At 40.0% G+C, this 72089-nt stretch overlaps 2 protein-coding genes and 2 pseudogenes across 3 annotated transcripts; 3 read left to right on the top strand and 1 right to left on the bottom strand.

Moving 5' to 3' along the window:
- Positions 1-46370: 46370 nt before the first annotated feature.
- LOC110773567 (uncharacterized) lies at positions 46371-52200 on the top strand (annotated as a pseudogene). The gene is made up of 10 exons (XR_015825834.1): positions 46371-46552; positions 46693-46756; positions 46844-46909; positions 47868-48062; positions 48242-50368; positions 50665-50749; positions 50957-51074; positions 51441-51488; positions 51759-51862; positions 51971-52200. The product of XR_015825834.1 is annotated as an uncharacterized LOC110773567 (transcript).
- Positions 50918-53185, top strand: LOC110773569 (heat shock protein 90-5, chloroplastic-like; annotated as a pseudogene).
- A 2584-nt stretch (positions 53186-55769) lies between these two features.
- LOC110773570 (nascent polypeptide-associated complex subunit alpha-like protein) lies at positions 55770-60154 on the bottom strand. The gene is made up of 4 exons (XM_021978093.2): positions 60001-60154; positions 58048-58132; positions 56403-56530; positions 55770-56319 (listed from the first exon to the last, which is right to left on the bottom strand). Exons 1-4 carry the CDS (start codon positions 60058-60060, stop codon positions 55987-55989), a joined length of 606 nt encoding a protein of 201 aa, XP_021833785.2. The 5' UTR covers positions 60061-60154; the 3' UTR covers positions 55770-55986.
- Positions 60155-67669: 7515 nt separating this feature from the next.
- Positions 67670-68621, top strand: LOC148292898 (uncharacterized). The gene is made up of 2 exons (XM_088244489.1): positions 67670-68515; positions 68598-68621. The coding sequence occupies exons 1-2, from the start codon at positions 67670-67672 to the stop codon at positions 68619-68621; spliced, it is 870 nt and encodes a 289-aa protein (XP_088100615.1).
- Positions 68622-72089: the final 3468 nt, after the last annotated feature.

Genomic DNA, 72089 nt, shown 5'->3' with positions numbered 1-72089 from the left:
TTCCCTCCTTTCTAATACTTTATGGGCATAGAGGACCTCAAGAAGGTCTGGTACCGGAACGACACCATTCACACTCACATATGGCCATGATGCCGTTCTCCCCCTCGAGATATCCGCGAGATCATTGAGGGTAGCTCGTCATGGCGAGTGGAGTAAGGATGAGTACAACCAAGCCATGGTGCAAGAGTTGGATGATCTTGACGACGTAAGGTTGGATGCATTGGACAAGCTTAAGGCGCAAAAGGAAATGGTGGCTCGAGCATATGACAATAGAACTAAGGCCAAAAGTTTCGAAGTTGGAGATTTGGTGTGGAAGACCATCCTTCCTATTGGAACTAAGGATTCTAGGTTTGGTAAGTGGTCTTCGACTTGGGAAGGCTCATTCCTCATCCACCAAGTTTTAGGGAAAGGAGCCTATAAGCTAAGTGACCGAAATAGGGGAGCCCAGTATGCACCAATTAATGGCCGATTTGTAAAAAAATATTATCCTACGGCTTGGGAGATGATGGAGAAGTTGTCTACCAGAACATTCGGGTTTGGTAAAGTTAGTTTGTTATACGGGTAAGACTTTTGAAGTAAAGTAAAATGAATAACCCAAGCAACATCGTATATATAGATATGTCAGTTAAGCTCTCTACAAAATAGGCCAAGCAATGGCCAAAACATCCATCGGACTGAAAAAAGCTAGCTCTATCATATATGCCAACAACAAAATGTAAGTCTAGCTAATGATCTAATACATATCTAAACATCGGGAAACAGGCTACGAAGAGCAGTCCTAAAGCTCTCACATGCGCTCTCTCCAGCGGATAAGGCAGATATGATGGGTATCTTCCTTGCCTCAAATGACTTCAATGAAACTAAGTCTTGGCGAAGTTGAGCCTCAAGAGGCCCATAGCTCTGAATATCCTCAGACCTCAGCGAGAATGGCAGCCCTCCTGTCCTGAAGCTACATGATCTGCTCATCAATACTCCTAACCTCATGCCTCTTCTTACGGCCAAGCTCGACCTTTTGCCTAATAATGGCACTCGTCGAAGTAATCTGCCGCTCTAAGGCCTCACCTACCCTTAGTTCCTCTAGTCTTGCCACCTCTGCAAAGAGATGCATGATCGTACGTATCGTCGTCTGGTCAGGAAAAAAGCCAGAGTTTACCAATGCCTCAATAGCGGCTTTGACCTTATCTCTCTCATCTGGTCGGCCAAGGATATGCAATCTCGATCTCTGTAGGACCGAAGTAGGGCCTCAACTGCAGGATCTGGAAGCACCCCAGCCACAGTTGAAGAAGTGGCATGACGAGTGGAAGCCTCCACTGTAGTGGCAGAAGCATCCTACTAATTAGATTATATGAATATCAAAAGTTCCAAATTATAAAAATAAAAAATAAAAATCGAAGGGATTGGCAAATGATGCTTATATGGTCCAAAAGCGACTGAATAAGGTCATCTTGGTCTGTCGATGATGGTTTCTCACCGCTACCCTCAACCAAAGCTCCAGTCGTACGTGCCCGAACGGAAGGGGGATCATGCATGATAGGTTCTCCAACCTGGCATGAGATCAAATGAGTTGGGATAATGTTTAAACATTGAAAAGCAAGATGTCAAGACATACCTCATGTTGCTGATCTGTCAGAATAGGTGTGGACACATCTAATGATGGCTGAGGGATCCGTGATGCAGGCTCGTCACTCAATGTGACTGGGATGGCCGGAAGTACACCACTGGCATTAGATGTTTGATCGGCCGAAGTGGTCTGATAATCCACAACATTCACCAAAGTGAGAAAATATAAATTTTCGAAAGGCTTTGGAATATGTTAAAAAATAATGAAGTATGTGGGATTACCTGAAGAGTCTAACCATCTGTGGAATGGTCAGCTGGGTCTAAGGGATCTGAGGTTTGATTCAGTAAAATTTGAACTTCCCCTCTAATTGTCGTTGGGTCAACCAAGGTGGTCTCAAGACTAAGAGAAACTACCTAAAACAGTTCAAAGTTTTAATAAAGGGACCAGGAGTAAGTTTGTCGTATAAAAAAATAATAAATAAATAAGAATAAATAAATAAATTCGATGGAGTTGAGATTCCAAGATTACCTGATGATCTGGAACATGGGAAGGGTTATTAATGACACCGTGATCAACCTCATGACTCCCTGATGGCTGGACGACTTATTGAGTCTTGTCCATGATAACATCTGGGTTGGTGGAAAGGGTGGCACCGATAGCCTCCGTCTAAGTTCACCAAGCAAAGTTTAAAAAAAATCTAAGTATGGAAAATTCAACCAAGATGGGCCAAAGAAGTTTAACTCAACTTCAGCCTTAGAAGAAGCAGTTTGTCCACTAGCTTCAGCCTCAAATATGGCAATTTGAGAATCCTACATTTAAACTACAAGTTAAGAAAATACCAAGATTAAAGTGGAAAATGTAGTGAGAATGAAACTTACTGGAATGGCCGAAGAAGAAACGGCTAAGTGAGTGGCCATGGTCGAGTGAGCAGGGTTGGGTTGCTCTACTATCCTACTCGAGCCTATAAGGCCAAAGTCCAAGTTTTATAATTTTTTTTAAATTAAAAATTAAAAATTAAAAAAAAACGGATCTTACCTGGGGGCTATGGGTTCCTTGGGATCTTTCTCGGTCGAGCAAGGATGGTGTCATTGGCTGGTGGAATCTCAACATCGTAGCCAGAGAAGTTCCGATCCTCCCCAATATCTAGAAGAAAACATCGGAAATGTTAGCTTCTAAAAACATCCAAGATAAAATGGTAAATGGCTAGAAGTCCAACAAAAGTTGGCTTACCTTGGGTGGAGGGAAGTGGCCTCTTCTCACCCTTACTAGGACTGGAGTCGGCACTCGCCTCTTTTACGGCTGCAAGAGGTTAAGATGTTAGTAAAAGTCAAGACTAGCATGTAAAATAAAAAGTGATAACTAAAAGTTTTCCTTGCTTAAAACTATAATAAGTGGAAGAGCAAGCGCAACCCCAGAAGATCCTCTCCATATGGACCTCAGAAGGTTGGGAAAAGCAAGTGGCCGACATTTTTCCCCACCAAGCCTTAAAGGATTTGGTGAAGCCAAATTCAGGGTTGTGGGTCTGGAAGTTGAAACCTTTGACTAGCTCACGATTAAAGTTCACCACGGAATTCACCTCACTTACTTCCTTAAAAGATACTCTCCATGAGGAGAAATAGTTATGGGAGTCAACAATGGGAGATGGAACACCCTGAATAAAACCCATATGACGACCAACGGCAGCAGGATAATAAACCTCGCAGCCGCAAGGGTAATGGTTCCATTTGCTCAATGTAAGGCCATAAGGAAGATCTCGACTGATTAAGATACTTGCCCAAAGTTCTCATCATTCTTCCTTGGTCTCTAGTGTGGGGACGCTGACAAGGTCCAAAGCCAAATAACCCGGGTAACGATGATCTAAGCACATGGATAAGTCACTAGGTGACCTCTATGAACATCCGTAGAAAAATCGAAAGCAATCCTCAACATGATGTTTGGGTAGGGGGAGGCTAGCAATCGATTTTTCTACAAGCGAGTCATCCCGGAATGTGACATTGGTTGGACCCAATGATCGGTTCATAATTGTATATCATTTTGTACCCTTCTAGCTTATGATTTGGTTATGTTTTTGAGTTAAACTTGTGCTTTTAATCCTTTTTGTGTTTATCTTTCAGTTCATTGAGCTTTAGGTAATAATGATGGCTTTGGATAGTAAATGATGCAATCCATGCATGTTAGGGCCTAATTTGGATGAATGGATGAAGAGCTTAAAGACAAACTCAATTTTGGCTACAGTCCCCTGCCAGCCCAGTTTCGTAGGTCATATTGCAAGCTTTGTTTCAGCAACCTACATAGCTCAGATGAGGCCACATTCTTCATGAAAGTTGTTCCAATGGGTGTATAATATAACATATCCGAAATTCAGCCCCATTGGATAATTGTGGAGTCTGTTACCTAGCAAACACGGAGCCATGCTCATGATGGATTTTATCAGCGCGCAAAATGAGTTAGCAATTTGTTTTGGCCTTAACTTCCTCCTCCGACCTTGGATTGGCCCAAATGATATATGGCTGGAAATAAGACATTCTGAACTTCAAGTTTGAGTGCTTAAAGTCTTAATTTGCTTAAGGGAAGCCCAATTCGTAAGCCCTTGAAGTTGCTGGTCATGCTGACCTCAGGATGAGCTATTATTTCTGGTTGGAAGCTTGGTCATGGTGACATGAAGATGAGCTAGGGCTGCTGGTGGGATTTATTAGTGAAGTGCATCAACCATTTCAGATTTTATAATGCAAGTGTTGTATGCATTAGTGAAGTGCATCAACCATTTCAGATTTTATAAAACAAGTGTTGTATGCATTAGCCATACTTAATTCAGATTTTCAGCTTCCTTAGGCCTATATATAGTGAGGTTTCCCAAGCTTGTAAACACACCCCAAGGGGGGGAGCTCTCAAACACTTCTCTAGAGTTCCCTTCCCTTCTCTCCCTCAAATTCTCTTAGTTTCTCTTTCTAGTTTTCAATTATTGTAATGAAATCTTTTGTGTTGAAATTTTCCTTAAGTTTTTCTTAGTTCCACTTTACTTTTCATTATGTAAATTCTTTTCTTTAGTCTCAAGTTTGATTAGTTTCCAAGTTTCAATTATGGTTCATGTTCTTATTCATTATGCTTATAAGTTAATATGCTAGTTTGAATGATTGATCACCATTTAGGCTTGCATGTTAGCTATCTTGGTTTGAATTAAGAGTATACACCATGCTTTAATTCGAATTGAACTATGAATAGGAAGAGTATGTATGGACATTCGACAACAGGGATTAGATACATGCTTGGTTGTTTAAATTGTTCTTCTATGCTTAATGGGTTCCTAATGCTTAATTTTAGGTTAGACAACAAATGATCAAATTAGGGAATTAGGAACACAAGGTTATGACCACACACCATGGCTTAATCATACTTTAGCTAGAATCAATCCATTAATCTAATTGAACTTGGGAACTTATCTGCTTGAGTTAGTTATTTCTTTCTTCCTTGTTTTATTTATTTCCTTTCTTTTTCATTTTTGTTTTGTGTAGGGAAACTAAATTGGATCATTCAATCACCAATCCCTGTGGAATCGACCTCGCACTTACATACGCTAAACTACCAACGGTTCGTGCACTTGCGAGTATCACAAGTTGAGGATGCAGCTTAATCCATTTTGGTGCAGCTGTATCTACACAACAAGTTTTTGGCGCCGTTGCCGGGGATCGGTAACATTGTTTGATTCTATTTGGCTTTCCTACTTTATTTTATTTTTTTTCTTAACTGAACAATTTCAAGTTTTAAAGTTAATGACGTTAATGGACAAGTTGTGTTTGTAGTCCAACAGAAAAGGACAATTGCCCAACAAGCAAGAGAACTGGGTTTAAGTCCCAGCTTACACAACCCATTGGTGCTTGTTGCTTTGAAGCATGGAATTGGATGTGTGTTAATTTTCCTTTTCATTTTAGTTTTTATTTCGTAATCCTTTAATTCCGTTTCAAGTTTTCTATGTTTGTTTTAGCAATTTATTATAGCTCAATAATAAATGGAGAGAGATGGCAACCTCAATCATAAGAATGGGAAGTGTGGAGCAATGGGAGAAGTCGCGACCTCCAAGTGCATCCATGCTCGACCTAATCGCTTCAAGGGGGAGCATTTCAATCCTTTCTCTTCTTTGAATTCTGTTTATTTCCGTAGTTGTTTTTGCCTTTTGGTCCGCGGTAAGTTCTTTGTTTTTCTATGCTGAATCCAACCATATAAAGAACGTAAAATTTGAACTTACGGTTGGAAAATTATAGCCTAAAAACTGAACAGAGGTCGAAGCTGAAAAACATAGAAACGAATATGTCCAAATGGTGATAAATAGGTGATAGAAAGTGCTGTTTGTGTTTTTCTTTGGTTTATTGGTTTGTTTCTTTTAGTACAACAATTTATGTTGTTTGTTTGAATTTGTTTAGAGTACTTAGTTCATTTTCGTTTATGGTTTGTTGTTCCATTTTATCTTAATTTGTTTTTGTTTCTTATCTTAAAAATTTTAAAAAGATTTTTCATATGAGCTGACTTATGGTAACTCCAGTGAGCACTTCCGTCAATACAGTGTCTAGGAGTTCTATAGGCGACACCTTCGGTGTCTAAGAAGTTTGGGTTTTAAGCGGGACCATTGTGACCCCTCCAACCTTCCCGGATCCCCTAGCTGTGTTTTCTGAGGCCCTTAACTGGTCATCCGTGAGTTGCTTGTATATTTGTGTGTTTTAAAAACAATAATAATAAATATAAAAAAAAAATTTGAAATTTGAAATTTGGGTTTTTTTTGTAAATTGCAATTTGGAACTTCTTTGTTGTTTTTTTTCTTTGTGTGGTCAGTTAGTTGTAAATAATAATAACAAAAAAAAAAAACAAAAATTTAAAAAAATTCAATTTGGAACTTCTTGGTTTTCTTTTATGTTTTTTTTGTTTTATTAGGTTAGTTTATTTATTTACGTGGTGTGGTTAGTTAGTTTATTTCTGAGTGTTAAAAACATATTATTTTTATTTCACTCAAACACTGCATTACAAACAAAGAAAAAAAAAAGTAAAAAATTTAAATTTAAAAAAAAAAAAAAAAAAAAAAAAAGAACATTCAAATAAATTAAAAATAAAAACAACTTCTTCTTCTTCTTCTTCGTCTTCATCTTCATCTTCATGGCATGCCTCTATTATCTCTTACTTGCAGAATCTGCAGCAGCTCCACATGGTCCTCATTTTTTCTTTGCAGTGCTTCCACGTGCTGATTGGCACAGTAGAGCCGCTTCTGCAAGTCCGCCACCATAGCCTTCAAGGAAACTATTTCCTCGCTCATCGCGACACACTCCCGTGTTCTCGCCAGTAAACGCATGCCCAAATTGGTAGCCGAGACCGCGTGGAGTACAGTTAAATTGTGGGACTCCTCCACCGCTGCCTTGTCAGACCTCTGTGCCACATGCAGATGATCTGTCGGTGTGAGCTTGTTACCAATCATGCCTCCCAGCAGCGCTGCTCTGTTCGGCATTGCCTCAGAAAAGTTCGGTATTATCTCAGCAAAGTTTGAGGCTGTACCGTGATGATATGTGGAGTTTGGGAAGACATGGTTTGGAGGAACCCTTATCTGCGCATTCGGTGGCGCAAGGGACAATTCAAGGTTAAGATCATCAAGGTGAGTGCATGAGGATGCCATTGTTTTGTTTTTGGATTTTTTGATGTTTTTCTCTGAATTTGCAGGAAGAAATGCGGGGTACTCTTCTACTTCACCGAGATGAGTTTAAATAGACTTATACAGACGAGGGAGCCGAAAGCACTTCGGATCTCGAGGGTGCTATCCTGTGCTCTTTTCTCTCGGATCCCTTCATTTCTGGCGCAAATTGCGAGCACGTTTTTTTTTTAAAAGGGAGCATGTCTACACTTTCACTTACTTTTGCCTCCCTGTTTTCTGATGTTTGTGTTTTTGCTTTTTCAGTTTTTATTTTATTTTATTTTATTTTCAATTATTTTCTTCTTGTTTGACAGGTTTCTTAATAATGTAGTTGGAAGAAGAGACAAAATTAAAGATGCATCTTGGACACCTGGTGCAAGAATCCCGACTCTTCTTATAAATTCTTGTTTGAATTGCGTGTTTATTTCAGTTTATTTATTTATTTATTTATTTTGTTTTTTATTTAATTAGGTAGTATAATTTAAAACTCATAGGATATTCTTTGAAGGAGCTAAATTTTTGGTAACTCCAGTGAGCAACCGCAGTCTATACAGTGTCTAGGAGTTCTTTAAGGCGACACCTTCGGTGTCTAAGAAGTTAGGGTTTTAAGCGGGACCATTGTGACCCCTCCAACCTTCCCGGAACCCCTGGCTGTGTTTTCTGAGGCCCTTAACTGGTCATCCTTAATATTTCTCTTAAAAGAAGAAGCAGTTATTTGTGTATTTACTTAACTAAAAATAAAAAAATAAAAATAAAAAATCTTGTTTGGGTCTTCGTGTTTTTGTTTGATTGTCGTTATTTAAATTTAGGGTCAATCGTTTCTTTGAGATAGCTAACGTTTTTATTTCCCAATTAAAGAAAAAAAAAAAAACACACATACACTTTAAAATTAAATAAAAACTGAAATCATTTCTTCTTGGCCTTCGGTGTCTCGACCATAGGAGCTTTGAGTTTGGCCCTCTGGCTGTCCTCTTCCGGGGCTTCACGCACAGCCTCTTGGGGCTCATCACTTGAGCTCCCAAAGATCGCAATCTTAGCTTGAGCGTAACTACTCTCGCGATCTGCTTGCTTGCGTTTACCCGGTCGGTCTAGGTCCTCCAGCTGCTTTCGCATGTCGCGAGAATACAACTCTACCATCTTTGATAGGTTTTTATTCTCGTCCCGCAAAACTTCTAGCTGGTGTCGATTCACCTCCACTATCCTTGACCTCTCCCTTTTTAAGCTCTTTATAGCACTTTGACAATTTTCAACCATACTTCGCTCCGCCGCCAACTGAGCTTTCAGCACCTCTACCTCATGGGACTTCGCAAGTAGGCGATGACCCAAACTTGCAACACATGCTGTACTCTGCACGCTCAGTGCCAGGGCATCATTCGTGACTCGGTTGTCATCCCTTGTCCCGAACACATGTATATCTTTGGGAGTCACTAAATTTCTGCCAACTCCAATAGCAACATCGTTGTCTAGGAGTATTGAGTCATTGACAGACACAGGTCCCCGTGAGGAGCCAAAGTAGGGCATCCATACTGGTGCTGCTGCTTGGCCCCGTGTTTGAGTCGGTGGAGCTAGGTTGAGATCCAACGAAAATGGGTAGGATGAGGCCATTTGATTTCTGATTTTTTTTTTCTTCTTTTCTCTTTTGTGTTTCTGAGTTTGTGGTTTTGTTTTTATCCCCATCTTTTTCCTTCTTATATACATAGTCTTTGACAAACCCTAGCCATTGCAGCGTCTAAGCATTTCTGAATCTCCAGCATTCCTCGAGTCCCACAACCTTCTCGCTTTCCAACCATACCCAACTCATTTATCACAACATGTCTTTTCTGAACGGACGCGTTCAGTAAAGCCTTCGTGCCTTTCCATGAGCCCGTAATTTCTGCTTGTGAAATTTGCGGCGCTTCTATCTGTCAACACGTGTCTCGCTCAGTCTGCCCATGACTATCCATGAGACGACATCAGGGACCACATTCCCTCTTTTTAGAAATCCCGCTTTGCGCTCATAATTCACGTTTTATCTTTTTAAGAAAAAATTAAAATTAAAACGTGTGGGCTTTGGATTTCATTGTGGGTCGGGTTTTCACCATTGTTTTGGTTTCAAAGTGAGTTAACTTTCTTTGGGGTTGGGCTTTCAAACGTTTGGGTTTTAGTTTGCGTAAGACTGTCTGTTTAGGGCTTACTGTTTTGAGTGTTTTACTGTTTCGTTATTTATTTATTTGTTTGTTTGTTTGTTTTGTAATTTTTATTTTTATTTTATTTTATTTGTGTATTTTAATTCAAGTGTGTTTTGTGATTTATATTTACTTTAGTACCTTTCATTTCTTGTTATGACATTGTTTGTGGCTAATTTTTAAACATTGAGGACAATGCTCATTTCTAGGTTTGGGGGTATTGGAGTTTAGCAAGTAAACTTGGTTTTTCTTAAAATTAAAAATAAATTAAAAAAATTTAAATTTCTTTCTTGTTTTGAATCTTGTTTTGTTTAGTCACTTTCCGAACACATTTGATGAGATTGTGATAAATGTTTGCATGACTTAAATGAAAATTAGATTTCATATAAATAAATAATAATAATAATTAAAAAAAAAAAATTGGCATTGTTCTAGCATGATATGCTTGAAACCTTCTTTACACTTGCCATTTGTTTCATAATTTTCCAATTAAAGGATTTGCATGATCTAAAGAATTGTATGAAGCATAAATTAGACTTATATAACCAACCATATAAAGTGAGTTTTTGAGCCTTGTACTTCAATTCATGAGTGTTATATACATACTCTTATTTTCTTGTCATCAAAGTTGTTGTTTGATCTCATTATTCATTGATTTGGTTGAATACTTAAAAGTCATTCATTCTTTTGCAATTCGATTTCATGACATTTAAGAAATGATATTAAGGCCCTCTTTGGATCGTTTGTACCTTTCAAGCTAACCTTATGCATGCTTAAGCATGATTTTCCATTGTTAACCATTTTGAGCCTACATGTAAACCTTTTTCTTTCATTTACCAATTTTATTTCCTCGCCTTAGCCCGAAAAACAAATATTTACCTTTCTAAGGAACTCATGAGCTTTAATTGGGATGTGTTTTTCATACTAAGTTTGGGAATGGGTGTTACATTTCGAAGAAAAAAAAAATCACACAATTGGTGAAAGAAAAGAGAAAATTTAAGTGGTGGTTGATTGAAATTTCATTTTTGGGCCTTCAAAATAAATTGGTGTTTGTTCAATTAAAGGAAAGGAGTATCAATCAATGTAAATGAAGGTATAAGGAGTTTTGATCATGTAAAAGAAAAAATCTAATCGTGATGATTCGAAGTCTTGTAAACAATTATTTTATGCTCTTACATTGCGAGTTCCTTGGACTTTGTATTATCCATACCTTTCATTTTTTACTCACCTTACTCCCTTGGCCCAGTTACAACCTTTACTAAAGACCTAAATTGATCTTAAATGTCATATGGTTGAATTGCATTCATTTTCTGCTTTTAAGTGTTTGGCATCCTTCTTGAGATCATATTAATGCAAGTTCTTCATCTTTCTATTTTGAGTTAAGTCTTTATGGTTTAACTCTAATCTCATGTTTATAACTGAGTGTTGCATTATAGCCCTCTTCTGAGTGATTCATTTGTGAGAGGACAACTTTGGTGAGATTTGAAGTTGAACTTGTGCTTTGTATGATTTTTGAAATTGTGTGAAAACTAAGATAAAAACTTGTCGTGTGGATTTCAGCTGCACCAAAATGGATTAAGCTGCATCCTCAACTTGTGATACTCGCAAGTGCACGAACCGTTGGTAGTTTAGCGTATGTAAGTGCGAGGTCGATTCCACAGGGATTGGTGATTGAATGATCCAATTTAGTTTCCCTACACAAAACAAAAATGAAAAAGAAAGGAAATAAATAAAACAAGGAAGAAAGAAATAACTAACTCAAGCAGATAAGTTCCCAAGTTCAATTAGATTAATGGATTGATTCTAGCTAAAGTATGATTAAGCCATGGTGTGTGGTCATAACCTTGTGTTCCTAATTCCCTAATTTGATCATTTGTTGTCTAACCTAAAATTAAGCATTAGGAACCCATTAAGCATAGAAGAACAATTTAAACAACCAAGCATGTATCTAATCCCTGTTGTCGAATGTCCATACATACTCTTCCTATTCATAGTTCAATTCGAATTAAAGCATGGTGTATACTCTTAATTCAAACCAAGATAGCTAACATGCAAGCCTAAATGGTGATCAATCATTCAAACTAGCATATTAACTTATAAGCATAATGAATAAGAACATGAACCATAATTGAAACTTGGAAACTAATCAAACTTGAGACTAAAGAAAAGAATTTACATAATGAAAAGTAAAGTGGAACTAAGAAAAACTTAAGGAAAATTTCAACACAAAAGATTTCATTACAATAATTGAAAACTAGAAAGAGAAACTAAGAGAATTTGAGGGAGAGAAGGGAAGGGAACTCTAGAGAAGTGTTTGAGAGCTCCCCCCCTTGGGGTGTGTTTACAAGCTTGGGAAACCTCACTATATATAGGCCTAAGGAAGCTGAAAATCTGAATTAAGTATGGCTAATGCATACAACACTTGTTTTATAAAATCTGAAATGGTTGATGCACTTCACTAATGCATACAACACTTGCATTATAAAATCTGAAATGGTTGATGCACTTCACTAATAAATCCCACCAGCAGCCCTAGCTCATCTTCATGTCACCATGACCAAGCTTCCAACCAGAAATAATAGCTCATCCTGAGGTCAGCATGACCAGAAACTTCAAGGGCTTACGAATTGGGCTTCCCTTAAGCAAATTAAGACTTTAAGCACTCAAACTTGAAGTTCCGAATGTCTTCTTTCCAGCCATATATCATTTGGGCCAATCCAAGGTCGGAGGAGGAAGTTAAGGCCAAAACAAATTGCTAACTCATTTTGCGCGCTGATAAAATCCATCATGAGCATGGCTCCGTGTTTGCTAGGTAACAGACTCCACAATTATCCAATGGGGCTGAATTTCGGATATGTTATAGTATACACCCATTGGAACAACTTTCATGAAGCATGTGGCCTCATCTGAGCTATGTAGGTTGCTGAAACAAAGCTTGCAATATGACCTACGAAACTGGGCTGGCAGGGGACTGTAGCCAAAATTGAGTTTGTCTTTAAGCTCTTCATCCATTCATCCAAATTAGGCCCTAACATGCATGGATTGCATCATTTACTATCCAAAGCCATCATTATTACCTAAAGCTCAATGAACTGAAAGATAAACACAAAAAGGATTAAAAGCACAAGTTTAACTCAAAAACATAACCAAATCATAAGCTAGAAGGGTACAAAATGATATACAATTATGAACCGATCACCCAACTCCGGGAAGTAAACTTGAAGCCACAGCTGAAAAAGCCAAATCGGGCTTGAAGGGTTGCATGACATGGGTTTGGGCAAAACAATATCACGAAGACATCTGTAAAGGTAGGCCAAAAATATGGGACCCAAGGCCACTACTTGGCCATCTACAAGAGCTTCAGCCAAAGGTTGGACTTCTTTGGTGACTTGGCTAGATTTTGAGCAAGTCAAGAATTTGCATAGCCACATCTGAAGAAATGCTACATGCTCTGTGTAAGATACACCATTTGTTGAACCTATCGGAGCTCCAGAGGATGACCTGGTATAGCCAAAGTGGATCTTGATCCAGTTAGTGAAATTCTTGTTGGGCTTGTCGTAGTCTGGCTTCAAAAGGGGTTCTGGAAGGTCGGCCGTGAATAAACCACACCATGTGGACAAAGGCCAGCGATAGTGGCCAGATCAAGTAGAGTGGGGGTCATCATCCCGAATCGTAATCTCATGCAGTTAACAGAGGATAACCAAAAACATAGGCCTGCGATGATAAGTGAACGATCACAAGGAAATTCCCCGGAGGCGCAAAGAGCCAAGACATCATAGATCCCACTTTTTTTTCGGCAATAGGGCCAAGAACGTATCTTGGGACATCACCTTGTAATTTGATGGCATAGGCTTCCTCGGGTTGTTGTTCAATTTCATCCATGGCCTTCTTCAACTTGGCCAAGTGAGAGATGATGGACTTCAACTTTGGATCCATCCTACAAACACAAATCTTATTTGAATCAAGAAAAAATATAGTGGCAAAAAAGCAAAATATTTTCCAAGAACATGAAGAACATTCAAACTTTCAAAAGTTTAAAAAATGAGCTTCCAATGGCCACCATTCATCAAAATCGCAACAATATCAACCGAAAAAGAGTTCAACATACTTGAAAACTCGCAAAATAATGGATTTGGTGATGATTTGAATGGTTTTTGGCCTATCAAATGGTGAATCTAGGAAGCAAAGTTTAGGTTTGGTGGGAGAGAGTTTTCTAAGAAGCAATGGCAATGGAGTTTTGAGTATGGAGAAATGTTTGGAGCCAAATTGGTATTTATAATGCCTAGGTTTTCTAACGGTTATGAAGTTCAAAGGTTTCTAAAAAATTGATTAGGGTATCCCCCTAAACATCAATTTAATTCAAACACCATAAATTGCTGCAGTAAAGCTTGAAGTTGAAACATCCGGAAAAAACTAAAAAGTCGTGAGAATTTTGATCCACTTACCCTTCCACCAATCGAAGGCCAAGGAATCAAGGGGGCAATGTTTGGATGTGGTCACCAAATTCCAGCCAAGCCAAGGGTCTCAATCCCAGCCAAGTCAAGTGTCTCAATTCCAGCCAAGTTAAGTGTCTCAACTCCACAAGGTCTAGCCAAATAAAGAAATTGTTATTTATAATGGCAATAAATAAATGAAAGTTCAAGTAGTTTGGTTTGGAATAAATCATCATGCAATTAATGTAGGAAGTTTGGATTCTCTTACCACTCGATCACGTGACCCAAAAAACATATCAAGCGAACTTTTCTTAGCTGGATCAAGCTTTTATCAGCTGGGTCAAGATTTTCTTCAATCGGGTCTGAACTTTGCTACAACAATCTCAAAAGGGTTGTCAAGATCTTTACTCTCCAAATATATAAGTGATAGTAGATTCATCAAGACATGGGATTAATACTCACCACTGAGACCAAGCTGTTCCTTTGAGGTGCAAACAAGTTGTCAAGCCTCTTCAAGTAGGGATGGTGGCTGGAGCATGAAAGTGGATATGCTCCTCTTGCTCAAATTCTTAACCCAAAACGAATAAACTCAACAAGGGACGATGGTTGACAAATGAGATGGGTTCGACTTGGGTCTCTCGTGCCCGTGAAATGAGTTTCAATCACACCTTATATAATGCATGAATTGTTAAGGAGGAGACTGTCCCTATTTCGCAAACTGAGAGGACGATAATTGGAGTTCTTTAAGAAAGAAATGATGTATTGAGGTTTTGCAAATTCAAAAGCCCACTTTGACTGTACATTGATATACATATATATATATATTTTATATTAAAGTGGCCAGATCATGGCCTTGTGATTGGACTTAAGCAGAACCATATTCAATTGACTGACTTATCAAGACGGGTGAGTAATTGGAGTTGATTGGTTTGCTGGTGTCTAGTTGAAGTTCAACTTCCAAGATGTCCCAAGTTTCAAATATAATAGTATAAAATTATATATGATGAGATTGAGGGGGGTGTTGTTGCCGCAGGGTGTGAAGGCCTTGTGGCCTGGATCTTGATACATATTATAATTATATATATAATATATACAAGGCATAAGCCTTATGACCTGGAGGTGACTAATACTAATAGGCCATGAAATGGCCCACATATACATTTATTGTATATCTAGATTTATTAAAATTTAAATATTAGTATGAATACACCTTATTGAAAAGCAAGTATTCTCCTTTTAACTTGGGTCCAAGAGCAAGAGTCGCATGGCCAAGGTTCATACAATTCAATGGGTTCCCAAGCCACTATTTCTTTACAATTAAAGACTCTGGAACCCACAACGTCTCACCAGATGTCAAGCCCAAGTTCTCGAAGATCCAAATCTGACTCGCGAAAGTAGGCCCAAAACCTCCATATATTTTCATGCACGTGACAAGATCCATTCAAGGAAAGCAATCAAAGAGAGTGATGTCAATCTGGAACATTCCTAAGGAGGAGAGAATCAAGTGATTAGATTTGCAATCTGATGATCTCATTTGAATCAATTCCGCGAATTTAGGAAGCCACACAAGGAAAGATTTTGAACGAGGTTGACCTTTGGCCATTTAATGGCCAGCCCATGGGCTGACGAATGCCCCTATAAAAACTACATCAGACAAAGAGCAAAGGACCCTGACATCAGACACAAAAACCTACGTTTTGTCTTTCAATTTTCTATCCCTAGACTAGGTTTTTATTTTCCAAGCAAGTAGACTAGATCAGTTCTTCACTTTCGTTAGTGTAAGTTTAATTTCTTGCATTTTCCCTTATGTTGTTTTAAGATTCAAGCTTATTACTTTATTTTTAATTGCTATCGAATTCTCTTTAAGTTTAATTTAATTTCAAATTGCTTTATTTTATTGTCTTTATCATTTATATCGTTCTTCGTTTAATTTACGTTTATCTATTGCTTTGATTTACTTTATTGCACTTTAATTCTTGTTTTTAAGTTCAATCGCATTTTTTAAATTAATTTGCATCATTATCATTAAAATCTCAAAAGATACTAAAATACCCATACGAAACCTAATCATCCTCGACCTTGAGGAAGTGAAAGGACCTAGGCCAAGATGAGGTTCCTTGCTTGGCCGATCAATAGGCTGGTTAGAAGTCAGAAGCGTGAACATAATAATCCAACTTTTTCCATTCAAGTCAATCAGTGGCTTGGTGGAGGCACGTCTACGCAATCCAAGAGAAGAAGGACCAAAAGTTCCTTCCAACAGCCACCTTGGCCGTAAAGAGGGAAACAACATGTTATATTAGTGGGTTTTGGTTTTTCCTTGGTACTTGGTGAGGTTGATTATCTATTTCAACTATTTTTCCTATTCATTTTCATGCTTGTGTATGGATAATGAGTCATGATATGGGATGAATGGGTAAAATAATGAGGATATCATTTCACATGTTATACGTATTTATGTGTACACCATGGAGGAGTTTGTGTTAAATGCTCTATTCATATCATGTGTTCTCTGTAATAACTCTAAAAAGTAGCTTTTATTTTAAACTACCAATTTCAAATGGGTACACAAAGAGAACAAGATGCCAATAAATATGTAATACAATCCAACAATAGATTAATTTATTCCAATACAATCACGTCAATTTAATGCTATGGTTATGGAATCTTTGTATTTGACTTGCAAATTGTACCTTTTATATCCAGTGGTTTAGGTGAAATTAGTAATTTATTAAGGCATCTTGTGTGATTTCTATTTCTGCTTTTGAGTATGATCTTGTTACTCTTTGATTATAAATGGCATACATTAGAAAAAGAAGAAAGAGTAACAATAGAAAATCATTGACTACATGTCCTCAACCATCATATGATCAATAAATGCAAGAGACAACAAACACATATGAGTTATTTGCCTTGTCACTATCAATCAATTTGTTTTTAAACTTTCTTTTTATAGTTGTATTTGTGTTCACTGGTGGACCCAGGAATTTTTTAGCGGAGGTACAATTTTGAAAGGCTAAAAACTCTTTGTGGATTGAACATCTAAGACTACCTAGATTGACCTTAGGTGATTTAACATTTCCCCCAGCTGAGGCTCCAGATCCATTTGTGGCTCCTCTGTGGGAAGACTCAAGAACTGAATTTGATATTTGGATGTCCAACTTTGAAAGGGTGTCCAAGTAAGGTTCAACAAAATAACTGAGAGAAGTGGTAAGACTTCCATTTTATATATGAGGGTTTAGGGAGTTTAGGATTTATGGACGAAAGTAGGAGCTTTTTTTGGACGAAAATGGAGTTTATGTAACCAGTTGCGCTTGGCTGTTGGCTTCAAAATTTTGGATTCTAATTTTTCTCTGGAAAATATTGTCATTAGTTAGTTAGTTTGTTTCTGCTGAGAATTCCTTTTTCTTCAAATTGTTTCATTGATGCTCATGCTTCTTTATTTTTCCTGTTTCATTTTCTAATTTTTTTAGGAGGGTTATATCTCTAATCCTTTATTTGATATTTATATAAACTTTTGTTTTGATCAGATGGGAAGGCACCTGCTGAAGTGTAGAGGAGATATATTTTTGCATCCATTCAAGATACAGATCGACAAAATCACTACACTAATTGGAAGAATCTGTTTGGTTAGAGTATATAACTGACTATTTTATTAATTGGGGTGTTAATCTCTCCCTCCCTCTCTCTCTCTCTCTCTCTCTCTCTCTCTCTCTCTCTGTGTCTGTTTATCAGTGTTAGTCTTGTTCTTAATTAGTTTTTCACTATTTAGTAGCAAAAGAGACAAATGAAATGTCAACTTTCACAGCCAAATGAAATGAATTATAATGATATTTTGCTGAAGCTCTCTTTAATCTAGTTATAAGTTGTAATTTTTTTCTTAATGTAAAGTGTCAAGCACTTAAACCACCATGTTCCTTGCCATTATAAATTATTATATTTAATATTGTTTCTAGTTCTATATCTATTTGAAATGACTAGTTCTCAATTAATTCTCAATTTTGTGTTGTCTCGGATTTGGATTTTGTTATCATTTGACAGTCGAACAAATATTGCACCTATTTTGCAATATCCGGGTTTGACAGGTTCGGATTGTTTGATCGGTCCCAATTTTAAATATGTTGTTCTTTGTACCTCTAGGATTGTGTGGGAACTTGTTGATCGAGAATCAGAGTCCCGGATACTCCGAGTCAATGATTCTAAGTTTAGGCAAAGCGATCGTCGTCCGATCGTGCGATTGGCCTAGATCCGACCGCTCAATCGAGATCAAACTTTCGGGAATTGTTTAGTCAACCTTGTTGGACCTATAAGAACTTTCGGAGTGGAAATCAGAGGTTGTGGGCCCCATAGGCCTAATTGACCTAGATGGTGGGCCTCGTTGGCCCGATTGAGACTCTTTTGGTTGGGAGGTGTTTGTGGTTGGTTGTTTGTTTTGGTATTTTTTTTACAAGAGTTTTATTAATTGTTTATGGAATTATTATTCTATCGCTTTTACTTCCCAAGCATGATATATCCATGTTTATTTTTATATATATGTTAAATGGATTCATAATGTGATTGTGTTGCCTTCGGAAATATGGTTGCCTTCGGAGATATTGATGTCTTTGGACATCTTGGTTGCCTTTGGAAATATTGATGTTTACGAACATCATGGTTGCCTTCCGAAATATTGTTGCCTTCCGAAATATTGATGTCTTCGGACATCCTGGATGCCTTCGGAAATATTGATGTCTTCGGACATATAGTTGCCTTTGGAATATCTTTGAACATATGGTTGTTTTCAGACTTGTCTATGCGCGTATGACATTGTGCCCACGAGTTGCAGGGACGCCCGAACCGTGTGGTGCGAGGAATGCGGTCTCAAGCTTACCATGTGTCCCCTAAGTTCTGCGAGGAATGCAGTCTCAGACTGACCATTTCATCTCGGATCGACCTTGTGTCCTCCGAGTTCTGCAAGGATGTATCACACATGTGGCCACATGTGTGGTGCGAGGGGAATTAACGGTATATTATTGGAATTGATGGATCATGTTTGAGGTACATCTATGTGGAGAATAGTGCAGTCCCACCCTGTGGTACAGTTAACAAGATATTTTTCACCATCCTACTCACATTATCTGCATAGGGTTGCCCAGGATCCCTAGCCACCTGCCCAACTTGTCTACATAAGTGGTTAGCTAGTTTCCCTTTCCCCTGTTGCCTTCGAAATTGATGGTATTCTCATATACCACTAGGTGGGTGATTACAGGACATATGCACTATGCAGATAGTTGCAAGTATGGCTTTTAGGTAAAAGGGTTGGTTATGTAAGTGTTTGGATGTACAATGATAAACTAATTGAATAGCGTATGTACATAATTTCCTAGTATGATATTCAATTATATAACTTGTTGAAATCAAGGTAAAGAATGATTCTAGGATTTCATCGTTGGTTTGACTTTGATTATTTTTGTACTATCTTAATTGTGTTTCACTGTAGAAAGAACTATGTGTGGCTTGATCCCTTAGTAAGGGTGCGTAGGCAACTTAGGTGCAGCCGCAAGTTTATGATTTGTTTGATATGTTCAGTTTTGTAAAGTTGTTTTTGCTAAATGCTTGGGGGTATTTGAGTTTGTTGGGCATGTAGATTTCTGGGTTTTGAACCTTTTTCAGGGGAGACTCTGCCGGTTTTCCTTGAGAAGTCAAACCCTAAAGCAGTTTTTGGAGAAAGGCAAGAAGGGTAATTTGGTCATTTGTGATCGACACCTACCAGGTGTTGGACACGCACAAGGTTCGACACGGATTCCAAAGTGAAATTTGGGTCGGGTCCTTTTCACTAGATTTGAGAGGGTAATAGTGGTTTATGGTCTCAACTCGCAACAGACGCAAAGCTTTTGGAGAAGAACTTTTAAGTCCTTTGCTTACCAAAAGCCAAGGTCCAAGAGAGACACTATGATTGGAGAAAACAAACATGATACATCTGGTGATGACAATCACATCACTAAGCTTAAGCAACAAGTTGAAAACTTGTCTGCGTCAATCCTTAAACTTGTGGAGAGTTTGAAGACTAGAAAACCTTCATGTCCATCAACTTCATATGAGTCTGATCAAAAGCTCAAGAAACTGGTTGTTGAGGATAACGAAGATGAAGACAGCACATAAGCTGATCCAATGAAAAAGGAATTTGAATTAGGTGACAACAAAAATTCTATTTATACCTTAAAAATTGATTTTAAGATTGATAGCCCTATAAGGGAGATGCTGATCTTGAAAGTTAGATAACTAGATAGACACATTAGAAACTTATTTCTGTTGTAACCTTAGAGGTTATGGATGCCCACCATAAGTCCATTGTAATTCCTCCATTATACTCATCATTATACCTATTATTATAGGATTGTAACCTATGCACTAAATACCATATTTATAATTGGTTATTATGTTTTGTAACCCACTACTTAAGGGTGGTAAATGGTGATGTATTTCCTATGCCTATAAATAGTAGGCACTAAAGATGAATAAGACACTTGAGCATTGAGCTATTGAGAACTACTCTTACCTTTCATATACTTTCTTTATTTACTTTTACAACACGTTATCAACACGACTCTATTACCAGTTGAGTTATACTCATTCACTATTTTGAAATCCTGCAAGCGCAAGTGCATCCAATCATAACGAGCCATTGGAAGAATTATACTCTTCTGATGGACATACCTTTCTTCCAAATTTTTCCATAGGATAGCAGGATCCTTCACTCCAAGGTATTCAGATTTCAACCCTTCATGAAGGTGATGGTGGAGGAAAATCATAGCTTTCGAGCGATCCTGCAGGGATGCTTCATTTCCTTCCTTGATGGTATTTCCAAGATCCTTTGCATTCAAATGAATTTCAGCATCAAGGATCTATGCCAAATAGTTCTTGCCAGAAATGTCAAGTGCAACAAGCTCAAGCTTCGTGAGATTTGACATTGTTGAATACGCCTAAAAAAATAAAATAAAATATTTCAGAATTAATTAATTGTAAACATGAAAAATTAAAATACGCCTCAATAACAAAAAGGTGATCATATTACTAAATAAATAAATAAATGAACAGCATCTATAGCTCTCTCCAAGAGCACTTGGGCCTTTAGTCAATTAGGGCTAGGGACCTAAAATTATCACCCTGCCATTTACATGTTATTTAATGGTTGATAATATTAATGCATTAGTCAAGCTCTTTACCCCTTTGTTTGCCTTTTACAGCCCTCATGCTCAATAGAAGAATTCTCAATAGAAGAAGGAAGGTTGGGGAGTACAAGTTTTTAACGGCCCCCTTTTTGTAATTAACGGTACATAGCAAGCAAGTTTGTTATGTAATTGGGGATGTAGATTGATCCTGTTTGGTTTTGAAACTTTTAACAGACTGGCCCCTTTTTTTAATTAATGGCCCCCTTTTTGTAATTAACGGTACATAGCAAGCAAGTTTGTTATGTAATTGGGGATATAGATTGATCCTGTCTAGTTTTGAAACTTTTAATAGGCCTTTGTAATTGACGGTACCTATAGTTCAGACTATTTTTGTTTGGTTGTTGGTTTAGTAAGAGGAAACTCTCAGACGAATTTAAGAGTTCCCCCATTTTTTCAATCACTGATGTTTACAGTTAAAAGTAATAAAGTTTGCATCTTTTCTCTTTCCTAAATATATGACTCGAATTGAAATTGTACTTTTTTTCTATATATTTCGCGCATATCTAATTTGTTTGAAGAACGGGTCATGAACCGGGAATCTAACAGGGAGATTGTCATTTGCTCTCTTTCGATTTACCGAGTAATTTTCTCTGCGTGAGGTAAGAGGACCTGGTTCATGGAAATATCCTTTCGTGTTTGACATTTCATATGAAATTCCTCCATGTTACTTATGAAATTCCTCCATGTCCTCCATGTATGTAGGTAATTGATCATGGACCAAAAAACCCATGAAATTGTTTAACCACTAAAAGAAAATATCAAGACAACTAATACTAGAGGATTGTTTGGTATTACTATTTGGTACCTCAACGTTTGTGCTTCCAAATTCGAATGGCTTTCAGAAAATGGTTTTTCGGTTCTCAAATCATTCTCATCGTTGAACTAGTTGCTGAACAAAACAATGAGCTTCTGATGAAAAACCATCATTCCCACCCAACTGGCTCAAAACCATTTCCTAAAGCAAATGCAAATCCATCATTTCCTAAAGCGAATGCAAGCAATCATGGTCGTGGTCGTGGTCGTAGTTATGGTCGTGGCTGTGGTCGTGGTCGTGGTCACTATAAATTTTGAAACCGAGGTGGTCACAATCATGCCTCAAAACCATTTCCTAAAGCAAATGCAAATGCATCATTTCCTGAAGCGAATGCAAGCAATCATGGTCGTAGTTATGGTCGTGGCCGTGGTTGTGGTCACTATAATTTTCGAAACTGAGGTGGTCACAATCATGCCTCAAATAAGAAAAGTACACCATATTACCAGAAGTGGAATAACAATGAAGAAAAACAAGGAAAAGGGAAAAGTGTGCAAATTAATTCTGAAAAGAAAAGTGATGTGGCTTGCTATAGGTGTGGCATGAAAGGACATTGGTCTCATACCTGTCATATGGCGAAACACCGGGTTAATCTTTATCAAACATCATTTAAAGGAAAAGGGAAAAGAGAAAGAAACAAACTTCTTCGATTTCAGCAACATTTTTGATGATTTTACTGAGCCAATGGATATCACCCATTTGGATGTGTCAGATTTCTTTGTGGAACCAAGCGGCACATTTGACCATTCATATGGTAATGGAAATACCAATGTTGATGATGAAAATATGAAGGATGGAACCAGTCTTGAGCTACCCCTCGCAAAGTCCTGAGAAACACTTTGCACATCAGTGTGTCTTCGGCCTTATAGAGAATCATAACACTCTTTGAAGTGTGTGAAAGAAGGCATTAAGAACTGTTTTGGGGGAGCAACCTGCTCGATTTCGGCGGTGAAAGGTGAGGAGTTTGCTTGGTCTACCTCCCTGCGCAGAGCATCTTCGAAAATTCCTCTGATCCTGAGGTCTCAAAGCCGGTTATTCACAAGCTTCTCGACGTCCTCGGTTGTCCTGCCTAGGTGGCGTATTGGTGGATTGTGCTTGTGAGGGATTCCCTGTGACTTGTTGACGGGATTCAAGAACGGGTTGTGGAGCGCCTTTCTTCACGAACCTCGTTGTAAGGGTCGTTACGTTGACCTGTCTGAGGGCCTAGCCTTTCATGAACATTTCCTTGCAGGCCCAGGCAGGCACAGATGTCAAGTCTCGAGCCTAGACTCTTGCGCACATTGGTCCTTGAACTCAATCTTGATTGGAGACTTCATTTGCTTTGCGCTTGGCTTGCCGATGCCTGTGGCATGCCAACATGCTAATCACGTTCTTGTCCTCCTCCTTGTCTGCTTGCTCCTGCTCGACCTTCTTGGGACCTCTCAAACTGCCTGTCGGCACATTCGTCTATCCTCTTTTCTTCGCCCTGTTGTCTAGGACACTAAGCCTTGCAGTTGTAAGGAAGTTTCAGCCACGGGGTTGTGAGGTGGGACAACGCCACATGGGGTCGTGATGGAGATTGTTGCCGAATCTGTGGGGTAGCAAAGCGGTGGTGATGGCAACAAGGATTTGCTGCAAGTTTGCGGCGGTGGCGCCATGCGATAGTGGTGCCGCCACTTCGATCTCGGGATCACAAGATGAGTGACTTTGGGCTGTTGCGGATTGAGCCATGACGGTAGTCTTACTTCGCGTTTGTTTGCTTTCGTCCATGGTTGTTCAGAAGGCTTTGATTGAACGAAAAGATGGAGGAAATATATTCCTTTGATTCAAGAGCACGTGTTAAGTATGACTTGTGCTCTCAATGAAAGCACCAAATGTTTGTGCAAATAATCTCTCGAGAGAATATTCGCTTCAGATCCTTCGCCCTTTGAAATTCTCTCTCTCTCTTCCTCGATTCTTGTAAAAAGACCAGATTAAATAGACCACACCCAGGGGTGTTGGCCAAAGGCTCTCTGATGCCTAAGTTAGTTCGATTGAATCTAGGTGAAACAATAGCTAAAAAAGGGTACGGAGATTTCTTTTAAGGGTGAGAACTGGGTGGCCGGAGCCGTGTGTGTTGGCTGGAGTTGTGTGGAGAAAATATGGAGAGATGAGAGTGGAGAGGTCGGCGGCAATGGTGTTGCCGTCGGCTAGGGAGAGAGAGGGAGAGAGATTTCTAGTGTTTTTGCAAAGTTTTGGAGCTAGTGATGAAAATTTTAGTGAATGAATGACTCACTAAAATAAAGGTTTAGTGATGAAAATTTTATGATTTGAGTGAGTTAATTTGGTATAGTATAAACCAATAATTCAATTTGAATTTGAGGTTTGGGTGGTTGCATCTTGATTGAACATCTAAATTGTCTATGTATCATTAGACCTCGTTTGGTTCACGGAACGGATTTGAGGGGAAATCACTTCCCATGTCATTTTCCAAGGGATGGGAAATGAAAGATTCATTTCCCACATTTGGTAATGTCGGGAAAGTAACCGGGAGATATCACTTTTTTTCCTTTCCCATGTTTGTTTTGAATAGGAATGGAAAATAAAGTTTGTATAATTTTCCAATTATACCCATATTAAATCAAATAAAAAAAGGACGTATTTAATGATATATTGTAATTCTAAATTGTTAATGGGGACAGAATAGTCATGAAAAATGTGCATTTAATGTTGACTCATTTTCCCAAACTTTCCCATGAGGAGGGAAAACAAAACACATGTTGGGAGAAGGGCTTCACTTTCTCCCTTACGTTCCCATGTGCCAGACAACCATTTCCCATGCTTGGACTTACCAAACATGGGAAAGCAATTGATTTCCCATCCCCAAGCCTCCTTTCCCATGAACCAAACAGAGCCTTAATCTATTTGTGGGTATAATTACCCTAGGGCCGAGCTTCATATGGATTGGAATTCTATTCAGAGATGGACTTCTACTTTAAGGCTAATTAGGAAGCCTACTTCTACAAGGATTTGATTATCTCCAAGTTATTATATAAAGGAAACTCTCAAACTTAAGAGGGGTTCGAGGAGGCTTTTCTCTTGCATCCTCTCGCGAGAACTCAACCCTACGATATCAATATCTCCTATTATTCATTATATGAGTGCTATGGAAGTAATTGCGATATGGGTTGTGAGGATCAAACACTTTGTATCTTTGTACTTTTTCGTTCAATAGTGAAAATACCTAACATTCCATGGATGTAACCCGATTATGGGTGAACCACGTAAATCTCGTGTCTCTTGATTGCATGTTATTACTCAATTTATATTTACAAGTGCAATCCCTAAGCACTAGAGCTCCCCTAAGCACTAGAGCTCATTCTAGAGGACGACTTACTTGGTCATGCCAAGTTGGTTTGGAAGGATTGTCGACCTCGATCTCGAAGAATTCATTTTTTGTTGAACCAAATTTAGGCATCAACAGTTTGGCGCCGTCATGGCTCTCACCACCATTGCCAATAAAAAAATTACAAACCATTCTCACAGATGGCGCCAAACTGTTGATGCGTAAATTTGGTTCAATAGAAAATTACCTCTTTGAGATCGAGGTCGACAATCCTTCCAAACCACACACAAGAGTCTTGTTATAACTTCTGATAGCTTTTCTACACATTAAGAACGTTTTTGACATATTATCAACTTTTTGGATGCATTTTAGCGCAAGACCAATTGGAGGAGAAAGTTAAGACATGAAATATCATTGTGTTAAATTTTCAAAAATTTTCATGAAGCCAATTGTTCTAGAAAATCCAGCCAAGCAACTGTTGCGTAGATACAGCTGCACCAAAATGGATTCAGCTGCATCCTCAACTTGTGATACTCGCAAGTGCACGAGCCATTCGGTAGTATAGCGTATGTAAGTGCGAGGTCGATCCCACGAGGATTGGTGATTGAATGATTCAATTCATTTTCCCTACACAAAACAGAAATGAAAAAGAAGGGAAATAAATAAAACAAGGAAGAAAGAAAATAACTAACTCAAGCAGATAAGTTCCCAAGTTCAATTAGATTAATGGATTGGTTCTAGCTAAAGTATGATTAAGCCATGGTGTGTGGTCATAACCTTGTGTTCCTAATTCCCTAATTTGATCATTTGTTGTCTAACCTAAAATTAAGCATTAGGAACCCATTAAGCATAGAAGAACAATTTAAACAACCAAGCATGTATCTAATCCCTGTTGTCGAATGTCCATACATACTCTTCCTATTCATAGTTCAATTCGAATTAAAGCATGGTGTCTACTCTTAATTCAAACCAAGATAGCTAACATGCAAGCCTAAATGGTGATCAATCATTCAAACTAGCATATTAACTTATAAGCATAATGAATAAGAACAAAAATCATAATTGAAACTTGGAAACTAATCAAACTTGAAACTAAAGAAAAGAATTTACATAACAAAGAAAAATAAATTACAACTAAGAAAACATTAAGGAAACTAAGAGAACTTTGAGAAAGAAAGGAAGTGTTTGAGAACTTTGAGGAGGGAGAAGAAAGTGTTTGGGAACTTTAGAGAATTTTGGAAGAACATGTGTTTGAGAGCTTTGAGGATTTTGGAAGGGAATGTGTTTAAGACATGGGGAATTTGGAAGAGAGTGTTTGAGAACTTGGAGGATTTGGAGAAGAAAGTAGAGAGGTGTTTTGAGAGCTTTGTGGATTTTGGAAGAGAGTGTTTAGGAACTTTGAGAATTTGAGAACTTAGGGAAGGAAGAGAAATGTGTTTGTGAAGTGTTTGAGACATGGAGACTTTTGGAAGAGAAGGGAAGTAGAGAGATGTTTGAGAACTTTGAGGATTTTGGAAGAACATGTGTTTGAAAGCTTTAGAGAATTAGAAGAAGAGAAAGGAAAAGTGTTTGATATTTAGTACAAAGAAAATTTAATAGAATGATCTTATTACAACAATTGAGAACTACAAAGGGAAACTAAGAGAATTTGAGGGAGAGAAGGGAAGGGAGCTCTAGAGAAGTGCTTGAGAGCTCCCCCCCCTTGGGGTGTTTTTACAAGCTTGGGAAACCTCACTATATATAGGCCTAAGGAAGCTGAAAATCTGAATTAAGTATGGCTAATGCATACAACACTTGTTTTATAAAATCTGAAATGGTTGATGCACTTCACTAATAAATCCCACCAGCAGCCCTAGCTCATCTTCATGTCACCATGACCAAGCTTCCAACCAGAAATAATAGCTCATACCTAGCTCACCATGACCAAGCATCCAACCAGCACATGCTGAGGTCAGCATGACCAGCAACTTCAAGGGCTTACAACTTGGGCTTCCCTTAAGCAAATTAAGACTTTAAGCACTCAAACTTGAAGTTCAGAATGTCTTCTTTCCAGCCATATATCATTTGGGCCAATCCAAGGTCGGAGGAGGAATTTAAGGCCAAAACAAATTGCTAACTCATTTTGCGCGCTGATAAAATCCATCCTGAGCATGCCTCTGTGTTTGCTAGGTAACAGACTCCATATTTATCCAATGGGGCTGAATTTTGGATATGTTATAGTACACACCCATTGGAACAACTTTCATGAAGAATGTGGCCTCATTCGAGCTATGTAGGTTGTTGAAACAAAGCTTGCAATATGACCTACGGAACTGGACTGGCAGGGGGCTGTAGCCAAAATGAGTTTGTCTTTAAGCTCTTCATCCATTCATCCAAATTAGGCCTTAACATGCTTGAATTGCATGAATTATGCTCTCTAAAGCCATCATTATTACCTAAAGCTCAATGAACTGAAAGATAAACACAAAAAGGATTAAAAGCACAAGTTTAACTCAAAAACATAACCAAATCATAAGCTAGAAGGGTACAAAATGATATACAATTATGAACCGATCAGCAACCTAACTTGCAATCTCGTCAGAACTACGCTTATGTGGGAGATTGAAGATTTGGGGCCTTTCCCTATTTTTTCAAGTAACATGAGATATATGCATGGAAAGCTAAGAGATAGAGCTACACGTTCCATATTTTTTCTAGAATTTTCTACAAGGTGGAACGACCCCAAACCATGCATGCAAGTTGGCTAATGTGTTTCCTAGTCAAAGAAGGATTCTTTCCTTATGTTCGAAAGTCTACATCAACTACAACTTTAATGCAACTCTAATTTTGCTCCAACTACAACTTGGAGACCAACTACAACTTTACTCCAAATCCAACGGTACCAACGAGCATGCTTCAGCTCTCACCACCAATCCATATTTTTCGTCTACGTGGCATATGAGGCCTATACCTCTACGGTTCAAAAGAAGGGAAAAATGTGGGGCACCTATATTTGATAATCATCTTGCATAAGGAGGCAGATCACCAAGCAATCCAAGGATCTTCTCTTTGAGCATCATCTCCAAAAAGATTACTCTACAAAGAAATTCTATAAAGGAATTGAGAATGTGACTATTCAACGTTGATTTTTCTCCAATTCTTCAGCAACCCCTATTGGAGGCTCACGTGGACGAAAGGTCCAACCTTGAGATTTTTCGAGCTTAGATGGAGGAAAGGTCCAAGCTCCATTTTTATCAAGCCAGGGTGGACGAAAGGTCTAATCTCCATTTTTATCGAGCTCATATGGACGAAAGGTCTAAGCTATATTTTTTACCAAGCTCATATGGACGAAAGGTCCGAGCTATATGTTTTGTCAAGCTCATATGGACAAAAGGGACGAGCTATATTTTTTCTCAAGCTCATATGGACGAAAGGTCCGAGCTATATTTTTTACCAAACTCATATGGACGAAAGGTACGAGCTATATTTTTTATCAAGCTCGTATGGACGAAAGGTCCAAGCTATATATTTTTTATCAAGCTCATATGGGCGAAAGGTCCGAGCTATAATTTTTATCGATCTCCTATGGACGAAAGGTCCAAGCAATAGTTTTTATCAAGCTCATATGGACGAAAGATCTAAGCTCAATTTTAGCTAAACTCTTATGGATGAAAGGTCTGAGCTATATATATATATATATATATAATCAAGCTCTATAGATTTGCCAAGCTCAGATGGATAAAAGGTCTAAGCGGCAATTTTTACCATGCTCATATGGACGAAAACTCCGAGCTATATCTTTTATCGAGCCTATATGGATGAAAGGTCCCAGCTCAATTTTTGCCGAGCTTAGATGGATGAAAGGTCCAAACTCAAATTTCGTAGCATTTAGGTGGATGAAGGGTCCAACCACATAAAATGTGAAGCTACTTGTTTCAAGACTGACAAAAGATATGGTTTCCCTTATTTATTAAATGACTTTAATCAAAAGACTATAAATTGAAATGGCAAATTGAATCAATAAGGTTCTTTTCTATGCCTTAAGATAAATAAGGGCTTCATAATTTCTCTAATACAAAGAGAAGGGCAATAAAAGTAAATAAAACAGTGAAAAAAAATGAAAGCAAATAAACAGATTGACCAGAACTACAAGTTGCCACCGCCTTGTATCGATTCTGGTTCAAAGCATAACTAAGGAACAAGTGGCAAATGAGTAAGGATTAGAATTGTGTGGTTATGATGGATCAGAACAAGACAAGAATGCAACCAGAATGGCCTTCAACTTATGGAGTTAGTTGGCATTCAATACCAAGGAGGCTTGGCAGAGTCAATAACAGAGAGACGAGTGTCTTTGATTGAAAGCTTTAGCTTTAATGTAGAGTTTGTTACTGAAAGTTTGTGTGTCTTTGGCTATGAAGCATCCTCCCCTTTTATATGCGTTTAATGATGGGTATATTTTATATTATATATTTAACCCCATTCTTGTTACATTTTGGTTAATATTTTGGAAGAATTTTGATACTTTGAATTATATTTCCAATATAGGACTTTCGACTTCCTCTGGAGCAAAACATAATCAAATGGACGAATTTTGGAGTAATTCTAGTTGGAGGACGTTCATGAGTTACTTGGCTTGATCGTATCAAAATTTCAGACTTTTCTACCAAGCGGTTATTTTCTGGCGATAAAATAAAGGAAAAGTGTGCAGTGCTGGAAAGTGACGTTTTGGGCTTTTATGGCATTTTTGGAGCCCGAGATGACCTCTGATGGATTCGTGGCCTTCTGGAGAAGTGTTTAGAACGTTTTTATCTTTCAAACGAGCTGTATTGGGCGGGATTTGGAGCATATTTGAGGCCAAAATGTGGCTGGGCAGATTATGGACAGATTCTCCTAGTCCAATTTGGAGTTTATGTCATGTCATTATTTTATTTTATTTAGTTTCCTTGTGGGGTTAGAAAAGCTGGTTGTGGGCAGTTTGTTTGGGGGAGTATTTAAGTTCTATTTCACAGAATTTTTAGATCTCTTCTTTTTTGGCTTTTGAACGCGACTTTGCTAGGGTTTTTTGAAGAACTTCTACTTCAAGGTGTTTTCGATCTTTATTATTTTAATGAAGAACTTGATTATTTTTATTATGAACATGCGTAACTAACTCTCTTTTGCTAGGGTGAGGCCACGAGCCTTAGCAAGAATATGTAGTTTCTGTCCAATTTGCTTATGATTATATGCATGTAGGTTTTCGAATTATTCATCACTGGGTTAAACTATCTAAGTGTCTTGATGCTTGATCACCATTAGGATGTTTAGAAAAGTAATTTGATGCAGTTTTGGTCGGAGGTCGGTCCCTGAAATTGACAAAGGCTTCTTGTGATTAATATGTGCAAGTTCACTTAGGATGAATATCACGTCTTAAGGGTTGCATGGTTTTTCAAAAGGTTTCACAGAACTTAATGAGTCATGTATGTTTAGATTTGATCTGAATACCACAGACGGATTGCATGTGTGATATACGCTCTATGTTGGGGGTCCAAGTAGGCATATATTAGGAATACCTAACCTTCGAAATATGCATGTATAGGTCATAAGTAATTGGGAGAACTATATAGAATTGTTAAGGTGACGGCGGATCCCTAGTGCTTTCTTAATTTGATTTCTAAAAACACAACTGTTTCTCTTGCTCTTAGCTTTAATTTTGCATACTGCCTTATTTTTATTAGTTAAATTCGTTTTAATTTAAGGTTTTCAAATCAAACATCTCAATTTTCTCTTTTACAATAATTAATTAGGATTTGGTTCGCGACGAGTTATTTAATAATCCCTGCGGAGAACGACCTTGCGAGAATCATTTATACTACAATAACCTTGTCATTCTTGCAAATTTTATAGGAGTTTTAACCTTGTTTGTGCAGGTACAAAAAAGCCTATCATTTAACCCTAACCTTCGAAGGAAGTAATCTCCTATTAGGTCACGGCCAACATCATATCACAATCAATTAGAATCAATCTTTCTAATTGACTGCCTTCAGCACCACATAATCCTCAAGAATATCCTTTGAATTATAGGAAATCATCATATAATAATAATTCGTTGATAATCAGCCATAAATTGCCCAGGATATTCGAATATCCAAATTAAAGCCCAAGTCATAACTTGGCCCAATACGTCTTTAATCTCACTTGTGCAAAAACCACGCCCAAACAATCATTACAATTAGGAAACTCTACCTAATGATGTTTTTGCAATGAGTCACAAAATTTTCAACATGAACAATATGCCATGAAAATGATAGAAGAGAAAGGGAAAGATCTTGAGATTACTTTGAATCCTTTTTATTGTCTTAGCCCCATGAACTATGTTGCACGGACACGGACACGGGGACACGGAAACGCGACACGGCGACACGAAAAATCTCATAAAACTAGGACACGGACACGGCTAGGACACGGCAATTAAAATAATAATAAATCCAAATATACTTACAAGTTATATATATTTTTTAAAACAATTGACCAATTACTCAATACTTTAATGTCACAAGTTATATACTATTTTTACAAATAGTCCAACCAAAATGATGTGCTCTGCTATGAAGGAACAAAGAAAAAAAAAACAAACAGCAGTTCATAATAAAACTGAGAAAAAAATTTAAAAAATAAATCAGAGCCTCACCTCCTTCACTAGCAGTTCGTAGAGAAGAAAATAAGAGAGAGGGAGAGAAGGAGAAAATCACGAAGAAGAGATAGAGGGAGAGAAATAAAGAATAAGAGATAGAGATAGAGGGAGAGAGAGGCCAGCACACGAAGAATAGATTAGAACTTTAGAAGATGCGGCTTCTCTTCTCCTGCTGGCTGTAGATAGACAGGTTTAGCCCACTTTTCAATTTACATTTTTAGCCCATTTAAAAAAATTGTTTCAAATATGTCCACAAATGTTTCAATAATTATGTTTGGACCTACATTTTTATTTTAAATTTTCAAATGGGTCCCTGCCGTGTCTTTGACTTCCATTGACCCGTGTCCAAAAGTGTCTTGACCGTGTCCAAAACGTGTCTTGACCGTTGACCCGTGTCCAAGCCGTGTCCGAGGCGTGTCCGGGGCGTGTCCGCGTGTCCGACACTTCAACACTTCGGCCTGATGGAGTGAACGTGCTACATAGCCCATGAACACTCAAATCACAATGGGTTTCTTGTCAACAAAAAACTCAAATCATAATGGGTTTCTTTTCAACAACAAAAAAAAAAACCTATATTAACCCTCAAAACAAAATGTAATTTTGTGTACTCACTGTGGGAGCATATATTTCACTGGCCAATCACAAGGCATACGTGGACAAGAAGAATATCACCTAGATAAGTAATTGCGCCTGTTTATTTGGCCAATTAATTAAGACAAAAAATAGGGATATTATCTTTATTTGGGAATATAATATCATCAATTTAGGATATTATCATCAATTAGGGATTTGATTCTAATCCGAATCCCTAATTGTTTCAATCTATCCATTTAAGGGAAAGAATATCTTCCTTCCAAATAGGAATTATACTTTGGAAACCCTAGATGGCTAAAGCCTTATAAATACATGGCCACATTCAACACACAAGGTAATTCAAAACCTAGCTCTAAAACCCGAGAGAGACACCTCTCACTCTCTCCCTTGCCGCCCCTCCCTCCCTCTCTCCTCACATAGCTAAGTGTCATCACACACGGCTAAGGCCACCCAGCTCTGTCCATTTTAGCTATTGCTGCATCTTTTCTTAAAGATCCAATTGAACTAACTTAGGCATCAGAGGGTCTTTGGCCAAAACCCCTCAAGTGTGGTCTTTTACTCCTATTTGTTTCACAGGAACCGAGAAAGAGAGAGAAAGAAGCTCGAAGGGTGAAGAATCTACAAGAGAATATTCTCCTGTGAGAAATTTGCACAAACATTTTGGTTCTTTCATTGAGAGCACGAGTTAAACTCAACGCGTGGTATGAAAACAAAGGAATCTATTTCCTCATATTCATCACTCAACCAAAGCCTTCCAAACATCCATGGTTGGAAGCAACCACACGAGAAGCAAAATCTCCGCGATGACTCAATCCACGACGGGCCAAAGCCACAACGGGCTCCACCGCAAAGGCTCATGGATGCGAGTGTTGCACCTCCGTATAGCTCTATTGTTAGCAACGGTCCTTCACCTTACGGTCCTATGGCCATAAGCACAACAGCCACACCAAGTTCCATTGTGGAGGCTACGACTCAACCACGCAGGCCTACGTAGGAACCGCATTTCAACCTCATGGTCTCTTGGCCGCCACGACCTCATTGCCACCCAACCTTGCGATCGACCCTAGTAATCTGCATCCACACAACTTTATGGTCGGATCCGAAGCCCACCATCACGGCGCCGCCACCACACTTGGTGGGACCTCCCATCACGGCAATTTCATCACCATCGCAAGTTACAACCCGATCTTGGAGCAACATCATACATTCCCTCATTTGCCACCGTGCTCAACCTACGCTCCCATGTACACCTTCAACGAAATCGTAGCCTGTGTGCAATTGGGCTCCACGCAATTCTCTCCTCCGGATTCGCGAGGTCAATTAGACCTTAATGTTAGAGTTGACCAGATGACTCAAAGAGTGGACAACCAAAACAACTTGGTAGGATTGCTCCTCAACCAGATTGACTTGGTCCGAGACCTTGGCCTCAGATTGCAACGCCAAGAGAGAAAGATGGACGAACGCACCTATAGGCAGTTCGAGACGTCCCATGTAGGTTGAGCAAGGGCAAGCAAACAAGGAGAAGGATAAGAGCATGCTCAGCACGTTTGCATGTCGCAAGCATCAGTAACGATCGAGTCTTCGATAAAGGTTGAGTCCAAGGATCAACGTGCACGAAAGTTTGGGCCCACAATCCAATGTTCATGCCCGCCTTGGCCCACAAAGAAGTGTTCACAAGAGGCTAGGCCCTCATAGAGGTCAATCTATCAACTCTCGTTATGAGATACGTGAAGAAAGGCGCTCCGCAACCCACTCCCGAAGAACCAATTGACGTCGACAAGCCGCAGAGAATCCCTCGCAGGCGCAGTCCACCAATACGCCACATAGGTAGGATAGCCAAAGAGGTCAGCCCTCACGAGTCAACGAAGAAGTTAATCAATAGCGCCCGCATCGTGAGAAAAATCAGCTTGAACCACAACTCTTATGAGTAGAGGACATTGAGAAACTCGTCATGATCGACTTCTAGACTTGAAAATTAGAGAAGATTCATATGATGCCCTACGTAGGGAGATAGACCATTCCGATCCCAAGAGCCATCCTTCACACCGTCTTTCCCCGAAGCGGTTCTCAATGCCAACCTTCACACCATTTAAAGGGGATTCTGATCCCGAAAGCCATCTCAAGCACTTCAAGAGTGCTATGATCCTATACGAAGCTAAAGACATTGTGATGTGCAAGGTGTTCACAATGACCCTGCGCTGGGCAACCTAAGATTGGTTTCATAACCTACCGTTTAGGTCGATCGACAGCTTTAGGGAGCTGGCCCTTGTCTTTTCCAAGGAGTACACTTCTTATCAGACGATCAAGAAGAACCCTGACCACCTGTTCAACCTGCGCAGGAAGCACGATTAATCCTTTTGAGATTACATTAAGAGAGGCTTGCTAATTGAGCACGACTTATATTGCGAGTTGACTATCGCTGGCAAAGGGATTCGCGACCGCATAACGCTACTCGCTCTAGAAGAAGTCTACCAGACAGGTTGATCAACTGACCAAATAGGCAGGTCAGAGGAGCTACAGATTCAGCAACAAGAGCAGTGGCAAGTGTAAGTCGCAGCCCGAAGGGGACGTTTTGGCAGATGAGAACTACACCAAGTTCTCTATCCCCACACATCAAATATTAGCCCAAGTGAAGGACAAGCCTTGGGTGAAGAGACCACCGCCCATAAAAGGAGATCCGGCCAAGAGGCAAATAAGAAGGTACTATGCCTTCCATGGGACCTGCGGGCATTACACAAATGACTGCTTTGCTTGAAAAATGCACCTTGAAGAACTAGTAAAAGAAGGCCATTGCATAGAGTTTGTAGCAAAGAAGGTCATTCAGCAGATCGAGGATCGCGATGCAGCCAAGAAACCACCCCAGAAGGTCATAAGGATTAACACGATCATGGCCGGTTCCGAGGAATCCAGGTTGACCAGCAAAGGAAAAAAGAGGAAGATTAAGTAGGCCACCGTTATCTCCCAAGTTTTAAACCTCCCATCAGTTGAAGACAATCTTGTGATCGGCTTCCAAAAGAAAATTTTGATCGACCTTGATCTACCGCACAATGACGCCCTCGTCATCAGCATTCAAATTGCTCAAGCCATGATCGACCAAATCCACACAGATGGGGGCAGCGCAGCTAACATCCTACAATTGCTGATCATTCGGTAGATGGGCATGGAGACAAAGATCAACAAGTCAGCTAGGTCACTGACCGGCTTCAATGGTGCGACTTCGGATACCGTAGGCACGATAGACCTCAACATCTACTCTCCACCGGTAATAAGCTTGCAACCCTTTATGATCATTGATGAAGTCTCCCCCTAAATGGCATCTTGGGCAAGCCATGATTAGCAAAATCAACGCCATCACCTCTTCCACTCATCAGAAAATCTGTTACCCCATACATGGAGGGGGCATCGGGAAGATCAACAGTGAGCAGGCAATGGTGAGAAGATGCTCCACCCAAGGCTTGAGGAAAAGCAAGCAAGCACAATTCATACCTGTAAGTTGGACAAAACAAGCGGAGGAGAAGGCAGATCCCATTCCGGACAGTCTAGCAAACCAAATAGCAATCAAAGAGTTAGGACTAAGTCGAGGGAATCCGCGTAGAGGTCTTTCCTGAAGAAGGATGGAAGCCCGAAGAGGACGTTGAGCTAGTACCCCTTGATCTTGACAAGCCAGAAGGAAAAACCCGAATCTGCTAGCGCCTAAGCTCAGAAGAGAAGGTGGAATTGACTACCTTCCTCCATAACAACAACGATGTATTCGCATGGTCACCATCTGACATGCCCAAAATGACCTGCAAATCATCAGGCACTGACTGCATGTTAACTCAGCCAGTAAGCCAGTGGCGTAGAAGAGACGCAACTTCGCTCCGGAGCGAGTTGCCATCATTGAAACCGAGATCGAGAAGCTCCTACTTGTCGGTTTCATTGAAGAAGTCTCCTATGCAAAGTGGCTAGCCAGCGTTGTTCTAGTAGCAAAGAAAAACAGGGCTAGTGGAAAGTTTGCATCAACAACACCGACCTCAATAAGGCATGCCCAAAAGACAACTTTCCACTGCCATGAATTGATCAACTCGTAGATTTAACTTCTGGTAATCAACAACTCAATTTCATGGACGCCTACTCTGGCTACAATCAAATCATAATGCATGAAGAAGACAATGCGAAGATTTCTTTCATAATCGAAAGAGGCATATACTGCTACAAAGTCATGCCTTTTGGGCTGAAAAATGTAGGAGCAACTTACCAAAGCCTTGTGAACAAGATTTTCAAGGAGAAGATAGGCAAAACTATGGAAGTTTACGTAGATGACATGCTGGTCAAAGCTCCCCAATGAGCGGACCACATCGTGAACCTTTCCGAAGCCTTTGGCCTACTCAGAAAATACCATATGTAGTTGAATCCGAGCAAGTGCATATTTGGAGCCAATTTTTGGGATACTTAGTCACCCAAAGAAGCGTCGAAGCACATCCCAATCAAATCAAGGCCATCCTCAACATGAAGTCACCTGCCATGATGAAAGAGATACAAAGTCTAACATGTATAGTAGCAGCTCTCAACCAATTTCTCTTGAGATCTACCAACAAGTTCAGGTCATTCTTCAAAGCCTTGAAGAAAGGACAAAGAGACAAGTGGGACTAAGAATGTGAAATCTCTTTTCAAAACTTGAAGACCTACCTCACTTCATCTCCCCTACTCTTCAAAGCATTGCTTATCTAACTGGCAATGTCTAACTCAGCAGTCAGCTTGGCTTTCATCCGAGAAGAGCTGTGGGTACAACATCTGATATTCTAGACATCGAAAGCCCTCATCGATGCAGAGACTCGCTATCCAAAAATGGAAATGCTCATTTTATCTCTTGTAGTTTTTGTGAGAAAGTTAAGACCCTGCTACCAAGCTCACCGAATAATCATTATGACAAAATTTCCTTTAAGATCATTTCTTCACAGCCTTGACGCTTCTCAGCGACTCATGAAATGGGTTATCAAACTCAGTCAGTACGACCTCCTCCACCAGCCTAAGATTGTTATAAAATCCTTGGCTTTAGCAGATTTTGTTGTAGAGTTTACTCTAATAGCTGAAGAAGAGAAGCTGGTCATAAAAAACAAGGAAAGTTCGAGAGCAGACGATACCTCCTCCGCCGATCCAGACCTGCCCAAAGACATAGTCACAAGGGAGCTAGAGCAGGCGTTGTCATAGTCACCCCAGATGGAACTTTGTTGGATCAAGCCATCACACTAGGCTTTCCAGCTTCAAACAACAATGGAGAATACGAGGCATTGCTCGTCAGACTGCGCTTAGCAAAAGAACTAGCAAAACACCCGAGAATGATCCAATACCTCGACAAAGTCCAAGTGCTTTTGAAGGAATTCTCTACTTTCACTATCCAACTAGTTTCCCAGGCAGAGAACACTCATGCAGATGCGTTTACAAGCTTAGGATCAATGTTGGACACCCAATTCAAACACTTCATCCCGGTCGAGCACCTTGATCGGCCAAGCATCGAAGAATTATAACAAGTAGGCTCAATTCAGATTGATGACGAACCTAGCTGGCAATACCTCATCATCAACCACTTAGCAAATGGAAATATGCCACAGGACAAGTGAGAAGCTAAGAAGGTCCAGCAGAAAGCCGCACGATACTACATGCAAAATAATAAGCTCATTCGCAGATCATACTCCGGCCGTCATCTTACATGCATAAAGTACCCTCAAACACTTGAGGTACTCTACAAAATACACGAAGTACCCTCAAACACTTGAGGTACTCTACAAAATACACTCTGGGGGCAAGTCACTCAACCAGAAAGCTCCAAGGATAGGCTATTTCTAGCCTACCATGCGCCATGACTCCACATAGTATGTCAAAAGATGTGATCGATGCTAATGATACAAGCAAGTTCCTAGCCTGCCTGCCAAAGTGTACCATCCGCAGCATAGCCCGCGGCCATTCATGCAATGGGCCATTGACTTAGTGAATCCCATCCCACCGGCACTTGCCAAGAAAGACATGATTGTCGCCACCGACTAGTTTACTAAATGGATCGAGGTCGAAGCTCTATCATCTACTAAAGACACCAATGTCAAACGATATGTCTAGAATAACATTATTTGCCAATTTGGCTGCCCACAGTCGCTAGTTACCAATAATGGTTCACAACTCATTGGCAAGCGGATCACCTCCTTCCTTGCAAAGTATGGTATCAAGCAACACATGTCCACTCCGAGATATCCGCAGGGCAATGGCCAAGCCAAGGCATCCAACAAAATTGTATTGGATTGCCTACATAAGAGACTGGAAGGCACCGAATGAGCCGAAGGAAAGTGGGTAGATGAGCTCCCTAGAGTACTATGGGCTTATCGAACAACCAAAAGGAGATAAACCGGTGAAACCCCATTTTCCTTAGCTTACACATCACTGTCCCGTCTATGAGCATTGAGGTGGGCAGTATTGGTCAGAACTCCAAACAAATGAAGGTCAACCTTGATCTACTTGAAGGAGAATGTGAGAGAGCCATTGTCCAAGTTGCCTCTTACTAGCAACAGTTGAAGTATTACTACAACAAAAGGGCCAAGGTCAGACAATTTCAACTTGGCAACCTTGTACTTAGAAAGGCTTTCATTACTGTGCAAAAACAAAGATCAAAGGAAATGAAACCCAATTGGGAAGGCCCTTACGTGATCAGCCGGTCTGGGGGTAGAGGAAGCTACACACTTGACACCCTGGAAGGAAAGGAGATCCCAAGACAATGGAATGCCTATCACCTCCAAAGATATTACCTATGAAGCTTCTGCCTATCGGATCAGTTCCTAGCAGACGACTGAGCCCTACCCACTTCTGAAGAAGAATAGCAACTACTCATGATTTCAGGTTATTTATCCAATTATTTCCATTTCAAACAACGATGTAATCATACAAGCATCAATACAAGTTCAGTTTTTCATTCAAAAGAAGTGTCAAAAGAAAGTAGCTATCTAAAAGAGTCCTAAGCGAGACGCATTCCATAAAGTGTCCTAAAGGAGACGCATGCTCCTGTCTAAAAGTGTCCTAAGGGAGACGCATGACAACTAATAGCTTCTTAAGGGAGGCGCAGTCCAAAAACATCCTAAGGGAGATGTAGGACAACATTCAAAGCATCCTAAGGGAGAAGCAGAAAAGCACCCTTCAAGCAAGTGGTGAGTAAACATTTAAACATCTTAAGGGAAATGCACAACCGAGACACTAGCTAGTCACTCAAGCAATTCACAAGACACAATGCAATTGAAGTTAAAGAAATAAGTGAAGTTTTCATAATATAGTGACTAACCGGTTAGGTTCAACAAAAAGAAGATGGTCAAATAAGACCAATTATTGCAAATAAGAAAGCAAAGTACAAAACTTGAAAAGATAAAGGAGTCTTCATCTACTGCGAGATTCCAGCGGGAGACCCATGGTCAGCGACCTCTTCGGCGTCCGTCTCAACATCATCCTCATCAGCAATAGTCTCGTCAGCCACCTGCTCTTCGGCTGCCTCTGACAGGACCCGACCCAAATTCCACTTTGGAATCCGAGCTGAACCCTGTGCGCGTCTGACACCTGGCAAGTGCCGAGCACAAATGACCTAATTGCCCTTCTAGTCAAATTTCAAATAAAACTGGGGTTTGACTTTTGCCAAAAATTCAGCAGCGTCTCCCCTGCAATTAGACCAATCCCAAGATTACACCTGTTAAACATGCATATAAAATATACACCAACTCCCAGCATGCAAATAATTACATTCCAACAGTTAGACATGCAATCTAGGGCAATATCAGAGCTCTACACAGAAGATTACAAGTATAAAATAATTATACAAGACCCTACGTTGTCAAGAGATGTGGTGGAAGATGGACTCGGCCCGGTGGTGGCGCACTGACGCACGACTACTGCCTGGGGGCTCCAAACATTAAAAAGGTGAGTGGACCAAAAACAAAGCTTTAGAAAATAGCATATGAACATACTAACCCCTCTGTAAAAACAGTTATGAAACTAAATCATTTCTTATATATATACTCGTACTGGAATCAATGGATTCATATCTATATATATAGAGTCAATCACACACTTGATTAAAACATTAAGTCATCGAAAGCATTGAAATCAACTTTAAATCTACCACCTAGGTGTACCCATTTATTTTCGTCAATTCCTTATAATCCATCAATTACATCCTCGTGCCACTGGAGTGACACGTCCTTGCGCCACCGGAGTGACGTGTCCTAGCAGACCTTGGGAAACACAAAGTTACCCAAGCCGCAATCCTCACGGGATTCAGGAGACAGTTAGTCGACCTGACCCGCGTACCTCACTCCCACGGTCCCGGGTACCTCTAGGACTCGCGGAGCGTAAGTCAAGCATGCTGACATATTTGAAGGCAACTAATAAATCGAAGGCAACCATTTAATCCGTAGGCAACACATTTAAACCGAAGGCAACCTTTATTACTCTTGGGTACCTATGGTGGTTTCTAAAAATACATATAACATTCTAGAAAGATTTAATGAATATAAGAATTCTTGTTTAACTTAAAACTATGCCGCCATTTAACCTGATATTTAATTAGAATTTCCTTTTCCTATATCCTTTAAGGATATCCCACTCGGCAGTAAATGAATTAAAATATTTAAAAGCGCATATTAAAACTATACAGCTCTAATCCTCAAATAAAACTTATTCATGATCAAATAATGAAAATAAATTGCATAAATCGTTTATAAAACAAAAGGTCCACTCACAGGTGATCTAAGCTAGCTGGACCCTTTGAAGGTCCCTCCTGTGGGCCAACTAGTGCCAGGGTGCCTGAATATCCATCATAATATTTTATTAATAAATTTGCTTAATAAAATAATATTAAAACCCTAACCCCCGGCTCCTAAAAGTGTATGCATCAATTTTAAAGGTCATTCCTATGCCCACATTAGCTTTTCTCTCAAAGGGCATGGTTTAAAAGTAACTCGGGACTCAAAAAGATAAAGTCCCCAAAAGTCAACTCGGGACCCCGTGAAACCCGATTTGAAAGTTCCTAGAGGTTCCCACATACCTAGGACACATGTCCCGAGTGTTTGGTCTCGATCGGATGGTCGGATTACTCACGATCGCACGATCGAACGGACGAATGATTTTTTGTAATCCTAGCCCTAGGGTTGGCCTTTTCGGAGTATACGGGACTCCGATTAACGATCCGTTGAATCCTACACGATCCTGAAATTACCTAGATCAACATACTCTAGTTTGACTACGATCCAACGGTCTGAACGTATTGAACTCAGAAATTGCACACTATGCGAGATCCGTTCGAGCTTCAAACATTGTCCGAATTGAGATCTGCGAAATCCTAAGTACTCGTGAGGACACAAGGATCATTCTAGGACCAAGAATGGTCTCTGACACCTGGCTCACGTGCCGGCAGTGCGTGGGTGTGTATATCAATTTTTGGTGGCTGGATTTTCTCCAAACCGCCAGCCCAAACTCCTATCCCAGGTAATACACCATATTTGGAACCACTTTTGTTCTTGGACTATGGCCAAAAAGTGGCTAGAAGTGGCTGAAACCGATTTCTCAAAACCGGTAGAATTTCAAATCCAAAATCAACCTATCAAACTTCAAAATCTCTGGAAACCTACCCAACCATCAGCTAGATCGTGAAAAATAGCTAGAAATCCATACCTTACTCACTTGATTTGGTGTCCGGAGAAGGGAGAACGAAGCTGGAGAAATTCTGTCAAAAATCGGCTCATTTTCGACGAATTCTGACGGATTTGCGGCTGCCGATGGCAGGGTTAGGCTGCGGTGAGATGGCGGGGCTGGGCTGGTTTGATCTTGGCCGGTTTGGTGGCCAGCCGTATCCGGTGGTGGTGGTTTTGTCCAAGAGGGCGCTGCGGCTGAAGCAGAAATAAGGGGGCGGGGGGGTGTTGTCGCGAGGAAGAAGAGAGTGAGGAGAGAGAATGGGAGGAAATCTGATTTTCAAAAATTACAATTTTGCCCTTTTTCGTATTTGCTCGTATTTTCTTCATTACAAGTCCGATTCGGGTCCACTACGTGTCTACGGACTCGCTTCGTCGTGCTCTACGCAACGGTACAAAAGGATTTCCCAAATTCCATCCCGTGAAAAATTCAACTTACAACCTAATAATATATTCTAAGGGTATAATTGTCTTTTCCTCTAATAAATTACTAAATAAATATTAATTAAGGTTTGGGTTATTACAGCCTCTATGTCCACAACATTGATCTACTCACTTTGAGTAGAGGGCATGTTAGGGCAGAATGTCTCGACGTCTTCATCTTCAATGGAATAACAAGGAGCGACCCCACTCTTGGATTGCTCAACAACTTTGTGATAGACTTCAAACTTGATTAGAAGCTTGCAACTATGCAGGGCAGCGACAAAAGAGTTGAGTTCACTGTCTTTTTTAGCAAAGGAACTCTTCAGCAAAGACATGCTCTCCTTAATTTCAGACATCCTTGTTTCATGGCGGACTTGCTCGACCGAGAGCTTGCCAGTCATATCAACATTCTTCTTCTCCAACTCGCTTAGCTGAGCAGAAGAAGGGGCAACAGCAGACGAATTCTGGATGGCATCAACATAAAAAACTACTCCTTTTTGAAAAACTAACAGCCGCTTTCTTTTCTTTCTCCAAGGAAAGACTTGAGAACGTGCCAAGATCACTAGACTGATGTATATGATCAACTAGCTTGACGCAAGCAGACGGGCTCGACAGAAAGTTTGTCTTGAGCAGATTAGACACACATGCATCCCTTGCATAGTTGGACTTGTCAACCTTGAGACCAGTTGTTTGCGATTCCAAAAAGCCCGCCCAAGTAGATGACTCTCTGGCCTTCTTAGCCCTTGCCATCCTCGCCTCCAAAGGAGTCAACGACTCCAAATCAGCTTCATGTTTGACTACTCGTGGCTCGACAACTAGATCGCAATGGTTAGGCAGAGGGGAAGTCCTCCCAATTCGATCTTCATCCCTTAACTAGTGTAGATGACTCGAACTTTAGGGAGGAATATCAGCATCTCTTTGCTTCTCGACAGGCGAACCGGTTTAAGAGCGAACTTCTTTACAGGGCAGATTGCAGGTTTTGAGCTTGTCAATTAGAGACTTAAGAGGAGTCCCGAACATTTTTCATGCCACAAATCTTCTTACTATCCACACCGACAAGATGCATGACCCTGGCAAATGACGAAGCAGGAGCTCTTACTTGAGTCTTCTCAGTAAATGATACCTCTTTCAAAGAAGACTTGATCACAGCAGAAGGAAGTCTTGGCCTCTTTCTCAACGGAGACACATCCCTTGCCCGCGAGGTTCTAGCTTCATCTTTAGAAGACCTGGCATAAGCTTTTCACTTTTTAGGATGTTCGATCGAGGACTCCTCCCGTTCGTTAGGTAGATCATCCAAGTCTGGGCCATATTGCTTCCATCTCTCAACATCCTTGGTAGGAGGTAGACCACCATCTTTCTCCCAATACTCACTCAACAGCCAGTGCCATTCGCGAATCCTCGCTGGGATGTTCAAGGCCCCGCAGACCTTAGCCATGTTCGGCTCGAGATCCAATTTCTTGCAGATGTCATTCTCGGCAAGCAGATGACATAAGTCAATTAGTCACACATCAAAGAATTCAAACAAAATTGAAGCAGATGAATGAAAGAATGACGTATCATCGCAGTAAATGATGGGAACAAGGGGACCATCGCCGACCTCGCCTTCCCACCTTCAGCTGACCTCCAACACATCGGCGTGCCATACTTGATCTCCTTGGCTGAGACTGTCAAATAGTTTGGCTTAGCATATATAGACCTGGCACTCTTCTCGTAGTGCCTCACTTCGAAGAAGTAGAAGAACTCTCGCATCGTCAGATCCAACTCGAAGAAACGGTTCAGATTCTCAAAGTACATAATCGCCCAGTAGACGTTCGGAGTACATTGGCCTGGGGCACACTCCATAGTACTCGACAATGGGAACGTTAAGCCCAAGGAGAAATAGAAGGGACGAAATGTGATAATTCTAGAATTTGGATCATTCGGGTCCACACGAGGCGCATCGTTGGTCGAAGACTTCGCCAACTAGACATGCACGTCATCAGGTATGGTAGAAGCCTAGGTGGCATGCCGCTTTTGGAAGTGAGCTTCAGACGTAACGCGATGCAGATTAGCCACGAATCTCTTCTTGTGGACCTTGGAACCAACCCATAGGTACAAAGGCACTTGCGAACTTGGTGATCGACTACCATCATCAGAAGACATGACTAGTGAATAGTTGCAAAAAAGGAAGAAAATCGCAAGTCAGATAAATGTCAAAACCCTAAGTTGCGGCATCACTACGTGTCTACGAACTCATCTTGACACGATCTATGTCATGGTGCCATTCATTTCCCCAAAATCCTTTTGGATTAAAAAGTTACCAAAATGACCCTATCCCCGAGGGCAAAATTGAAATTTCAAAATTTATTAAATGAATTAAATTAACGAGTAATTAAATTTTGGGTCGGGATGTTACAATTTTTAACATATGAAATGACCAATTTGCCCTCATATTTAACGACAAATTGGACGAAATGTTAGGGGATTAAATGGCAGGGGAGACATTGGTGATAAAGACAAATTCCTTGGTGTGCACGATGACTCCTCTCCTTGACAAGCAATACAATTCTCCAAGATCTCTCTCACAAGCTAGAAAGTAGAGAAAACAAGTTTGCAATTTGAAAATGAGTGAAGAGAAGCCTTATATTTATAAAGGTTAGGCATCCTAGGTCAAGGAGGAATCACAAGCCTATTCATATTGGGAGCCCAACTCCAAAAAGAAGTCAAAAGCCTACTTCAATTAGGAGCCCAACTTGGAAAAGGAGCCCAACTAAAAGAAGAAAGCCCATATGCAGTTGGGTAGCTTGAAAAATATTTCTCATCTCCAGCCCATATGCAGTTGGGGGGCATTTGTGGGATCATATATTTGACCGACCAATCACAAGGCTCCACGTGGACAAGAATAATATCACCTAGGTCAATAATTGGGAATATAATCATCAATTTATGATATTTTCTTATTTTGGGGATATTATCATCAATTAGCAATCTGATTCTAATCTGAATCCCTAATTAACTCAATCTCTCCATTTAAGGGAAAGACCTTACAAATAGGAATTATTCTTTGAAAAACCCTAGATGGCTAGAGCCCTATAAATACATGGCCACATTCAACAAACAAGAAAATTCAAAGCCTGGCTCTAAAACCCGAGAGTGACACCTCTCACTCTCTCTCTCCCCCCCACCCCCTTTCTACCTCTCTCCTCACACAGCTAAGGCCACCCCGACTCTCCTCGTGAGAGAAAATTTCATCCATTTTAGCTATTGCCGCATCTTTTCTCAAAGATCCAATCGAACTAACTTAGGCATCGAAGGGCCTTTGGCCAACACCCTTCGAATGTGGTTTTTACTCCTATTTGTTTTGCAGGAATCGAGGAAAAGAGAGAAGGAAGCTCGAAGGGTGAAGAATCTACACACGAATATTCTCCCGTGAGAAATTTGCATAACATGTAACAACTAGTTAAATAGGTGACTAACTACTAATGGTGTGGATTACCCCATGTCCATTAACTGCTTATCCAATGGCCCATATGGTTTGGTTTGGTGTATGTGTGTGGTAGTACTTTCGGAAGCTTTCAGATACAATTACTTGACATTGACTTTTAGCACGTGATCTGTACCCACTTTTAGCCAAGAAAGTCACGTGCTGTGCATCCAATCCAAAAACCCACACATCTTGGCGCGCAAGAGGCCTCCAAAATTCCAAAGGCAATCGCAAAGCCAGGGTTTTAGATTGTGCTGAAATGAAACCCCAAAAACCCCAAATGGCGTGACACCTTTAGCCCTATGCCCTTAGCATGGCCTTAGCTTCCAGTCTTTGCTTTTCTTCCTCTATCCTCCGCCACCACACCTCGCTGCCCAGCTCAACCCGACCCGATTTTCCAGTCTCCGCCACAACCTGTCGGAGCTCCGCTTCCTATCAGCATCATCCTCGGCCCAAAAGGAGGCTCCAGGCGAAGGGCAAAATGGAAATGGGAGTGTGCTGGTCAAGGACACAAGTGAGAACAGCGAAGAAACAATGGTGCGTGTTGAGCTCCACAAGGAGCCCACTGAAGCTATTTTGTGAGTGATATTTGCTTATTTGATCGTTTGGTTCCGTCCTGACAAAATTTGAACTAAAAACCTATGAATTTTTGACATAGAGAATGCTCATTAGTCAAATTTAGGAGGATTTCATATTCTGTATTCTTCCCACACTACAGGTACGCAATGCATGAATTGGGGCTTGCGTCACCGTTCAAGAAATGTGCTAGAGTTGTTGGAGAGGTTAATAATCAGAGGCTTTCTGTGTTCTTTTGTATGAATCCCCAGTATTTTATATTTAGGTTTTAAATATATAATGATTTGATGCAGGTTCTAGGAAAATTTCATCCTCATGGTGACACTGCTGTGTATGATTCTTTGGTGCGAATGGCTCAGGTAACAATCACATTTTCTATTAACCAATATGTCAATTCATTTTTGAAGTAAAAACGGATAAGCTAGCAGTAAATGCAAAAAATACTACAACTTCTGTGATAATTTTTTTTCTTCTGGATGGCCTCCTTGTACTGTTCCATTTGTCTCATTTATTACATATTTTTAGTTTTCTCAGCTTTAGGAGTTAGTTTCTTTAGAATAAATCTGAAAGATTGCGATATATTCTTTCGTTTTTTGCTGATATTTGGGTACTGTCATGTTGTGTTAACCATGTCTTCTCTGGATGACATGGTAGGTTTATTAAAAATAAAAAATGTAATTAGAATGGTTATAGAGATATACTCTGTGCAACTTTTTGTAATTTTGCTGGAGAGGAGTAAGAAGATTTTTTAGAATTATAGTGGTGTGGGAATGGAGGTGTTATGGGATAAAGTCAGATTTTGGTCTTAACTCTGGGCTTCGGTGTCTTTGAGTTTTGGTAAATATTTTCTCATATAATTGCAGATTGGAAAGCAGCTGTGCAGTCTAATCTCTTTTTGGGTTCCAATTGTGAGAGAAATAGTACTATTTTCTCTCTAATCTTGTTTTTCCTGTTCCTGTTATGTTGATATATTGTTTTGGTGGACAATCTGTCTAGTGGAAATACTTCATTTTGTAATTTAATAGATTTTTTTTTCTTACCATAAAATAAATAAAATAAAATTTGCCTATCTTTAGGTATCCTTGGCTGGAAATTAAAAAACAAAGAGCTTTTGAGGGATGGAGATATCAATTTGGAGAATGGAAGCTTAACATCATTGATAATTCTTTGAATGGACAAGCACCATGCCTCTTTTGATTTTCTATTATTTGCTGTATATACTAAGCGATGCTCCCTTAATGTCTTTACAATAAAATTTCATTACTTCTTTTACAATAAAATCATCGTTTCAAAACCATTATCCCGACTTTGAATCAGCCTCAGGTGGATTTGATTATTGAAAACTTGAGCATTGAGAACCTGGAGTCGGCTTTCAGTTTCTTCAACCTTTGAGTAATGAGTATGGGTTTCGGCATTCCAGGGTTTCAGAGTTTATTGTTGCTCATGTGTTAGTGAGGAGAAGGCTGTTTAAAGAGCTGCGTTTGGTTGTAAAGCAAATGGTGGATGATGAAGGTATGGTTTTTTAAGTACTTTCTTTTTATTATAGATTGTGGCTTGGTTTCTGAGATTAGGTAAGGCTCATAGATGCGTTGGGGCTAGCTGAGTAATGGATGAAGCCTAATCGTTTCGTTGCTTTTGTTCTTTATTTTTTATCAATGTTTTGTTTATAAATTTCTTGTGATTTGTGATAGGCCCTGGTTCGGCACCTTCACTTTGTGGCTGCTCTTAAATAGATTCAGGGACTGGGACTTGAGTGGTGTGGTGTGGGATATGTTGGCATTTGCTTATTCAAGATCTGAGATGATTCATGATGCTCTGTCTGTTCTTGTTAAGGTGAAAGATCTGAATTTGAACGTTTCAACACCAACCTATAACTGTCTGTTGCATAATTTCAAGCATACAGATATCATGTGGACTGTTTATAATGAAGTTAAAGATAGTGGAACTCATCAGAGTGACCACACTATTGCCATACTTATAGATGGATTATGTGAGCAATCCAGCCTACAAGATGCAGTTTCGTTCTTCATGGGTGTGGAAAATACGGAGAGTTGGCCTTCAGTTGTTTCATTCAATACCATCATGTCTAGGTTCTGTAAATTGGGGTTTGTGGATGTTGCGAAGTCGTTTTTTTGTTTGATGTTCAAGTGTGGACTACTTCCTGATTCATACAGTTATAATATTCTTATTCATGGGCTGTGTATAGCGGGTTCATTGGAAGAAGCATTGGAGTTCACTAAAGACATGGAGAGGCATGGGGTACAGCCTGACACAGTCACCTACAACATTCTTTGTAAGGGGTTTCATCTACTTGGTTTGATGAGTGGAGCTCGCGAGGTCATTCAGAAAATGTTGATTAAAGGGTTAAATCCGGATCATGTGACATATACAATTTTGATATGTGGGCACTGCCATGCTGGAAATATTGAGGAAGCCCTTAAGTTGCAGGAAGAGATGCTTTCAAGGGGTTTTCAGTTGAGTGTCATTATATACGGTGTACTCCTCAGCAGTTTGTGTAAAAGTGGACGAGTAGAAGAAGCATTGAGATTGCTATATGAGATGGAAGCTGTTGGCTTGGAACCAGATCTTATAACATATTCTATCCTCATTCATGGCCTATGCAAGAAAGGAGATGTTCAGAGGGCTAGCAAAATATGTAGAGAAATGTACATGAAGAGAATCATTCCCAATTACTTTGTACACCGTTCTATTCTCTTAGGTCTGCGTGAGAAAGGGGATATATCTGAGGTAAGGAAGCATTTTGATAATCTACTAAAAAGGGATGTGACAGAGGATATTGTGCTGTATAATATTATGATGGATGGGTATGTCAAAATAGGTAGCACTGCACAAGCCATGCGATTATATAAACAAATAATTGAAAAGGGAATAAATCCTAGTATTGTCACTTTCAATACTCTTATTTATGGTTTCTGCAAAACTGGGAAACTAGTTGAGGCTCATAAGATGTTGGATACCATCAAGCTGCTTGGATTGCTACCAAGGCCGTTTACTTATGCTACTCTTATGGATGCCAATTGAACGAGGAAACATCCATGGCATGCTTGAGTTGCTTCAGGAGATGGAAGCAAATGCTGTAGAACCAACTCATGTATCTTACACGGTAGTTATTAAAGGACTTATCAAACTGGGGAAGCTGCAGGAGGCTGTTCACTTAGTTGAGGAAATGTATGCTAAGGGCATAACCCCAGATCAAATCACATATAATACTCTGATAAAATGTTTCTGTAAAGCTCAAGACTTCAAGAAAGCTTTTCAGTTGCACAATGAGATGTTGATTCATAATCTTGAGCCTACTCCTGTTACATATAATGTTCTCATCAATGGTCTTTGTGTATATGGCGACCTAATGGATGCTGACAGGCTACTGGTTTCTCTTTGCGACTGCAATATCAATTTGACAAAAGTTGCTTATACCACGTTGATCAAAGCACATTGTGCAAAGGGTGATGTACATAGGGCAGTGGGGCTCTTCCTTCAAATGGTGGAGAAAGGATTTGAAATCTCCATTCGGGATTATAGTGCTGTTATTAATAGATTGTGCAAAAGGTGTCTAATAACTGATGCAAAATATTTTTTCTGTATGATGTTATCTGATGGGATTTGTCCTGATCAAGAACTGTGTGAGGAGATGCTGAATACTTTTCGTTGTCGTGGTGATCTTAATTCGGTAGCTGATCTTCTAGCCGAGATGTTCAAACTTGGCTTTCTTCGTGATTGACATGGGGAATCTTTTGGCATCTGACCATTGGGAAAAGCTGTTCACTGGCTCATATTAGACAAATTCAGTTCATGAGGTATAACATTCGATTCATATATCTCCAATCTCTCATAAAAATAAATGAATAAATACTATATTTCCAGAAATGACTTAGTCAAAACAGTTTCCTAGTTCTTTCATAATAACATTAGGTCGTATACTACTGTTTTCCAGAGGACAGTTTATGCTCATTATGATGGGTTTTCCATGCGCCTTATTATTTGGCCCATAGGTTGACTGTATTTTTCTTTCCGGTTCAAGTAATGCTAGTCATGCTTTGGACAAGTTGAGATTTTTGAGTGTGGCTAACCCCCTCTCTGCTTGGAGATGCAGGCAATAGCTCTCTTATGTAATTAGGGAAGAAACTGATCCTGAAAATCTCATACGCCATGGAACACAGATCACCCTCTATTTAAGGGTACCATAACTGCTACTTCATTTCTCTTTTCATGGGATTTGGTCATTTTGCATGTGACTTTTCGTTTATTGGGCATTGAAGTCATGTCCAGCTATTGCTAGATGTTGACACATTAAAGTCATTATCTTTTGTCAGGACAGTCCATTGCTTATTTTTCAATTTATTCTGATGTCTTATACAATCTCAAAGTTATATCTCTCCTTGCAGCCGGATGACAAGTATGAATTCTCAGATCTGCCCCAGATCCAGGGTTTGGTGAAGAATTACTCACAGTTTGTTTCCTTCCCCAATCTTTACATGGCAAGAAAAATCAAGGACTGTTGAGGTGAGGACTTCATTTTCTGCTTGTCATACCCGTTCGTTCGCTCTATATGGCAAGGGGCAAGTTTTGAAGGGATTAATAGAATTGGATTTCTGCATGTGATTCATCTTTTCCTGGACTGTTACTTCTTTCTTAGTTGAAGGTGCATGTCAAGTGTACATTATAGGTGATAATCAGAAAAGTATTGTTATCAAAATGTGACTCTCTGAGGTGCAAACTTTTATCAAAATCGGTTGATTATTGCAAACGAATCATTGAGGCTACATTTCTTCTATACCTTACAGTTATATGATTAAGAAGTATCTGTTGTTCATATGATGAAGCAATTAGCAGTTTTGTGAATCCTCACTGAGTGGAAACTTTTGGCAGGTGGAAAATGAGGAAGAACCGAAGCCAGAGACATAGAAATTCCTAATGGTGGGAAATGTAGTTTTTTCTCTGTAACTTTTACAGTGTAATAAGTTACTTTGATTGTTACCAGGGTGAAATGAAAAATAAGACAAAAACTGAGAATTTTTGGGATTGGGAATTTGCCAATGAAACAAAGCGTATGGTCAAGTTGGGCTTTCCTACTAAGATAAATGTATTTTAGATTCTGCATGGTCCGTTTGCCTATTGTGCATGTATTTTCTTGTTATATATTTTATTAGCCTTTTTTAAAATTAATTTTGTTTTGTTCTTGTGCAGATGCGGAATCCAAAGGAAGTTGAAAAGATGAGTGCCATGAATTTTACAAGAAAACTTGTAGTGAGCTCTTGGATCCAGTTGCATACACTCACTTCACCACTGAGGTACCAAAATGGTCTCTCTCTCCCTTTGTCTTCTTGTGTTTTGTTTTAATAATTTGGTTGAGGTAGAAAATGTAGCAGATTTGGAGTTTAACTTTGAAATCTGCACAGGGTGAGGTGGAGTTCAGGAGTGTTCTTTATATTCCTGGAATGGGGCCTCTTAACAACGAGGATGTTGTCAATGCAAAAACAAAGAATATACGTTTGTATGTGAAACGTATATTTATCTCAGATGATTTTGATGGTGAACTGGTAAGTTTTGATATATTGGAAATCATGTGACTTTGAGCTTCCATTTAGTTCGTTGTTTTGATTAGAACATATAATACATTGAATTATTCTTTTTGCAGTTTCCTCGACACCTGAGCTTTTTTAAGGGTGTGGTGGATTCGAATGATCTTCCTCTAAACGTTTCTCAAGAGATTCTTCAAGAAAGTCGAATTGTAAGCCCTAGTTTTTCTACTATCTTTATGCATTTTGTGAAGGGAATGCTATTACTCTTAAAATTTGTGGACATCTCTGTAGCAGTTAATATTTGTTCTTTGTTCTTTTTATGTGCTTAGATATTTGTATCAGGTTGTATTGTATTATTTCTCAGTCTCTATCTATCTACTATTTTCAGGTAAGGATTATGAGAAAGCAACTCATGCGGAAAACATTTGACATGATTCAAGAGATCTCTGAGAGTGTAGAGACGTTGGTGGCAGCAATTAAGCTTGTGTTTACTCTTCGATTCCACCTGAAAGGCTGAAAATTGCTATTAACTTGGAAAATGGTATTACTTGATCCCAGGATTACAAGAAATTATGGGAGAACTTTGGCAGGTTTCTAAAGTTAGGATGCATCGAGGACTCAGGAAATCACAAGCACATAACCCCCTTGTTGCAGTTCTACTCTTCAAAAAGTGAGGAATAACTGATTAGCTTAGATGATTATGTTGAGAACATGCCTAAGAACCAGAATGCAATCTATTACTTGGCAGCAGACAGTCTGAAAAGTGCTCGATTCTTGGAAAAGTTGGTTCAGAAGGATATTGAGGTATCTGTCCTGCCGACTTTGGTGGTAGTGCAGTAGGGGAATGTCACAACCCGATTCGAGAATAAAGAATACTCCCGAATCAGGGTGCGTGAATTGAAAGGAATAAATAAAAGGACTGAAAATTGGTTAAAATACATTACCATTATATTTATATAAAAAAATAATAATAATCTTACAAAGGTACAAGATATAAATAAAAGTTTATCACTCTAAACTAATCCAACTTCTTTGGTTTCGGCTTTGTCTTGCCCGCTAATTGATCTAAAAAACAAAATAGGTGAGGGATGAGCAAACCACCGCTCAGTGAGTAGATTATGTAATATGTCAGTCAAGCAATGTCATTTTACACACTCTAGAAAATATAATAAAAAGATACACAATCCAAATCATATCATATCACTACTTCATATCTTGGTTATCCTTAACAAATTGTACCCAGCACGTGACCCCTATTGGCCTCATTGCCCTATGTCCCCGTCTGGTACATTTATCGTTTGGATACCCCGTCACTGAAGTTCTCATGTTCCATGAATAATACATATTTCACAAAAACTCCAAATAATATATATATTGTGTGAAATATTGCACAAATTAGACATGCTTGACTTGAAAATAGAGAGAGATTTGTAAATAGAATAAATCCATGATTTATCACAAAATAAGAAATTTTAGAACGCATTACATAACTCACTCACTAAGATAAGTATCAAATATTGCAAGACAAACACATACTCTTCATTCTCTCTCTCTCTCTCTCTCTCTCTCTCTCTCTCTCTCTCTCTCTCTCTCTCTCTCTCTCTCTCTCTCTCTCTCTCTCTCTCTCTCTCTCTCTCTCACTACTTCATGATAGAAATCTATATTAAAGGATTGGAATGAATAATTGAAGTAAGGAAGCATGATATTTATAGGAGAGGCTATGCATGCACCCAAATAATATTTATATATGGAATATTTTAAACCACCAAAGATAAGATATAAAATTAAGGGAATAATGTGACTCATCCCCATTTAGCCAATGATATCACAACACTACCATCAAAAGATAAGGTAGAAAGGGGAATAATGTGAGTCATCCAACTTTGGCCAATGATATCACAACACCACCACCAAAAGATAAGATAAGAGGAAGGGAATAATGTGAGTCATCAAGTTAGAAAAGAGTGATGATTCAATGAATGGGAAGGGAGAGAATAAGAAAGAATCTTAATTAGACTAGGTGACTCATCCTTTCATCTAAAGGGAAAATCTCATACTAGACTTAAGATTTAATAACATATAAATCTTCACAATAAATATTTAAATAAGAAAAATTCATATTAATAAATAATTATTATATATATATATATTTTACGGGTTCTCACAGGAAACAAGGTTGGTCTAGAAAATTTGGTTTGCAAACTAGTGGTAGAAAATACAAGACTTGGAAGTACAGGACCTAAAAAAAATCTCTGGATGCCAGTGGGGTTGTACCACAGTGGTTCTAGTGGTCCCCTTCCCCCCACCCCCACACGGCACCCGGGTTCGAAACTTGGTAGTGTGCAATCTTGAGGAACCCAAACCAATGCTTTACTCCCCCTCCCTAAAGCTTGGCAACAAAAAAAATTCTCTGGGTTTGACAGTTGTTTTCTACTGCAGGCTGCTTGCAAGAACGCCCCTGACAGTACAGATGCCAAGAGAGCCCAGCTGAATTGGGAAACAAGATATACGAGATTATGGCAATGGCCCTTGGAGGAAGATGGGGTAGTTTGGAAGATGAGGAGGCAAAGACGGAGGTAGCCGACGGTAATGCTGCAAAACCGTCTGATGTAAGTGCTGGTGAAGCCTTGGAAACACAAGTAATTGAACCTTCAGAAGTGAGGGCAGAGAGCGATCCATGGAATGATTTTATGTCTTCAAGAGATTATCCTTTAGATATACATTTTGGCAATATTTTATTACCCTTTACAAGAAAGCATAAGGCTGCTAACTTGCTGTGGAGGAAATATGCTTGTTATGGACTCATGCTTTTACCAATTTCCACCGTAGGAAAAACAATTCAATAATCTCAGATACAGGGGACACTTTATCTTTTACCTCCTTAAAATATTATCAGTGCTCAATACATGAATTTGGAAGACGATGGCGGTCTATCTTGTTCAAGCACAAAATCCAGTTCTACATTCATCCTCAAGTATTTAATAAATCTGCATCTTCACAAATGCAAAAGCAGAGGGCTCTTCAAGCTCAAAATGTAGTGACTGAAATTAAAATCATGTTTCCACCAACTCTGCAGAATATCAGGGCTTTCGCTTTCAATGCAAGTTTCAGGGATGATGATCATCCAACACATGGTTGTCTAGGCTACTAAATTAGTAAGCTAGCTCGCTCACTAAAACAGAGGCCGAGGCAAGGATTCACTGAAGCCGGCTTCTGGCCCCTATTCGTAGAAACTCTTGGGTCTGGCTGGTGGATCATGTCACCCATCCACACTTGAGACTCCCTTGGATAGGTGACGTGGTCCATCTATATTTATAAAAATAAAATAAAAAACATAAATTGATCAATTAATCAATAATGATCTGCTTGGAAGTGATTCTCTCCAAAATCACACCCAAACAAGCTGCTTTTTCATAAAATCACTTAAATCATTATATGGAGAATAGCAAAGTGATTGTCAGGCTATCTATAATCTCTCCCAAACGAGCCGTATGTGGACAGATGTCAAAACGGTAGATAGGAGACTGGGAGGGCACAAGGTAATTGGGTACAAGAAATCCCAAGTCTAGATAATAACCCCCAACCCTGGTATTTCATATATCACACCAAAAGTACTATCTACCACAAGAATGGGATATATGTAGCACCACTAATTATAAGCATGCTGAGCAACTGATATGCAAGATGATATTGTATAAATGATGAGGTGCAATGCACTACATGCAAAGACATCCAAACCATACATCATAACCATCAGAGTTATATCATACTAGTACAAGGATTAAAGAAACAAAGACATTCGAAATTTCAAGCTCAAATTCTCAAGTAGACAGCACTGGGGGCCCGAAAAAAAAAACAACTCATCAGATGTAAAGTTTCGCCGAGAAGGTGGCTCAGTTTGTTAATTCCATAATGGCAGAAACAATGTCTCCATCTGCTGCTTTGAGTGCTTTAACAGCTCTTGGTCTTGAAACCCCAGCTTGTGTCATCACCAACTCTATGTCCTTGGGTTCCACACCAGTTTCATCTATATCTTCATCATCTTGAGCCAATGTTGATGGCTCAGGGTTTGCTGTCACACTATTTAGATTAGGAGCCTTGAACTGCTCCGCAGCCTGAGTTTGAAGTTGTGAGCTTAAATCTTCAATCTTTGCTTCCCCAAAAATGACATACGTATCAGATGCGGGGCTCTTAAATACATCTGGCTTTGAGATAACAAACAGAATCTGCAAGAACAAAATCTCATATAAGCCAAGACGTTGCAATCAAAACAAAAAAGAAAGAAAAAATGCAACAAATCAACACCAACATTCTTGCTCTTCTTGACAGTCACACGGCTGACACCTGGTATTGGCTTCATTCCAAGTTTCAACATTGCCTTGCGACTCTTCTTTTCACTTCTGCTCTGCTTAGACCTACCACTTGCATCTCCTTGTCCTGCCAGCGACATTTAGACAAAAGTTTATACCCATATTTACATTGACTATACAAGATATAATGTATCAGGGCCAGAATTATATCAGAGCCAGAATTATTCAATCCCTCCAACCCATCCAACCCCCATTTTTTATAGCAGCAAGGACCAGAGCCAGAATTATCGTCTCATGGTGGGCTCTTCGGCTAAACCAAACCATTCAGTTGAAAAATTTTACCAAAAATTCAACACTCTCATATCTTTAATTTTTTAAATTTTCAATCACACAACCAGATACTTATGGGCATATTTCTGCCCAGAAAGAAAATCATAACCCGAACAAGAGAGAGGCCAAGCTAAACGAAGAGAAAAAAACAATGCATGGTATATTGAAGACAGCAACACAACCTTTTACCCATGGCTTCTACTTATGTTAATGGAAAGATTATTCAATCCCCTAATCAAACTAATATTTTTTTTTATCAAAAACATAATAAAATTAATACTTAAATTCAAATATGCTGCTCAGATTGCCTAAAAAGTTTTCTACCTAATCTATATATATAAAGGCAGAGGCAGAGTTTGGTGTAACTTTCAAAATACCAAGAAATATCCTTTGCTAATTAGAATTCCAAAATAATACAACTTAATCAATGAGGAATAATATAGTAAAGGCAATGTTTTAAATTAAACAAAGTTATTAAAGTAGGCTAGTAAAATTATTAAAGTAGAACTGTTACCATTTGAAAAGGACAAAAATGGGAGAAAGAAATCTGTTGAAATCTGTTGAAAAGGACAAAAACCAATGAATGGCCTTCAGTCATTTTTCTCGGTTTAACTATTCATTTGAGAGTATAAACCGACAAGAAAAACTCCAACTTTCAGTACAATCATGTCATCTTTCATTTCTAGATGACACAACGAAGATCAGGTATCTCATTTATCTGCAATTTCATTTCACTTACAAACTCTATGTGATGTTTGATTTTGGAATTCTAGTTGTCTCTGTGATTTCCTTGTTCAGATTGATTCCCTTTATTTATTATTATTATTTTTTCTGGCACTAGAAATTTTATCTTATCTTTCCGTGAAACTTCGATGTTTTATTCATAAGGGGTTAGGTGAATAGTACAATAGTATAGACACGTTTAAAGCGTAGGAATTTTTTATTACATATTGGCGACAATAAGAAAAAATGTCAGATACTTCAGGATCAAACATCTATGTCCGCATTACTTAGATTATGTACATTTTGTTCCTAAATTCATTGTCAAACTAATAAAAAAAATATTTAATACGAATGATGCAATAAATGAATGCGAGCATAAAGAAAAAACAATCTTTCAAAAGAAATATATAAATGAGGGAGTATAAATTGGAAAGAAAGGGTAATGTTATGAGACAGTTATGTGTATGTCCATCTTGGTAGTAGAAAACGCCTTTCGCGTGCGAAAAGCGCATGCCGAGAAGCTTAAATTTTTTTTAAAAAAAAAAAGGTTAAAGAAAAAACAAAAATTAACATTTTCAATGTGCGCTTTACCTTCCACATCATCGTCATCCTTGTCATCATCTTCATCATCATCGTCATCTTCATCATCTTCGTCCTCGACTACGGGCTCATCATCCTACACAAAATGCCACTCAAACTTTCATGCCCAATAAAGAAAAGGTGAAGCATCCTAGATAATGTATTGAATGATAACTCTAGCAAAGAATATATTCGCTATTCTCCACCACTAAACATCAACACAAGGTTAACAACTATAGTAGGAAAGGACATAACTAAAACACTGTCATATATTGCACATAAACATGACAAATTAGTACCCAAACAAGTAAAACATATAACTTTATGAACCTCTGAGACTAGTCAATAGGAAATCACGATAAGCCAAGTCAAATGGGTATTGAGTGGATTGAGCATCACATTCTTTCTCCCACTAATAGAAAATACCAACTTAGACTAGTGATCTACTGTGAAATATTTTACAGTTCAAGATTGACTTCACCATAGTAGGCCACTAATTCAGCCAACAAGATTGTCTTAATCTGGACAAAATATGAAAATGCTAAATAAACATGCTATCTGCTTGAAGGGATCAACTGAGGTAACATACTCAAGTTAATGGGTAAAATGTCTTGTAATGAGCAAAGTTTGAAAGTTCAATAAGATACAATCAGAGATTGACTAATCTCGATTATCCAAACCAAGTTCTTAATGGGCAGCTGATTAAACACAGAAGTGTTCACTTCCCAAAATGCTTCTTTATTTCACCTAATAAAACCCACACTTCCATGATTCCTCAATTTGAGAGGCCAAATTTCTAAGGGAACCAAAAAAAAAACTAAATCCATGCAGTTTTAATGCAGCATTTTGAGGTTCAAAAATATGATCATCCCATTCCTCAATTCTTAAAATTTATCTACATAATGCCACATTTTGACCTACTAATATTAACACCAATGTTAGGTGTAACCATATGCCGATCTATGTGAATGACTGAACCCTTACAAAACCTATGTCCTCAATTAGGTTCTCTTTCTTTGGCTGGGCAAAAATTGATTATAGACCTCCCAACCAAACGAAGGTCTGAAGCCACCCATGCAATATCAAACTCATAACAAGAGTTCACCTCAAGCGCTAGAGAAATAAGAACAGAAGCTCCTCACATCATCTGATTCATCAGACAGTTCTAGTTGTTCTCCCTTGACCCTTCTTCTCACACCCCATTGATTCAAACCTCAGTCGTCTTCATTTAGTCATAAGCAAATCATATAAAGTCAAATTTCAGTTCACATTTTTGCAATTGGCTGATGCAGTGTGATATGGAAGGCTGATTAAGAATCACCAAGCTGATAACCAAAAATGACAACCTTCACCAACCAAAGCATTAAAGAAGAAACAATGATACAAGTGAAACTAAAAATCAAAACTCAAAGGTCAGCAGTATATCTATTTCTCCAAGCTGTAAGGAAAGGTTTCCAAGCAACCCCAATAGCTACTACATAACTAAAACATAATAAATAAATAAAAGCATGGTAAACTGGATCACGTCCCCTCTAAAATGGATACAAAACTAATTCTAAAGGCTGATCACAAGGAAATAATATTACATCAAAATTAAACCCTTTTAGGTCTCTAGTTAAGTTCACTACGTAGAAATGTGTTTCGCATTCATCGATCCATTGGAAATATTTATCGGAAATTCAACATCATAGCAGCTAAAACGCAAAATATAACAAATAAAATCACATTCCAACCATAAAATCTTTCCAAATCATTTTCTAGATCAGATAATTTTCTCCATAAACCAAATATTATACCCAAAAAAACAAATCCAGGCAATATCTATATTCCGAAACAATAAATAAAAGAACACCCAGAAGGCATAAGCCAATCCAGAGAACTATCACATATCACAAGCCTCTACTCAATTGAAACCGTTAATAAACTGTGAACAAACATGTAACGTGAGAGAGAGAGAGAGATTACATGAATTTTTTTCTGTTCGAGTTGGGCAGCGAGCTGCTCTTCTTGAGTTTGGGCAGTCATGCTTCGTAAAGTGCAGTGTGAGTTTGAGATGTCTTCGGACTACAACCCTAAAAACCCGAAATGTTTCACAACGACGACATTATATATCACCGAGATTGTGGAGGCTCTCATTCCCTTATTCCTGCCGGGTACGGTTATGGTGCTTTCCGGGTCAACCCGTGATCCAACTGACCTCTTTTACGAATCAAGTGTTGTTATTCTATGTGTGGTTAAGATTAAAACTTGAAATTAACAGAGGGGAATTTTTTTGGACATTCATTAATATACCCAATGTAGGAGTCCAAATTATAAAAAAATTCTGTATAAAATGGATTTTAGAAACACACCCAAAACCCATTAATAACATAACAAAAAGGCTTTTAACTTCTTTTAAATTACAAAACTGTCATTAATTTATTAAAACAAACTCAACCCCAAAATTTCATAAAAAAGCCCAAAACACTCAATAGGGTATCAAAGTAATTTAATAATCAAAATTAAATTCAATAGGATCAGCTATCATTTTTTGGGCATTTTTTGGGTTTGTTTATAGAAATTAAATAGTGTAGGGTTTATTTATAGTTTTAGTGATAAGAATGGGTATATGACTAAATATCTCAATTTTTTTTTGAGTTAGTGTTTGGGCCCAAATTTAGCACGCCAAAAACAAAAGCCCACACCATCTCCTAGGCCGCTTGTATCAGACGACCTCAAGCCCATCAGCACGACCCAGCCCATTAAATGAGTGGACAGGCCAAAAACACGGCCCAAAACATTAAAGGGCTTGTGAACAATAGGAATCAGAAAAAAACTTGGGCCTCGAAGAAATCCAAAGTTAGGCTCAAAAGCAAACTAGACTCAAGCTGGCCTTCAAAACGGAACAGCCCCACGTGATCCCTGACTTGGAGGAGTCAATAATTTCGGCTGAAAACTGGAAATAAAACAGGAGCAGGTATAAAAGAAGAAAAAAATCTAAAGTAGCTTGCTGCCAGAAGATTAGAGCCCGCTTAGTTTATCTAAAAGATATTCTGATATTTTGGAGGAATACCATTTTTCGAGGATAAGCAGACTCTGTTTTTATAAAAAGAGAGATAAGCGGGAAACATGAAACTGTCCAAAAGCTGAGAGCCAGCCATCTCCAAGGCTCCAGACCTTTTGCAGAAGCAGGTGGAATGGAAGAACAGGCAGGGCACTCCATCAAAAATACAGAAGTGGTCACCTCAGGAACTAATCGTTGAGTGCTTACTCGCCAGAAAATGGATAGAACCCCTGTTTATTTCATTTTAAAAATTAAAAGATCTTTTGATTACTTGCCGCCCATTCTCGGAGGAACACTTCCTATATATACAAGAGAGGGTGAATAGAGCAAGGGACAATCAATCAACCAATCAACCAAAACTCAGTCAAAAGACAAACACTCAAATGATCACTTGATCACAAAATCCTAAACAAGTTCCAACAGACTTCGAGCCTGAAATATTCAAAAGCTTGCCAACAAGCTTGCAGAATCATCCTGTCTTCTCCCAGCAAAGACAAGTTTAAATCGCTACCTCTGGTTTGAATCCCAGTTCACTAGTCAACAATAACGAGATTTCTCTCGTTACAAATTTGGTTTAGTACAAGCCAAGCTAAGCAGAGTTTCGAGTTTTCTCAAATATGAAAAACTCAACAAATTTGTGAAGAGCCCTGACTAAGCAGCACAGGTATTACAGCCCACTTCCAGCTCGAGTCCAGCCACTTCTGCCCCTTTCAGACTGGAGAAGTCCCAGTTTTGCCCATCCAAAAACCTTCCAGGGTTCGAAATAGATTAAAGCTCTGCCAAACTCAAGCTTTGGTATCGATTTACAGCTGAAGCCTAACAGTTGAAGTTGTTAAAAGTCCAGTCCAGCACAGGCGTATCCAGTCCAGCCCAGAACAGAGGCAACTATCCAGACAGAAATGGAAGCGCAGCCCTCTCCTTGTCCTTGTATAGTCAGTTTTTCCCTTTTTGAGTCTTGTAAAAGGGAGTTCTGCCTGAAATTGGTTCAATCTGTCATCTTTCATTCTGGCCAGAACTGCCGGTTTTTATACTGAGATAAATTGTAAAAGTCCTTACCAGTCTAAGGCACAGAAAAGAACTTACTTGGGAGATATTCCTCACCCAAATTCACAATCGTTTGGTAAAAGTTAATAACTTGGGGCGCAAGTTATTTTACCATAAGTCTGTTAGGGTTGAAAAATTACTAACAGTGGCACGCTCAACACATAAAGAAAGTTAATTCACTGACCAAAACATGGTCTTTGAATTAATGGGGAACTTTGCCTTGTCATCTCAGGAAGTAAATTAAAACGGGTGAACAATTTGGCACGCCCGGTGGGACTTCTCAGTATATACACCCTGCAGTATTTTGAAAGTATATGTATATTGGAAGTTCTAGCCAGAACCCATATCACACGATGGAACGAGACCAAGCAGCTTTCCAAGAAGGACCAGACTCGGAAGAAAGCGACGCTAGACAATCAGCTCATGGCAGTACAGGAAGCAGACGTTCCAGAACTGGTTCCAGGAGGCTGAACCAAATACAGGAAGCCGTGTTCCGACAAGAGGCCACAACACAAAGGAGTCAGGAGTCTTTGAACAACATAACAGCCATGATGCAGTGGCAAGTTAACAGGCAGTTCAGGAAAGACCGCGAGGCCGCTATGGCCAGGATTCCAAATCCTGACGCCGTAGTGCAACAGTTGGACCTTCCCTACGGTCCTCCACCAGGACTGGCATGGCCATATCAAGAGAATCCTCTTATTGCACAAATAGCTGGAGTACCGGGACCCGAAGAAATCCAAGCTGGACAGAGGGGCGGAGCCCTTCTAGCCCAAGAACACGAGGCCCCAGCCAGGCCAGAAGGTCTTGCACCAGTTCAGGTTCCCCAGAATCGGCCAGAACCGCCTGCACCACAACCTGTGGCCCCACGAGATCAACCATTGCCACTTCTGCCTGAGGCGCCAGCCGTGCCACCCTACAGACCAAGAAGAATGGACCCCAATCCATTCCCTCCATTAGCAAGGGGCAAGAGAGGCAGAGGGGGAATTAACCCTTTTGCCAACAATGACAGGAACAGACCGGGGGCAAATTGGAGAAACCATCTGGAGATTGAAGAAGAGGAAGAACACAGGGAGGAAGCTCTGCCCCGACCATACAGAATAGAGCATAGGTTTGATAATGATCAGCCAGAACAGGGACGAAATCCACGTCCTGTCAATGCTTTGAATGACATGGGGGCACTACAGAGAATGATCAGAGAAATGATGGAGCCAGAGGCCAGGAGAGGAGAAAGGCCCACCTACAGAAAGCCGTACCCGGCTTACATAGATCAGATTCCTTTACCTGCAGGTTTCAAAGTACCAAACTTCACCTTATTTAACGGAGAAGATCCTCATGCTTCGTCCGTTGAGCACATAGGCAGGTTTTCTGTCCAGTGTATAGCCATAGAGAATAATCCTCTGTTAAAGCTAAGGCTTTTTGGGAATTCTCTCTCCGGACAGGCTTTCACCTGGTATACCAGTTTGCCAGCCAATTCTGTTCAAACCTGGGAGCAAATGGAAAACATTTTTCATGACTATTATTTCAGGATCCAGCCAGAAGTCACCATCAGTGATCTTGCAGCTCTTAAGCAAAGCGAAGACGAACCCGCCCAGGATTTCATAACCAGATTCAGGAAGCTCAAGATGAAGTGCCGAATTCCCATGGAAGAAAGACATTTCATTCAGATGGCTCAGACCTCCCTCAAAATTTCATTAAGAAAAAGATTTGACGGGATGCTGTTCGGAGATCTGGCAGAACTGGCAGACAAAGCGTCCAAATATGAGGAACTGCTGAGGGAGGAACAGCAGAAGAGGAACTCTTCCAAAGGCACATACTACAAGTCCCCTTCTTCTTCAATTCATTTGATTGAAGTAAAATCAGAAGAAGACACAGATGGCTCGGAGGAAAGAGAGGTTGCAGTGGCAGAAATGGCAAAGTTAAAGCATCCTATCAGCTGCAAAGCTCTTACAAAGCCACCAAAGGACCAGAAACCGCCACCATTTACAGGAGGATTTGTTCCAAACAAACCAACACAGAACAAGGTTTACTCTTTCGATCTAACCAAGGTCGATGCTCTGTTCGATGAAATGTTGGCACAAAAGGCAATAGAGACGCCTCACAAGCTGCCCAAACCAGAGGAGCTTAAGGGCAGGCAGTATTGCAGATGGCACAACTCTTGGAATCACTCTACTAACAGTTGTGTCGTGTTCAGAGATGTCATACAGGAAGGAATAATTGCAGGAAGATTGAAACTAGCAGAAAAACCACCTTCAGTCACCACAGACCCGTTTCCCCAACCTCAAGTTAACATGGTCAATTTAAATTGGCCAGAACGGAGGGAAGATGCCAGTTCCAGCAGAAGCAGGAGAACTACAAAGGAGAATTTTCAAAGGCCAAAGGCGACCATCTCGGCCGGGATAGTACTATGCAGTAAATGCAAGTGTGAAAGTGAGTTAGAAGTTACTCTGGACAGGCAGAAACAGCCCACACACAGCGTATTTGACCGGATTGGAACATCGCACCAGCAAGGCCTAGCTCCGATTCCTCCCAGAAACAGAGTCAGACAAAGGGATTATCTCAGGCCAGTTCAGCAAAACAGAAGAATGCCAGGACAACCTAAGGAGGAGATACCAATTAGGATGCCAGGAAATGACAAGCCTTTGGCAACTATCATAGAGGGAAGATGGTATTCCGTCGGAAAAAGCGGCAGACCAACCTTGGAATTAACCAGAACTCAGAAAAGAAGGGTTCAGAGGCAATATTCCACCTTCCTTAGAAACAGGAAAGATGTGCAGGAGTTGACAGAACCAAATTCTGCCAGGAGAAGAGAAGATCCAGAAACAATTCCTCAGGCAGAACAGACAAAACATAAGTCCCAAAAGCTGATAAAGACAGAATCCTTCATCTGTTCAACCTCATCTCCCGCCGATCAACCCAAACTTCAACAAGTACGAGAAGGGCCAGAACCTGTTCCAGAAGAAGAACAACAAGGCTGGACAGAAGAAAACGAGGAGGAACAGTTGGACTATGAGCCATCTGCAGATGATCAAGCTGGTTCCCTCGAAACAGGAGAACAAGGAGAATGGACAGAGGAGATGGAATACGATGGGGGATTAGATGAAGAAACCGAAGCTTTTGGGGCAGAATTGGAGAACTTGTTGCAAGGTGATCTTGGCATTAACATGGTATTTATCCTATCAGAGAAATTCAGGGCAGCAGAAGGACAAGGAAGCACTCTAGAGGGAGACGTACTTTCACAAGAAAGCTTCGAGTGCAGACTGACGGAAATAGAAGGAGCGCCAGAACAGCAAGTGCCTGCTGCCAGAACAGGCGGAACCACCATGAAACTAGTTGCAGAACAGCTTTGTTTCTCCAAACCAACCGGGGAAATGGCCAATCACCTCAGGCCTTTATTCATAACTGCAAACTTTGGAGGCATTCCTGTTTCCAAGGTAATGATAGATGGAGGCGCAGCCATTAACCTTTTACCACACAGACTGTTAAGTAAAATGGGCAGAACAGAAAAGGATCTAATTCCAACACGTCTGACCGTCACCAACTTTGCCGGGGGCATCACTAAGACTCATGGAATTTTGGACGTGGATGTCATTGTTGGGACCAAAAAGCTGAAAATTGCATTCTTTGTGGTGGACACTACTTCTACTACCTACAATGCATTGCTCGGAAGAGACTGGATTCACCAAAGCCTCTGCGTTCCTTCTACTCTGCATCAGCAGCTAGCTCTTTGGCATGAAGAAGGTTACATGGAGATAGTAGAGGCCGATCCACGGCCATTTCTGCCTTCTGCCATGTGTTTTGAGGCAAGATACTATCACGATGACTTTGGTCCTTTCACTTTCTTTGGAGTCAACCAGAACGGCCGCCCTCATGGTGTCACGGCCCAAAGGCTCATTGAAGACGGTCTGGCCAGTTCTCTAGAAGACTGGAATAGGCCTTTTGTTCTGAACCTCCAGAACTCCGATGTTTAGTCCCAATCAACAGGAAAAGGATCGAGCTGCAACAATCCGATCCATTACAAAAAGATTGTTGATATACTGGGAAGAAAAGAAACTCATTGTGCAGAATCCAGCCATTAATATGGCAGAATTCACGCATGAGAGCATCAAAGAACAGGAAGAGAGTTTACAGGAGGAAATATTGGACTTTGCACCATCAGCACTAGATGATTCCTTACCAGAAGTGGAAGATCCATTACAGGAGATTAATCTAGGGACAGAAGAGGATCCAAGACCCACTTTCATTAGTGCACTATTGGAAGAACCGCTCAAAAACGAAATCATCGCACTTTTACATGATTTTAAAGACTGTTTTGCTTGGCATTATCACAAGATGCCAGGATTAGACAGGAAACTGGTAGAGCACAAGCTGCCTATCAAAGAAGGCTACCTTCCAGTTAAACAGGCCAGAAGAAGAATGTCCATGGAAACAGAATTAAAAGTCAAAGAAGAGATAGAAAGACTGCTTAAAGCAGGATTCATCAGGCCGGCCATCTACACTGACTGGCTAGCCAATATTGTGCCAGTTCTAAAAAGGAAAACAGGGGCAGTTAGGATCTGTGTGGATTACAGAAATCTGAATGAAGCATCCCCCAAGGATGAATATCCTATGCCTATGGCAGATATGCTAGTAGATGGAGCTGCCCAGAACCAAATGCTATCTTTCATGGACGGCAACGCAGGGTATAACCAGATCATGGTAGCAGAAGAAGATATCCACAAAACAGCTTTCATGTGTCCAGGGCACATAGGTGCTTTTGAATACACTGTGATGCCTTTTGGCTTACGAAATGCAGGAGCCACTTATCAAAGAGCAATGAATTCTGTTTTCCATGATATGATAGGACATTCTCTAGAAGTATATATAGATGATGTGATAATTAAATCCAAGGAAGCTGAAAGTCATGTGTCGGATTTGAGAAAGGCATTCCAAAGAATGAGACAGCATAAATTGAAAATGAATCCTAAAAAATGTATTTTTGGAGTGCAGGCAGGAAACTTCTTGGGTTTTTTGGTCCATCAAAAAGGCATAGAAGTCGATAAAAATAAAGCAAAGTCCATCATAGAAGCTCAACCACCTCGGAACAAGAAGGAACTGCAAAGTCTTCTGGGAAAAATTAACTTCCTAAGAAGATTCATATCCAATTCCGCGGGAAAGATTCAGCCCTTTTCTTCCTTGCTAAGGCTAAAACAGGAACAGATCTTCAAATGGGAGGAACAACACCAACAGGCTTTTGAAGAAATCAAACACTATCTGTCAAATCCACCAGTTCTGTCCCCACCAAAGAAGGGCAGACCGCTCAAACTCTATGTGTCTGCGTCAGGAACATCTATTGGAAGTCTGTTAGCCCAAGACAACAACGAAGGGAAGGAGCAAGCGGTATACTATCTGAGCAGAACTTTGACAGAAGTAGAAAGAAATTATTCTGTGATCGAAAGGCTTTGTCTGGCTTTATATTTCACTGCTATAAAACTCAGACACTACATGCTGCCATTTACCATTTATGTCATTGCCAAGACAGACCTAATCAAATATATGCTAACAAGGCCAATGCTAAGAGGCAGAATTGGGAAATGGACTCTGGCTCTGACAGAATTTGCTTTCAGATATGTCCCTCCGAAAGCTGTCAAGGGGCAAGCTGTAGCAGACTTCCTAGCCGATCATCCAGGAGAAGAAATCGAAAATATGGACTCTTTGGATATAGCAAATGTAGATCTATTGACAAGAGCTCATGTTTGCCTTAACAATCCCATTTATTCGATTCATCTCACACCATGGAAGCTGTATTTTGATGGATCAAAAACTGACTTAACTTCCGGAGCAGGAATTGTTCTAGAAGAACCTTTGGGAGTCAGACATTGCTATTCTTTCCAGTTGGATTTCCAATGCACCAACAACAGAGCTGAATATGAAGCTTTAATCATTGGCCTTGAAATGTTGGTGGAACTAGGAGTCCAGTCTGTGGAAATTTTGGGAGATTCTATGCTTGTTTTAAAACAGATTGCTGGAGAATACAAATGTTTGAACCCTGCCCTAGCTGTCTATTTAGTAGCAGCTAGGAATCTGTTGACAGAATTCAGGGAAGCCACTTGGGAACACATCCCAAGAGAAGAGAACTTTGCAGCCAATGAACTGGCTCAAATAGCTACAGGAATACAAATCCCGGAAGATTGTGTGCAAAGGATTATTATGGTAGGAAAGAAAAGTCTGCCATCTGTTCTGACCAGAGGAATGGAGGTAGATGTCAATTCTGCCATAATCACTGAAGATGATTGGAGAACTCCCATCATAAACTACCTGCAGTATCCAATTCTGCCTTCTGAAAAGAAAGTCAGAATCATGGCTTCAAATTATCTTATGTGGAATGAAGATTTGGTCCGGAAAAGCAAGGATGAAGTATTATTAAGATGCTTGGGAAAGAAAGAATACATGAAGGTCATGGGAGAAACACATGAAGGGATATGTGGAGCACATCAAGGTGGAAGGAAAATGTGTTGGCTAATCAGAATGTATGGTTATTTCTGGCCAACCATGATGAAAGATTGCATTAACTACTCCAAGGGATGTGAAGCTTGTCAAAGACATGGACCGATCCAGCAGGTTCCTTCGGTTCCCATGAACCCAGTAGTCAAGCCATGGCCATTCAGAGGATGGGCAATGGACCTCATTGGCAAGATTTATCCAGCCAGCAGCCAACAGCATTGTTTCATCATTGTAGCAACGGATTATTTTACCAAATGGGTAGAAGCCAAGCCTGTTAAGTCTACCACGTCTCAAGAAATCATCACTTTCATAGAGGAACAGATCATACAGAGATTTGGTATTCCAGAATCAATCACTACCGATAGGGGATCTTCTTTCATATCCGGAGATATGCTGAACATGGCAGAAGCGTTCAAATTTAAGCTACTCCAATCCACGCCTTATTATGCTCAAGCCAACGGACAGGCAGAATCAAGTAACAAAGTGATAATCAATATTATCAGGAAAATGCTTGAGAAGAATCCAAAGCAATGGCATGAGAAGCTGTCAGAAACCTTATGGGCATATAGAACTTCGAAAAGGGAGGCGACTGGTATGACTCCATATGCTTTGACTTATGGTCACGATGCAATTCTGCCTATGGAGATAGCAGTCCAATCCCTCAGAATTGCCCATCAAAACGAATTGGTTGGAGAAGACTATAACCAAGCCATGTTATTAGAACTGGAAGGGTTGGACGCAAGTAGGATTGATACCCTCAACAAACTCTTAGCAGGAAAACAGGCTGTGTCAAGAGCATACAACAAGAGAGTTAAAAACAAGAGTTTTGAAGAAGGAGAAATAGTCTGGAAAGCAGTTCTGCCCCTCGGAACACATATAGCTGGTTATGGAAAATGGTCACCAACTTGGGAAGGACCTTTCATAATTAACCAAGTCCTAGGATTAGGGGCGTACAGACTACAGGATCGAGATGGAGAAGTCCATGCTGCGCCAATCAATGGCAAATGGTTAAAGAAATTCTATCCAACTATGTGGGATTCACAGGCTGTGCAGACAGATCCTGGGATAGAAAGACAACAACTTGAAACTGTTGTTTGATCTTGTTTTAAGTTTTAATTCGGTATTAGTATAAGCTTTTATTTCAGTTTGTCAAGAGAAATCGAAATTCCAAAAAATATAAATAAATAAACTTTCATTTTCAAATAGTCACTTTGGTGACTCAACCAGTTCATTACAATTCCAAAATTTGAATGTTAAAATCCTAGTTTTCTAAGGGTTTCCTGCAGACTCGTCTTCTTAATCGAAAGCTCTTTCTGAAGCAGTACTCCCTGATGGATTGAAGCCTCTGCAACTTCCAAAGCTGGCCTGGAGGCTGAAACCATGGTCTGCACCAGGAAAGTGGCCTTAGTCTTGGAGCTCAGTCCAGCACCCAGCCTGCGCTGTACCTCCCTGCGTTCTGCCAGCTGCTTTTGAAGCTCCTCAATCTGCTTCTCCAGCCTGTCTACAGTAGCCTTGGCCTCTTTGTACCCCGCGACCATCTGATCCAGTTCTGCCTTCTGTTTTGCATAATCAGCCAAATTAGCGTCATGAGTTGTCTTGCAGAGTTCAGAAGTCTCGAAGGTAGGCTTGAGATCCTCATAGCGATCGCGAAGGTTAAGCACATCTCTGGCCAGGTTCAGACTTTCTCAAGAATTGGCCTAGGAGCCATGTTCTGCATGTGCAGCAGGTCCAGATCTTTCATTAGTTGTTCTACAGCTTCCCTATTTACCTCCAGTTCCAGCTCAGTAGATTGCCAGACCTTTACCCTCTCCATGGCCTCATCCACTGCTTTGAATTTGGTCTTGTTAGGGGTAGAACTGAGTTTCTCCAGCCTGTCCAGTTGGGCGTCCAAGTCCATAGCCTCGAATTCAGCCAATTCTGGGTCAGCAAAGGAGGCTATGATGGTTGAAACAGCACGGGATTGGACGGGCATCTGCAAAACCAAAACTGTGGATTAAAAAAGGGAGAAACAAAAGAAAAATTCATGACATGGTGAAAACTTACAGCTGCGAGAACAGGCTTCAAAGGGCTGATAACCACTGCCATGGCTCCTGCGGCTTCAGAAATAGTAGCAGTTAATTCTGCTTCAGATTCTGGGGTTGCAGCAGGAAGCTCCACCTGCTCCACAGGCCCCGAGGCAGATGGTTCTGCCAGGCTCGCAACCGGAAGTTCTACCCGTCCCACAGGTCCCGATTCTGCCAAAGCCTCCATATGCTCCCCAGACCCTAGCATTGCCTGTTCTGCTTGAGCTGTGACAGAGAGTTCTGTTTGTTCTACAGGCTCGAATGCAGGTTGATCGGTTGAAGCGGCTACAGGAACTTCTACCTGCTCCACTGGCTCTGAAACAGAAGGCTCTGGCTGTTCCTCAAATACTGGAGCTGCAGTAGAATGTTCAGCCTCCGTGTCCTCAAAGGCGGCCAGTTCTGAGCTAGTCAGCTCTGTCCGGGGAATGGCACGCTGTTGTTGAGCCAAGGCAATGCTCTCTGCGATCACCTCAGCCGGGATCTCCTCCTAAACAGACAAACAGAAATCAGGAGTTAGAAAAGAAAAGCAGAAAGAGCATGTCTACAAATTACCAGAATTCAACCCCACCTCTTCGTCGAGATCTTTCCCTTTCGTTTTTAGAGTTTCCACTGCCGTTTCTTGTTGCCCCTCTTTTTCAACAGCCTCAAAAGCTTCTCTCAGCTCATCATCAGTCCCAGAGGCTTCATTCGGATTGGCGGCAAACTCTTCTGTCTCATCAGAATCGATCTCACGCCTCTTCCTAAGTCTTTTAGACCTGGTGCGAGGAGGAGGAGGAGGGCTTTCAGCTGCATAAAAGAAGCAAGTATTAGAAGAAAGAGCAAGGCAGAATAGGTCAAAAGGAAGTGGGACCTAAACACAAGGACCCTACCAGAAGTTTCAGACCGGGCAACGCTGCCCTGAGCAAAAGTACTCTCTTTCCTTTTCTTTCCAGCAATTGGACTGGCCACGGCAGGCTGTTCTGCCAGATCTTCATCCTCCTCACCAGAAGGAGGCTCTAGGTCCCCAGCAGTAATGACAGAACTGACTATATGAGGAAAAAATTTGAAGTCAGAACTAAACACAGTATAAGGAAATAAAAGGAACAGGGTAGATCGAAGCTTACCAAACATTGCTCCAGCTTGAGCCGTCTGTTCACCAATGATTTTCTTCATGGAGGGGTCTGATACAGGCAGAATTGATTTGTCAGACAAAGTATAAACGACAGAACAAGAAATGGCAGACAGAACGAAGAATTTACCTTCTATGATCTGATCATTGACATCTTGAATAGTCTTAACTGTGAATTTTCTGGCCTCAGCCTCGCCAAACACATTTCCACAGGCCCAGCCCTCAAAAAGCACCTTGACTGCAGCAGCCGAAGCAGGCATCCCTCGAAACCTGGCCTTCCACCAAGCATCAAAATCGGAGGAACTGGATGAATTCG

Source organism: Prunus avium, chromosome 7 (assembly GCF_965620075.1).
Source record: "Prunus avium chromosome 7, drPruAviu1.hap1.1, whole genome shotgun sequence".
NCBI lineage: Eukaryota > Viridiplantae > Streptophyta > Magnoliopsida > Rosales > Rosaceae > Prunus > Prunus avium.
The sequence above is the reverse complement of the archived record's forward strand: the minus strand, read 5'-3'. Positions and strand labels throughout refer to the sequence as shown.

Coding starts and splice junctions, on each gene's coding strand:
- LOC110773570 (XM_021978093.2), bottom strand. CDS start 60,060: ATGACTGCCCAAACTCAAGAAGAGCAGCTCGCTGCCCAACTCGAACAG. Junction 56,531..58,047: donor GGATGACGATGATGTGGAAG/GTAAAGCGCACA, acceptor TGTCGCTGGCAG/GACAAGGAGATGCAAGTGGT. Junction 56,320..56,402: donor CTGTCAAGAAGAGCAAGAAT/GTTGGTGTTGAT, acceptor TTGTTCTTGCAG/ATTCTGTTTGTTATCTCAAA.
- LOC148292898 (XM_088244489.1), top strand. CDS start 67,670: ATGCTAAGAGGCAGAATTGGGAAATGGACTCTGGCTCTGACAGAATTT. Junction 68,516..68,597: donor TCCGGAAAAGCAAGGATGAA/GTATTATTAAGA, acceptor GAGCACATCAAG/GTGGAAGGAAAATGTGTTGG.